The following is a 72089-nucleotide window of genomic DNA, read 5'->3' as shown; positions in this document are numbered from 1 at the left end:
AGGTGGTTTACACGAACTGTCATGACTCCTGGTACCAGTGCCATCAGATAGACAACAGTCATAGAGTTAGAACTCTCCAACAACAACCTACATCAGGAACAGAGCAGCAATAAAAACCTGGTTATTGGGAGTGATTCACAACAGTTTAATGCATCGGCATGATAATGTGGCACAAATACGTGCCGAGACCTTGACCTGTGTGTGTGTGTGTGTGTACAGTACGTGTGTGTTTGCCTGAGCGTGAAAGGGAAAGAGATGAAGAGGTCACATGACTGTTAGTAACAATTGCTAATAAAACAACAGGGGCAACCACCACATGTCCAACCCTAATTTCTTTGAAAACTCAAGTTTTTTTGAACTGTGTTTATACAATAGGGTTTTAAAAGTCATTCAAATGAATGGTAACACTAATATAATTGGTAGGTTTATTTCCTATTAGATCAAAACTGTCATCAACAAGTGTCTGGGGTAACACGAGTCCTAACCTCGACACGGTACTCAGTTCCGAGTATGCCTAATTGTCTGTTCTGCATTATTTGTCAGCACGAAATCCCACATAAATGTTTATTTGGGGAACACCATCCTCATGATAGAGCAATATAATAATATGATACCCTAGCTACTAATTCCACACACTACAAACGTTGTACTGTATTGGGCATTTTGCTATTTAGAGACACTCCAATCAATTCCAATAAATTAAGTAAATTCCTAGAGATGAACCCTAGGTACCCATAAAGCCCATAAAGTGAAACTCTAAAACAATAACTTTTCACAAATGTATTTATTGTGCATAAATAGTCTTGGTTCTAAGTACTTTTGGGACAGTTTAGTGGAGTCTGCCATTAGCACAGTAAATGTAGTCAGCTCAGCTATCCCCATTGAGACCGTGTCTGTGCCTCGATCTAGGTTGGGCAAAACTAAACATGGCGGTGTTCCCTCTAGCAATCTCACTGGACTAAAGACCTCCTCCATTCCTGTTATTATTGAAAGAGATCGTGATATCTCACATCTCAAAATATGACTACTTAATGTAAGATACCTCACTTCCAAGGCAGTTATAGTCAATGAACTAATCATGGCTTATGTCTGATGAATTTACTGTGTTAAATGAGGCATCTCCTCCTGGTTACACAAGTGACCATATCCCCCGCGCATCCCTCAAAGGCGGAAGTGTTGCTAATATTTACGATCGCAAATTTCAATTTACTCCCCCAAAAATGACATCATTTTTGTATTTTGAGCTTCTAGTCATGAAGTCTATGCAGCCTACTCAATCACTTTTTATAGCTACTGATTACAGGCTTCCTGGGCCATATACAGCGTTCCTCACTGAGCTCCCTGTAATTCCTATCAGACCTTGTAGTCATGGAAGATAATATTCACATTTTTGGTGACTTTAATATTCACCTCCAAAAGGCTTTCAGAGCCATCATCGACTCAGTGGGTTTCGTCCAACATGTCTCTGGACCTACTCACTGCCACAGTCATACTCTGGACCTAGTTTTGTCCCGTGGAATAAATATTGTGGATCTTAATATTTTTCCTCATAATCCTGGACTATCGGACCACCATTTTATTACGTTTGCAGTCTCAACAAATAATCTGCTCAGACCCCAACCAAGGAGCATCAAAAGCTGTGCTATAAATTCTCAGACAACACAAAGATTCCTAGATACCCTTCCAGACACCCTCCACCTGCACAAGGACGTCAGAGTACAAAAATCGGTTAACCACCTAACTGAGAAACTAAATTGAACCTTCCGTAATACCCTAGATGTAGTCGCACCCATAAAAACAAAAAATATTTGTCAGAAAAAACAGCTCCCTGGTATGAGGAAAATACCCGAGCCCTGAAGCAAGCTTCCAGGTAAACAGAAAATAACTGAGCCCTGAAGCAAGCTTCCAGGTAAACAGAAAATAACTGAGCCCTGAAGCAAGCTTCCAGAAAATTGGAACGGAAATGGCGTTACACCAAACTGGAAGTCTTCCGACTAGCTTGGAAAGACGGTACCGTGCAGTATCAAAGAGCCCTCACTGCTGCTCGATCATCCTATTTTCCAACTTAATTGAGGAGAATACATTTTTTTTATGCTGTCGCAAAGCTAACTAAAAAGCAGCATTCCCCAAGAGAGGATGGCTTTCACTTAAGCAGTGATAAATTCATGAACCTCTTTGACAAAATGATCATGATCATTAGAAACCAAATTATGGACTCCTCTTTAAATCAGCGTATTTCTCCAAAGCTCAGTTGTCCTAAGTCTGCACAATACTGCCAGGACCTAGGATCAAGGGAGAGACTCAAGATTTTTAATACTATATCTCTTGACACATTGATGAAAATAGTCATGGACTCTAAAACCTTCAAGCTGCATACTGGACCCTATTCCAACTAAACTACTGAAAGAGCTGCTTCCTGTGCTTGGTCCTCCTTTGTTGAACATAATAAATGCCTCCCTATCCACTGGATGTGTACCAAATCACTAAAAGTGGCAGTAATAAAGCCTCTCTTGCAAAAGCCCAAAACTTGACCCAGAAAATATAAAAAAACTATCAGCTTATATCGAATCTCCCATTCCTCTAAAAAAATGTTTTAAAGCTGTTGCGCAGCAGCTCACTGCCTTCCTGAAGACAAACAATGTATACAAAATACATAAAATACAGTCTGGTTTTAGACCCCATCAAGGCACTGAGACTGCACTCGTGAAGGTGGTAAATCACATTTTAATGGCGTCAGACCAAGGCTCTGCATCTGTCCTCGTGCTCCTAGACCTTAGTGCTGCTTTTGATACCATCAATCACCACATTCTTTTGGAGAGATTGGAAACCCAAATTGGTCTACACGGACAAGTTCTGGCCTGGTATAGATCTTATCTGTCTGAAAGATATCAGTTTGTCTCTGACGAATCAACTGTACATTTTGGTGTTCCACAAGGTTCCTTTTAGGACCACCTGCTTTTTTCTCATGGTCTATGATGGCATTATGGGGTTAATGTTAGGGTTAAATTTAGGAGTTAGTTTAAAGGGTTAAGGTTAGGGTTAGGGGAAAGGTTAGCTAAAAGGGTTACTGTTAGGGTTAACGGAAGGGTTAGCTAAAAGGGTTAAGGTTAGGGGAAGGGTTAGCTAACATGCTAAGTAGTTTCAAACTAGCTAAAAGTAGTAAGTAGTTGAACATTTGCTAATTAGCTAAACTGTAAACATTGTCAGTGATGAGATTTGAACTCGCGACCTTTGGGTTGCTAGACATTAATGTTATACATCTACCCAACCACCCTACCCACACTATGTTTTTGCCTTAACTAACCATCTGTCTTATCTAACCATACCTAACATAACATATCATACTAATTTGAGTGTCCCGGATGTACATTTACTATGTTACGGCTACTCTATGAGACCAGGCTGATAAACACTGTATCAAAAATCTACTGTGTGTGTGTGTGTGTGTGTGTGTGTGTGTGTGTGTGTGTGTGTGTGTGTGTGTGTGTGAGAGATGGGGACCAGAAAGTGAAAGTGCCTAGCTTGCTTCAGACCTCCCCGCACGTCTCTGCAGAGGGAAGTTAAGGTACCAGAAAGTGAAAGTAAAGTCAAACTCTACAACAAAACTTTTCACAGATGTGTTTATTGAACACAAACAGTCTTGATAATGAATATTTGACGTTCTTTTCAAAACATTTATTTTTACAAACACCAGAACATAGGCTACAAAATACTTGTGAGCCAAATAATGTGTGGATGACGAATCCTTATTTTGGATATTTAGTATAAAGTAGGCTAATCATTATGCGTGCTTAGAGAGAGCACAGAATCCCCCGACCTGATTGCCATCCACCTTAGAGGACACTTTCGGATCAGGAGAAAGAAGAAGAGTTATCAGAGACAAGACCTGTATCAGACCAACATACAGACTGGACAATACAGACCAATGCATCACATCACTTCTGATAAAAGCTGCAAATTCCTCTTTAATACCAATTTAATGATTGAATTTGTATTGGGCACATCTCATTTCAAATGCAGAATTGACCCTAACCCGGGTTTAGTCATAAACAGCTCTTACAGAGCAACCCAATATAATGATTTGTTGTTCTTTTTTTGATATTGACAGATGTGGTAGTAGCCAACATAATGTTTATAAGCATTCCATTTTCTTCACAATGGAGAACCCCCTGTATCATAATACATTCTAAAAAACTCAGGTACACAGATCTTAAGTGCAACAGAGCACGTAGATACGTAGATAAACCTGGTTTATTGTGTTGGCTGGTCCTTTGCATGGGGTGATGTAAGTTTCCTTTAACAATCAGTCTTACAGATAGATGACACGGACACAGGAACCTTGGTGTAAAACTCTTTAGTAATACAATGCAATTGGAGACAGAGATTCACATACAGATCACCTCAGTAGTCTACAGTAAAGATCTGTGTGGCGAAACAGGAGACCACACTCTTTATACAACCTACCGTCAATCGTATCTTAACATTGTTGCATTGGATTAGATACAAAGTATCTAAGATGAGAAAAACATGCATAGACTGTGGTTTCTCACTCTACTATCTCGGCCTTGAGGCTGTGTGACTGTAAGCAGGTGCAGACAACTCTCAGCCTGAGAACTAAAGCAGTGCATCTCCATTTACCCAGTACTTTTCCATCATTCCACATTGCAAGCATACAAAGGTTATCACATATATACAGTAATCATGGCATTCTTGTCAACATTTCATGTTGTGTACACCCCAGGCCTTAATTAACACTACTGCACATGTTTATTAACACCAGTGGTAAACAATCCACACAAGATTTATTGGTGGAGTGGCATGCCTTAGCTAACCCTTGTTTATTGGATTGGTTAGCTCTCTCGGTAACCCCATTACTCTGGGGGTAGATGGACGCAAACTTCTGGTCCACTCCCATCACTATGGCTACCTGCTTCACTAAATCACCAGTGAAGTGGGTACCATTGTCTGCAGATAAAACCTCAGGGACACCAAATCTAGGTATTATCTCCCTCACTAGTAGCTTTGCTACTGTCTTAGCATCACCGTGTGTGGTGGGAAATGCCTCCACCCACCTGGTGAACCTGTCAATAAGGACTAAACAGTTTGGTCCTCTTGGCATAGGGAAATGACCACCCATTTGGCAATGTTAAATTGCATGCAAGTAGCACATCAAAACAGAAAGTGTTTCACATGCTGAGTCATATTTGGAAAATCCAATGAGTCATATTTGGACCAATCCAAAGAAATTGCCTCTTTCATATCCCCCCTTGACATATGGGCCATACCATGGGCCACTTGGCAAACAGAGGCGATAAGACAAGCTGGCAAACACGGTCTACCAGACAGTCTGTCTTCAAATTTTAGAAACGGGGTCAAGCTTACAACCCCGCTGTTGCCATACCAAATGAGAACCACCATCCAAAGCCTGTTTAGATGCCAAATCATCAGTGTCTTTCCCAACAGTAGCAGAGAAGAACATAGAGTGGCTATGACACTTTGAGGCAGCCAATTTAGCAGCCTCGTCTGTTAACCATACTCACAAAATCTTTCCCCCCAGTGTGAGCAGCAACCTTCACAATAGCCAAAGCAGAGGGCAGCATCATGGCCTCCAAGATATCTAAAACCAGAGTTCAATTACAAATAGGACTTCCACAAGCATTGTGAAAACCCCCTACTCCTCCACACACCCCACCAGGAGAGGCAAACCCCTATTGCAAAATCAGAGAAAATTGAAGCCCTTTTCCCTTCTCCCATCTTACAGGGAGTGGTTACTGCCAAAAGTTCACCCTGTTAAGCTGAGAAAGTATATGGTAATGGTTGTTGTATGTGAGTGGTTCTATCAATTGTCACAATACCAAACCCTGCATGTTTCTCCCCTGTAGTTTGATCTATATATGCAGAACCGTCAATGAAAAGCTCCAAGTCAGCATCAGTCAGGGCAGTGTCAGAGAGGTCAGGCTGGTGCACCTAAGCAAGAACAGTGGGCTCCAATGTCAATAAAGAATGGGATAGTTCTTCCATGTACCCGAAGTTTGATTATTGGGTCCTTTTTCCCATCTTCGAATATGTACTGTGGACACTGGAGGAAATGATCTGGGCCTCTTCATTGCTGATCGTTAGGAAAAAAAGGAACTGTTGGTGTTCTGATTTCCTTGTGGCCAGACACATCCTCTTCCCTCTCTCTGTGGACTAATTCACCCACGTCCTCCTTGGTGTCCAGGACCAGGCTGGTAACCTCCTTGGTTGCCTGATGATGGGAAGGTCCTCCAAAGGCTTGGGGTTGCTGCTGATATCCACCTTGTTATTGGTATCTTCCTCTGAAATTTCCTCTCCCTCTTCGGTTCCCTCCAGGTGTTGTAGCCCATCCTTGATATTGAGGATTTTGTGGTCATTGGTTCCTCATGTGTCCAAATTGTCCACACCCCCAGCATTGCATAGGTGGCATTCTGGGTGATGGTGGGCCCCATGGTTGTGGGTTCCCATAGGTCTGAGGGGGAAATTGTACATAAGGCACTATGGGCTGTGGTTAAAGCGCAGGTCCACTTGGGGGCGATGTAGGAGCAGGAGTGTTCATCGTCACCATGTCAGGCTCACCACTCAGTTTGTCATATTGTCTCCTGTTTTCCTCAGAATTGTCATCCTGTAGTTCCCTCAGTTGTTTTTGGTGTTCGCAGACTTTATGCCTTAAGTCTTTCCATTGTTCTTCGAAAACCCAGTATTCTTTTATTCATTCCAAACTTTGTTCTTCCATCATAATATGACATATTATGTCTGGCAGTTCTCACTGGTTTTTATGAGATCTTTTTCTTACTGCCTGTTTCCCAGTCCTTCTCCGGATCCCAGGGTCCACTACTGCCCTTATCTGAACTGCTGGCCTTGTGTCTTCCTGTCTTTGTCTTTGCCTGGGTTTCCTAGAGGGGTTGACGAGGACCCTGGGGACCCGAATTCCACAATTCGCCAATTACTGAATCTTTTTATTCCATCTCGTTCTATTCTCTTTTTTCATTTTGTAGACTCTTCTCCTTTTTCATCTTCTTTCATTAGTTTCCCCTTAATAATTACCTTTGTACCAGTAGCTATTGAAGGGTATAAACCTCTCACTTCCACAGCTCCTTCTTTATCTTCATAAGCTGGGGGAGCTGTAGGGTGAAGGGGCCCACATCCTGGGTCTCTCTTTTTCCCTCGTTCCGCCACCCATTGACTCCTCAACTGTTTCAACTGACTTTGAGCATCAAACGTCTGTCCCTCAGTCCGAATTAGTCCCAATCTAGTGGCTGACAGTGTGGTAACCTTATTACTCTTCTTCTTACTGGTTTGCCTTCCCTTGACTATGTCACTTATCACATCACACTTAGTCTTATCAAATGTTCCTGTGACCAGATATCTGTACTTTTCTTCTTTGTTTGTCCATCTATTCCATTTGCAAAACACCCAGTCCAGGTCGGTTTTCAAGTAGGGATATTTGTCCTGTAAATATTCCCTGTCTTAGGAGTGGTTGAAAAACAAGTTTTTTAATTACTCCAACCTAAGTGTATGTAAACTTCAGACTTCAACTGTATATCCATTCACTGTTATCAAATACACTCAAATCATACAACAATTGTCCCTCATCAAATCTATAATTCCACCAATTATACATATATCAAAACAAAGCAATGCCTTCCCTCAGGTAAGAACACCATTGTCAGAAGGTGAGAGTAGCTGGTGCATGAAGTCAGGCGCAGGAGAGCAAAATAGGTGCGTGACGTACTTTAATCAAAAAATAAAGGCACAAGGTAAACAAATACACTTGACCAAAACCAACGGTAAATATTACGCACGGGTGAACACAGCAGCCAGTTGAAAAACCTGTCAGTCATCATAACCGAACTGAACATAGAAATAATCACACACAACAAACATGGGGGAAACAGAGGGTTAAATACATGAACATGTAATTGGATAATGAAAACCTAGTGTGTAGAAAATAAAGACCAAAACCAATGGAAAATGAAAGATGGATCAGCGATGGCTAGAAGACCGGTGACGTAGAACGCCGAACGTTGCCCGTACAAAGAGAGGGACCGACCTCGGCGGAAGACGTGACAACCATACATAAATCCAGTGTCATCCCTCAGGTAAGAACACCGTACATAAAACCAGTGTCTTCCCTCAGGTAAGAACACCGTACATAAAACCAGTGTCTTCCCTCAGGTAAGAACACCGTACATAAAACCAGTGTCTTCCCTCAGGTAAGAACACCGTACATAAAACCAGTGTCATCCCTCAGGTAAGAACACCATACATAAAACCAGTGTCTTCCCTCAGGTATGAACACCATACATAAAACCAGTGTCTTCCCTCAGGTAAGAACACCATACATAAAACCAGTGTCTTCCCTCAGGTAAGAACACCATACATAAAACCAGTGTCTTCCCTCAGGTAAGAACACCGTACATAAAACCAGTGTCATCCCTCAGGTAAGAACACCGTACATAAAACCAGTGTCTTCCCTCAGGTAAGAACACTGTACATGAAACCAGTGTCTTCCCTCAGGTAAGAACACCGTACATAAAACCAGTGTCATCCCTCAGGTAAGAACACCGTACATAAAACCAGTGTCATCCCTCAGGTAAGAACACCGTACATAAAACCAGTGTCATCCCTCAGGTAAGAACACCGTACATAAAACCAGTGTCTTCCCTCAGGTAAGAACACCGTACATAAAACCAGTGTCATTCCTCAGGTAAGAACACCGTACATAAAACCAGTGTCTTCCCTCAGGTAAGAACACTGTACATAAAACCAGTGTCTTCCCTCAGGTAAGAACACCGTACATAAAACCAGTGTCATCCCTCAGGTAAGAACACCGTACATAAAACCAGTGTCATCCCTCAGGTAAGAACACCGTACATAAAACCAGTGTCATCCCTCAGGTAAGAACACCGTACATAAAACCAGTGTCTTCCCTCAGGTAAGAACACCGTACATAAAACCAGTGTCATTCCTCAGGTAAGAACACCGTACATAAAACCAGTGTCATTCCTCAGGTAAGAACACCATACATAAAACCAGTGTCATCCCTCAGGTAAGAACACCGTACATAAAACCAGTGTCATTCCTCAGGTAAGAACACCATACATAAAACCAGTGTCATTCCTCAGGTAAGAACACCATACATAAAACCAGTGTCATTCCTCAGGTAAGAACACCATACATAAAACCAGTGTCATCCCTCAGGTAAGAACACCATACATAAAACCAGTGTCATTCCTCAGGTAAGAACACCATACATAAAACCAGTGTCATTCCTCAGGTAAGAACGCCATGCGCATATAACACTTTTTCAATCACTTGTCACCCAGTACCTCAGTACTGACTTGGTTCATCCTAATCTACAACCAAGTTCCTCACACAAGGTTCCATTAGACCCTCAAGAATGTCTAACTATTACACCTGGGGTTCTGTGTCATTTATAACATATACATCCTATATGGGCGTGTACATAAATGTAGGTATCGACTGTTCCTGTAATTACCAACCCCACGAGGGAGGTGCCACTTACATACTGGAATGAGTCATCAACCACACGGTGCTTTGTCTCATTTCAGACTTCTGGTTTAACAGGCGTCTGCTTACCTTATAATTAGATGCGCTGCACAGTGGGATGAAGATCATCCAGACACGGTGGTCACTCACTCCTGGCGAGCTCGCCAAATGTTGGCTGGTCCTTTGCATGGGGTGATGTAAGTTTCCTTTAACAATCAGTCTTCCAGATAGATGACACAGACACAGGAACCTTGGTGTAAAACCTTTTTAGTAATAAAATGCAATTACAGACAGAGATTCACAGTAGTCTATAGAAAAGATCTGTGTGGCGAAACAGGAGACCACACTCTTTATACAACCTACCGTCAATCGTATCTCAACATTGTTTCATTGGATCGGATACAAAGTATCTAAGATGAGAAAAACATGTCTAGACTCTGGTTTCTCACCCTACTATCTCGGCCTTGAGGCTGTGTGACTGTCTGCAGGTGCAGAAAACTCTCAGCCTGAGAACTAAGGCAGTACATCTCCATTTAACCAGTACTTTTCCATCATTGTGCATTGCAAGCATACAAAGGTTACCACGTATACAGTAATCATGGCAACTTGTTGAGTGCTTATGCTGTTTGATTTGGTTGCATTTTGTCCCCATTAAAATGAATGGTCAATCATGTATTGTGTGATTTTGGAGTCACTTTAAGTGTAAATAAGAATGGAATATGTTTCTAAACACTTCTACATTCATTTGGAGGCTACCACGACCCATTTATTTCTCACGTAATGTAAGTCATCTTTTCCCTGTAGGCCTGACAGAGGTCCAGGATCAGAAAAAACAAAAAGGCCTGGTTTTTCGTCACCCATAAACTGCTGCTGCTCCAATACAGGTAGGAGGTGAGAGGGTGAACGGATGGTGAACTGGACAGTCAGTCATTCATTCTGTACTATGAGTCTAGTCAATCTATCATCGATAGAATTGAACAGGTCGCAATGGTGGGTAGTGCATGGGGCTTTGGTGACAAAAACGGATAGCACTGTCATAGACTGCATCCAGTTTGTTGACTAGAGTGTTGGAGGCTATTTTATAGATGACATCACCGAAGTCGAGGATCGGTAGGATGGTCAGTTTTACGAGGATATGTTTGGCAGCATGAGTGAAGGATGCTTTGTTGTGATATAGGAAGCCAATTCTAGATTTAATATTGGACGCTATGTCCTCCTGGGGATCTGCCTTTTTACTGAAGTTGCTGGGAAATGACTGACCACACAGCTCTTAGCTCCCTCAGTAGATTCCTACTGGAGAACTTATTTGTATTGCTTTTAATCTTTTTAAATGTATTTATCTTATTAACACTTTGTTCTAGCTAGCTATTTGTGTAGGTAGCTATCAAGTGAGTCTGGAAGGAGAGTTTACAGTCTAACCAGACACCTAGGTATTTGTAGTTGTCCACGTATTCTAAGTCAGAGCCGTCCAGAGTAGTGATGCTGGACGGGCGAGCAGGTGTGGAGAGGGATCGGTTGAAAAGCATGCATTTAGTTTTACTTGCATTTAAGAGTTGTATGGTATTGAAGCTCGTCTGGAGGTTAGTTAACACAGTGTCCAAAGAAGGGCCAGAGGTATGCAGAATTGGGGGAGTGGTGCGCGATGTGCCCATCTACGGAGCCTGACCAGTAGACCGCTCCGTCTGCCCCTTCTGCGCGCCGTTGTTTTGGGTTGCAGGCTGCGATCCGATCCATTGTCCTACGTGGTGGGCCAAACAGAGGACCCGCTTCGGGAAAGTCGTATTCATGGTCGTAATGTTGGTGAGTTGACGTTGCTCTAATATCCATTAGTTCAGCCCGACTGTATGTAATAAAACCTAAGAGTTCCTGGGGTAACAATGTAAGAAATAACACATAAAAAAATGAAATACTGCATAGTTTCCTAGGAACGCGAAGCGAGGCAGCCATCTCTGTCGGCGCCGGAAGTATCAAGCAAACAGCTCTGGTGATTACACGAATCAGCTAGGGAGCCAGCTAGCTAACTTTAGCTAGCTAGCTAACAGTACACTTTAGCTTAAGACATATAGCTAGCAAGCAAGGTAAACAATGAACCTAGCAAGGTAAACAAAGTTCACAGACGTCACATAACGTTAGCTAATGAGCCAGCCAGCTAGCATTAGCTAGTTAAAAAACAATGAACACAGTGCCATATCATGTCGTTACTACCCTGCATGAATACGGCTCTGGGATACGAATAATAACGTTAGCTAGGGAGCCAGCTAGCTAACGTTAGGTAGCTAGCTAACAGTACACTTTAGCTTGAAATTAATCAGAAATGAACACAGACTGACGAGCTCAAATAGACAGAACACTTCTTTATGGCATACCAATCCGAGCTCATCTCTTGGCATGTCCAGCCCACTCATTATCTCAGCCAATCATGGCTAGTGGGAAGGTTGCTCTCTTTTTCTGTGGCTTAACCAACAAGGTTCGTAATTTAACAATTTTATTCGTATTTACAGATGGCATACAAGTTTGTTATTAAGGCACACAAAAGTTCACATTTTTGAGAAGGCATTTCTGCCAAAAAACATACAGTTGAAGTCTGAAGTTTACATACACTTAGGTTGGAGTCATTAAAACTCGTTTTTCAACCACTCCACAAATTTCTTGTTAACAAACTATTGTTTTGCCAAGTCCGTTAGGATATCTACTGTGTGCATGACACAAGTAATTTTTCCAACAATAGTTTACAGACTGATTATTTCACTTATAATTCACTGTATCACAATTCCAATTACAGAAGTTTACATACACTAAGTGTGTATGAAAATGATGTCATGGCTACAGAAGCTTCTGATAGGCTATTTGACATCATTTGAGTCAATTGGAGGTGTACTTGTGGATGTATTTTTTTAGGCCTACCTTCAAACTCAGTACCTCTTTGCTTAACATAATGGGAAAATCAAAAGAAATTAGCCAAGACCTCAGAAAAAATGGGTAGACCTCCACAAATCTGAATCATCCATGGGGGCAATTTCCAAATGCCTGAAGGTACCACGTACAAACAATAGTACGCAAGTACAAACACCATAGGACGACGCAGTCGTCATTCCTCTCAGGAAGGAGACACGTTCTGTCTCCAAGAGATGAACATACTATGGTGTGAAAAGTGCAAATCAATCTCAGAACAACAGCAAAGGACCTTGTGAAGATGCTGGAGGAAACAGGTACACAAGTATCTATATACACAGTAAAAGGAGTCCTATATCGACATAACCTGAAAGGCCGCTCAGCAAGGAAGAAGCCACTGCTCCAAAACCGCTATAAAAAAGCCAGACTAGGGTTTGGAACTGCACATGGGGACAAAGATCATACTTTTTGGAGAAATGTCCTCTGGTCTAATGAAACTGTTTGGCCATAATGACCATCGTTATGTTTGGAGGAAAAATGGGGAGGCTTGCAGGCCAAAGAACACCATCCCAACTGTGAAGCACAGGGGTGGCAGCATCATGTTGTGGGGGTGCTTTTCTGCAGGAGGGACTGGTGCACTTCACAAAATGGATGGCATCATCAGAAAGGGGAATTATGTGGATATATTGAAGCAACATCTCAAGACATCAGTTAAAGTTTGGTCGCAAATGGGTCTTCCAAATGGACAATGACCCCAAGCATACTTCCAAAGTTGTGGCAAAATGGCTTAAGGACAACAAAGTCAAGGTATTGGAGTGGCCATCACAAAGCCCTGACCTCAATCCTATAGCAAATTTGTGGCAGAACTGAAAAAGAGTGTGCGAGCAGGGAGGCCTACAAACCTGACTCAGTTACACCAGCTCTGTCAGGAGGAATAGGCCAAAATTCACCAAACTTATTGTGGGAAGGTTGTGGAAGGCTACCCAAAATGTTTGACCCATGTTAAACAATTTCAAGGCAATGCTACCAAATACTAATTCAGTGTATGTAAACTTCTGACCCACTGGGAATGTGATGGAAGAAATACAAGCTGAAATAAACAATTATCTTTACTATTACTCTGACATTTCACATTCTTAAAATAAAGTGATGATCCAGCTGACCTAAGTGAGGGAATTTTTACTAGGATTAAATGTCAGAAATTGTGAAAAACAGAGTTTAAATGTATTTGGCTAAGGTGTACAGTATGTACATTTCCGACTTCAACTGTATATACATACATACATACACATATATATATTTATTATATATATATATTTCCTTTATTACCGTACCACCCCTCCCCCAATGGGAGCAAACTAGTGAACAACAACGCTTAGGCCTGTATTTCCAGCTTATACGTGCTACATACATTTTATGGATACAGTTTATTTTACCATAGTTTTATTTTGTTTGTTTTTAACTCTTGTCCTTCCTCTACCCTCAACCTCGCTCATATATTTATGATGTCCATCCGATTTGATTTCCATTTGCCAATTCTTTCCAACTGTAAAAGTTCCTAACCAAAAAACGTTTTACGGGCAAAGTATGTTTTACATTGGTTATCTTGTTGTTATTAGTTCCAACCTTCAGCTCCATTCAACTTCTTCTGTGGGGTCATATTAGTGTTACATCAGACAAGTCCCGTGACACTTGTGGGGGTTGGAAGCAAAACGGAGAACACCATCATGTTCGTCAGTCTCATCTTTCTATAATTTAGGCCATATTTGTTTTGTAGGCCTAACCCTTTGGCCGCTACAGACATTTTCGTGAGAAGACCAATTTCTGGGATTCGGAAGGCCAACATCAGCAGATGCGGTGGATTGAGACACAGCCCATGCAAAAAACTAATATCTTGCTTAAACCGATGGATTTTAATGAGGATTTCTTTATCATGCTAATTCGATGTCAGCGGTTGTGTCATAGAATTATTGTAATCAAAAGGAGAGACTTTTACATTTCATAAAAACAAGTCAACTTTATAATTTAATTACTGCAGTAATGGAGCTTGTCAACGAGCCCCCCCCTAGGTAATTTGTTGAGAGCCCAACCATCAGGACTAAGCCACAGCATTTTATAGAAAAGTCTGTCCTCCTGGATGTTCATGACAAATCACAGCTGAGATCATTAATACAAAGGCACATTGTGCTCTCATGCAACAGACATCAAGATTTACATGTTCACATATCTGTCTCTAGTTAATTTACTGCTTGCTTGAACAAAAATACTAATGCAACCTAGAATACTAACATAACCTTGTAATTTCTGTTCTGACAGAAATTGTCCGACGAGTTGACATTTTTGGCACTTCGGAGTCAAGAAGTGCGGCTGGGGTCCGTACTCTGCGCCCGCTATGAGTTCGTGTCACAACGTGAGAAGGGTGGCAACTCTAGGTCGGAGTCCTCTTCAGCCTCCCCTCCGTAGAAATTGTCTTGTTTTTAAGAATGTTGTCAGAATCATATTGTGGACCACCAGCATGAAACCACTAGAGAGTGATATCAAAATGTTATGAACAGGAAATAACAAATACATATGTTATTAACTGACAGCTATAGCGCTTTCCCGTTGGTAATCCTAAAAAACAGAAATGAGTTATGGTTCGTTCAGCCATTCCTATCGGGAAAGCATAGGCTTTTGGGATAAATGCTGATATTAAGGTCTGAGGTTATTTAACACAGGCTTAGGAGATATTATACGTTTTGTTCTAGGAGATAATATCAGTCAGTTAATGGGACCTTCATTAATTATGAAGCCTTTATGTGCTTTGATTGATTACATAAATGCTTAAAAAAATCCAAATTGATGTTAGATAATGACCATTATCTCATAGAACAAAGTATAAGACGACACTGGGCAATTGTGCACCACCCTATGGTACTCTTAATCACGGCCATATATTATACAGCCTGGATACTATTGTTGCACTGAGATGCAGTGCGTTAGATCACTGCGCCACCTGGGAGCCTGAATGCCTGTGTTAACCACAGATATTACTTTCGGTGTTTTTACAAAAACGAATCGAACCATGGCTGTGTTAGTGCCTACAAAGAGACACCATTCGTTCGCCATTCTAAGAACCACCTCAGTGTATTGAAAGGCGAATGTGTAGCCAAAAACTACAAAGACCACATGGTAGTGTTACACAAGACGCTGTCTGATGATGCTGCTTTGACAAAAAAAAGCCACACCCCTCAATAGTTACCACGGCCACAAACACCTCTATTTCTGCAATATTCATACAATCTTATTTTAAACCTTAAATTAAGACCCAAAATAAATGTTTTGTTTTCATGAATCTTTACCATAGCCAATTCTGACTCTGTGGCAACTAGTGGAAACCCCTAAATCATACGGAAAAGGAACGCTATCGAGTGAGTTGAATAGCTTCATGTTTATAGTATTTGCTATAAACGTTATTATCGTTTAAATTAATCTGAAAGCCATTACATTGATCGATTTAAATGCATGATGGCTTTGTTCATTCACAACAAATGTATATATTTTCAAGAAACATGCCACTCTGTCGTGGCGGTTTTGCAGCAGTTAGCTAGCTAGCGTTATTAGCGTTTGATGACAGTCGGTAGAAAAAAGGCAATATCTGTCATTCTTGCCACTTTGATTATTTTCTCATTGCAGGGACATCGTTTTCTGTTTAGTGAGCTAGTTAGATGCATGTCATTACTTAATAATTAATACCATATGCTTATTTCCATTCGCCTTAACGAGATACTGACAGTTAGCTAACCCCCTTTCGTCTGTGCTTACCGGTAACTTTGCTGCTTTTTTAACTAACGTTACACGATCTTACTATCAGAGCCAAAATGTGCCAGTCTAAGATCTGAATTAAAATGTAGTTGAATGACAGTTTGCAATACATTTTCTTCAGATTTGTTCTCCTTCAAAGCAGTGAATGGTGGGGTTGTGAGGACCTGGACTACAAGGAAGGCACAGAGGACAGGCTGGGAAGCACTGAAACAACCATCATGCTCAGGAACTGCACTGTCAGTGTTAAGGACATTACTGCAAGGCTGTTAAGTGCTCACTCAATAGCTGATGTCTTATAGTGACTGCCCTTATCCCCTACTTTTCAACTTCCCTTCATAGGGCACGAGTCGACACGCTAACAAATGCAGTAAGAGTAAAATATTTTTTACCCACAAACAGACACTCTTGAATTGCAAACCATGGTGGATAACCGCTACGCTACGGCCCTGGTCATTGGCTCTGTTCTGAGTCTGCTGGCCACAGTCTATCTCTCCGTTGCCGTGGGAACACAGCACTGGTACCAGTACCGAAGTCCGCCCGGCAACCATGAGGCCAGCAACGCTTCGGAGCTGCGCGAGGACTTCATCAACGGGGAGTTTGATGAAAAGGCTTACAGCGACACTCTGTTCCGCCTCAATGGCACACTGGGCCTGTGGTGGAGGTGTGTGCAGGCGCCCGGCCAGTCGCACTGGTTCAAAGAGCCTGGTAAGAACCTACACACACTAGAGCGGGTCACCGAACACGACTAAGTTGCATTGATTTAAAGCGTCTGCTAAATGGCATATATTATATTATGTTGAATATATGTAAATATATTATATATATATTACAGCATTCATTGCAGGTGTTGGTACGGAAAGGGTGTGCTGGATACACAGGTGCACCAGTTATACAGCTCTGTGCCCATCAGTGTTATACACCATGCTAATATTGAATTATAAAGCAAAGCCTCCTTTTTTCTGATACCCACACAGGAGCAACACTGGGTTTGCTATTAGTATAAATATTTGGTGCTTACTGCCAATGAGTTTGGGGTTCAATATGATCGCAGGTTGTCGACAATGCAGCTTTTTAAAGGCAATTTCTGATGGGGAGGACATCTGCAGTGTTTAACCGTGAATGTGAACATGTGAACATTGCCTTTAAAAGCTGCAATGTCGACAACCCACATCAGATTGAATGTCTGTCTCTTGTTCTCTCAGATCCTAAGATGGTGACACAGTGTGTGAGCTTTACTCTGCCTCAGCAGTTTTTACCCAAGTACAAAGAACCGGGGAATCACAACACTGGGGAGGACCTGCTTCGGACATGTGAGTCTTGCCTTGCAGCCACACACACACACACATAGATACAGTGCCTTTAGAAAGTATTCAGACCCCTTGACTTTTTCCAAATGTTGTTACGTTACAGCCATATTCTAAAATGTAAAAAATTCAATAAAAAATCCTTAGCAATCTACACACAATACCCAATAATAACAAAGCAAAAAAGGTATTTTGAATTTCTTGCAAATGTATTAAAATAAAAAACAGATACCATATTTGCATAAGAATTCAGACCCTTTGCTACGAGACTTGAAATTGAGCTCAGGTGCATCCTGTTTCCATTGATCATCCTTGAGATGTTTCTACAACTTGATTGGAGTCCACCTGTGGTAAATTCAATTGATTGGGCATGATTTGGAAAGGCACACACCTGCCTATATAACTCAGCACCCCCTATCCACATCGACGGCACAGTAGTGGAGAAGGTGGAAAGTTTTAAGTTCCTCGGTGTACACATCACAGACATGCTGAAATGGTCCACCCAATACAGACATTGTGGTGAAGAAGGCGCAACAGCTTGTCACCTAAATTTGGCTCCTCACCTAAATCCCTCACAAACGTTTACAGATGCACAATTGAGAGCATCCTGTTGGGCTGTATCACTAGGGTTGCAAAGGGCCCGGAAACTTTCCAAGGGAAGTTAAGCCCGAGAATTTGATGAATTTAGCTTACATTCAGGGAAGTTTGGGGAGGTGCATCTGTGACATTAGTGGTTTTCAAACAGCAAGGCTCAGATCAACATGATGGCAGTGTCAACATAGCCACTATTGTTTATGCATATTTTTTTTTCTTTATAAATGTTTAAATAAACTTTTCTAAACCCCCATATCACACTCACAAACAGAAAACATAGGCTTAACGTTAACAATTCATTAGTTGGAGAGGTCTCAGATATCACTTTGATTTGAAACCCCTGTTCTGCAGTTGCACCTCTGCCGACTTCACTCCTGGACTTTCGTCTACAGTCGGTTGCTTGAACCTTACCACTCAAACCCAATCTGTGTGGCCCGCCGGATTCAGAAGCTTGAAAACCCTGTTCGATTTTTAAAATTTTATTTTTAATTAAGAGAGAAAAAAACAAACTAAACATTTGTGTTTTTCAAACAGGTTTGTTAATGATTTTACTTCAGTTTACGGGGGAAAAAATCCTGATTTTAGTTTTTTTTCTTCATTTACTGTAATAACCTTGGTTCAAACAAAGCTTATGATTTATAGAAATGAGGTTTGGAAATGTGGTAATTTCCACTGTTGTTTCTTATTGTTACTGACAATCATGTGACCTCTTCTCTTTCCCTTTCTCTCTAAGGGCAAACATACACAGAGACACACACAGCCAGGCATTCATAATAAATTCATAATAAGCATTATAAAGCTCTTTCTTCAGATATTGTTTATCCGTCCTACGAAACAAACAAAAAAAACTTTATTTGTACTGCACTTTTCTGACATTTCTAAGTTGCTTTCTCTGTGTCTGAGCAGACCTGTGGAGGTGCCAGTTCCTGCTGCCTCTGGTGTCCCTAGCCTTTGTTATCCTCAGCGGACTCATCGGCGTTTGCGCCTGCCTCTGCCGCAGCATCACCCCCACCCTGGGCGTTGGAGTGCTCCACCTGCTGGCAGGTTTGAGAACTGCATGGATAATCACAGTGCCTCTCAACTCCCTTAAAACTTCTTGTGACTCTCAAACCCGGGTCCGGAAGCGTAATCATCGCCTGACACTAATTAGCATAACGCAACGGACATAAATCTTCCTAGAAAATCTTTCTATTCATGAAAATCACAAGTGAAATATATTGGAACACAGCTTAGCCTTTTGTTAATCACCCTGTCATCTCAGATTTTCAAAATATGCTTTACAGCCAACGCTAGACAAGCATTTGTGTAAGTGTATCATAGACTAGCATAGCATTATGCCTTGCTAGCAGCAGGCAACCTTGTCACGAATATCAGAAAAGCAATCAAATTAAATCGTTTACCTTTGATGAACTTTGGGTGTTTTCACTCACGAGACTCCCAGGTAGATAGCCAAAGTTCATTTTTTCCCAGAAGATAATTTTTTGTAGGCGAAATAGCTCCTTTTGTTCTTCACGTTTGGCTGAGAAATCGCCCGGAAATTGCGGTCACCACAACGCCGAAAAATATTCAAAATGAGCTCCATAATATCGACAGAAACATGGCAAACGTTGTTTAGAATCAATCCTCAAGGTGTTTTTCTAATATCTATTCGATAATATATCAGTCGGGACAATTCGTTTTTCAGTAGGACCGATTGGAGTAATGGCTACCTCTGTATTTTACGCGAGAATCTCTCTCGGAGCCACGTAGGAATACGTAGAAAGCGTAAGCTCGTTGATGGCACATTCACAGCTCAATAGGGACTCATTGGAACGCAGCGCTTTCAAAACCTGGGGCACTTCCGGATTGGATTTTTCTAAGGCTTTCGCCTGCAACATCAGTTCTGTTATACTCACAGACAATATCTTTACAGTTTTGGAAACGTTAGTGTTTTCTATCCAAAGCGATCAATTATATGCATATTCTAGCATCTTGTCCTGACAAAATATCCCGTTTAAAACGGGAATGTTTTTTTTCCAAAAATGAAAATACTGCCCCCTAGTACAAAGGTACCCTCCCACCACACACGAACACAAACTTTACACCCAACAACATGTAAAGGTATGAATGAAAGCTAAGTCATTAATGATTCATGCCGCCTACCACATCTCGATTTCTCTCAATGAAATTCAATGGTGCTTTATTGGCATGAAATACACATGAACATTTTGCCAAAGCAGAAGGGTTTTCAATGAAGTAAAATAAAATAAACAATAAAGTTGCATTCATTGTTGTCTTTCCCATCCAGGTCTGTGTTCCCTGGGCACAGTGTGCTGCTTCCTGGCTGGCATGGACCTCCTCCACAGGGTCTCGGTGCTTCCCGACGGTGTGGACGGCTCCCTGGGCTGGTCCCTGTACCTGGCCCTCATCTCCTCGCCACTGGAGATGATGGCGGCCGCCCTCTTCCTGTGGGCCGCCCGTAGCCACCGCCAGAACTACACCCGCATGACGGCCTACCGGGTGGCCTAAACAGACTGGGTTTCTTTTATACGTCAGGGTTGCACTCAGTAAGAGCATAACGTTTTGAAATGGAAGACGTGGAGTGTTTCCAGTAACATGCAGACTCCAATTTGTAGAAGGTGAGATTGTTTCTATGAAATGGCTACGTTTCTAAACATTTTACAAACGGCATGTTTAGCTGAATGTGACCCTAAGCTAATCCTAAATGGCAGTCTACATAACAATGATCTATACTCCTGAGGGGTATCCTACGAAGCAGGTTTGAGTAATTAGCAAGGTGACTTTGGTCAACTCCGAGTTCAATTCGGGGCACCAGTCATACGACAGTGGCTCACCTTTTAGCCAAGTACATTTCTATGGCAACGAATCCATCAGAACTAACCTGCTCCGGGGCAGGCTAACTTGCAGCTAACTCCACTTACCCTGAATAAAATTATTGAGTCGTGAGTTGAGGACCAATGAAATCCGATACCTCTCGAACAAAGATTGCGTCGTCATCCCTTTCCTTTGAGGAAGACGAATGATTCAATATAAAAAAAAATATATATATATATTTTAATTTGATCAAGCGTTTGTTTGTGTAAAAAAAAATATTTACACATTTAGTAACGACAGAATGCATTTTAAGCGTCACTCGATGTAACACTTTTGTATAATTTAATAAATAAATAAATATTGATAGGAGTGGGTAGAAAGTGCTTGTGCATTGATAAGCACATTGGAAAGCACACAAAGTCAACATTCATGAGAATTTATAAAATAAAGACGGTTGGTTCATTTTGGAAAACCCTGAGTAGTTTTAGCTTGCTTCCTAGGATACTCTTCTGCTCTTGAAAGGCCTATGTGTGTTTGCGTCTGTTAACCGTCCTGTTTGTAAGTAGAATCTGGGTCACGTTCAGAGGGTTGCAACATACTGAAACCTTGCAAATAGAAATGTGATCATTAGAGCTGACGTTTCTTACTCGTCATGTCAGAGTATCTGAAGGCTCCATAACGTTGTGCCCCACTGAACACAACTCAAGTGATTTAGTGCTGGGCTTGGGACAAAAGTCTGCACACTGGCCTCGCCAGGACGAGGCATGAAGAGCACAGGGTAGCCCAGTGATTCACTCTGTAACAACTACGCCTTTACATTCTCGTCGTCATGACAATCTTCCCCATTACTATACCTGATTGACAGATCTTAGGGTGACTAAACCTTCGACACCTTAACTCCACCCCACGGGGGTGGCCTAAACAATCTCTCCACCTTAAGCACAACTGTTTGACAGCTCACACTAGCCAATCTAACCTCAAACGAGACATCGCCTGTATAAACATATCCTAAGAGCTTCTCACTGTCGTAGAGGCAAGTGTTTAATTTGATTTTACTTTTCAGATGAATTTGTCCCCAGCAGCACGTACTGTATGTGTATAATGTTTAACAACACCTGTGGTTGATTATGAGAAGGTGAAGTGCGTTTGTTTTTCTTGAAACCTGTTTGTGGGTGAATCTTTTAACGAGGCTTTTTTTAAATTCAAGTTAACAGCGATTGGAGTCATATTTTTGCCTTTGCTTCTGTTGCCATCTCTACCATTTATGAATGAACGCTTTTTGCAATCCTAGCCTTTTTTTTCTAGGTTTTCCTAAACTAAATGGTTTGTTGCTTTTGAAGTTTTGTATTATGTTATCTATAGAGCGTTGTAGTGACTTTTGACCCCGTTTGCCTACATTTCCCTTTTTTTATTTCCGCTGATGAGAATGTTCAGTTTAATTTTGTGTCATATGTTGATTGAATGTAACCACTTCTTTCCCATTATCATCCATATTTATTGACATTTATTTGAATGTAAAGACATGTTTTCCTGGGTTGTTTTGACGCCACTGTAGCTAACCTGTGTTTTGATTTTCCTCTTGATGCTCGTGATATTTTTTTGGTTATGTTGAAGTAAATGTAGCTCCAGTACTTAGCTTTTCTGAAGCCTACAGTGTTTGAAGCCAGCTTGAAACTACCAATGACAAGACAACTGGCACTAACTCCCAAGTACACTTGGTAAATGAGCACTCAACAGATAATGTTTACTGGGACACCATTTTATGAAGGGTGTCTAAATGTGTTGAAACAACTTGTGGCTTTTGTAAGCGTTTTTATGTGACTATACCTAAAGCACACTGCATACCTGTTTCCATAAGAATAAAGTTCACCTATGCTTACCTCCTGTCTGAGTGTTAATATTGTATGTGTGTGGGAGTGTCTTTTAGATCATTAAATGGTGTTATGTTACACACATCTCAAGTTCAGGAGGAAAGACCACACCTGAAACCAATTTACTTCATTCGCCAATCAATGGATGTATATATTCGTGATCTTCTGTAGCATTTCGCATCCCTTCACCACCCCCGTCTTCTCCCCTCTCTGCTCTTCTTGTTTTTTTTCCCCAGGATACATTAACTCTGCACCAAGAAGAAGATGCCTCCGGGACTCCCCCCCCCAAACACTCAGTCTTCATCTGACGATACCTTGACGACCGAGCAGTCATCCTCCCGAACCATCACTTCCCATCAACCATCCTGAACCATAATGCCCTTTCAACCACTGCAAACCATTAAGCTCCTTTAATCATCCAGGGTTCCTCTCAATGCTGCGACACCATCTCTGACGATGCCTACCGAGATCCATTCTACAACCACCTATCAATCATCCAACTTCCTGGCAAACTCAAGCTCCTTTCTGCACGACGTCATTCTGCATTCATATCGTTGTAACCTTTTCCTGCATTAAACTATCTCAAAGGTGTCGTCTGTACCTAGAAAACACAAGATTAAATGGAGCAGTGCAATGCAACATTACATCACTATGAAGACAACTAATTAAACAAAAAATGTATGTTTAATTGACATACTAGATTATTGCATTGAACTGCATAATTTCACATACAGGTATGCCTGAGGTTATTTGGTGATAAAAAACAATGGAATTCAAAATCAATTGAAAATGAGGTTAGACTAGTTAGTGCTTCTTAAGGTTCATTGTGTGTTTTCCCTTTTAATTATCCCACTCTTTAAATTCTCTCTTTTCCTCCCCCTCTCTTCATCAATCTCTCTTCACTTGCAAGGGGGGTATAGTGACTGTCATCTTTCGTGCCAGGTGGAAGGCAATACTCTTCTCATAGTATGCACACTCGTTCACAAAGAAGGGATGGAGGACTTCTTCCCCTTCGTACTTAACTATCTCCCCAGAAAACATCAGGAACATGGGATCTCCCGGATGGAGGAGGCAGAAGTCACGGTCCTGGAGAGAAAGATTCACATCAGCATGCTTTGCATTTAGATAATGACTAGGTCTATGCTGATTTTCACTAACCAAATGCTACCTGTTCCCTTACTCTAACCCTAACAGTTGATTGTTTGGGCATCTATAGACCATAATCAAATCAAATGTTATTTGTCACATGCGCCGAATAAAATAGTAAAATGCTTACTTTACAAGCCCTTAACCTGCACAATGCAGTTAAGAAAATACAACAACAAAAAGTAAATGATAAGAAAAATGAATAATTAAGGAGCAGCAGTAAATAACAATAGCGGGGCTATATACAGGGGGTACCAGTTTAGAGTGAATGTGTCAATGTGCAGGGGCACCGGTGTTGGGGTAATTATGTACATGCAGGTAGGGTTATTAAAGTGGCTATGCATAGATAATAACAGAATAGCAGCAGCGTTTGAGGGGGGGGGGGGGGTGCAAATAGTCTGGGGAGCCATTTGATTAGCTGTTCAGGTGTCTTATGGCTTGGGGGTAGAAGCTGTTTGGAAGACTTGGCGCTCCGGTACCGCTTGCCGTGTGGTAACAGAGAGAACAGGCTATGACTAGGGTGGCTGGAGTCTTTGATCATTTTTAGGGACTTTCTCTGACACTGCGTTGTATAGAGGTCCTGGATGGCAGGAAGCTTGGCCCCGGTGATGTACTGGGCCGTACGCACTACCCTCTAAACTGCCTTGCGGTCGGAGCCCGAGCTGTTGCCATACCAGGCAGTGATGCAACCCGTCAGGATGCTCTCGATGGTGCAGCTGTAAAACCTTTTGAGGATCTGAGGACCCATGCCAAATCTTTTCAGTCTCCTGAGGGGGAATCAATTAAATACCTAAAGAATGTTGTACCCCGTCGGCCTACCTGTCATTGTGGGTGTATGGCAGTGTCCTGAAGTTCACAGCGTTACATTTCAATAATTCCCTACAGGCCTATGTACCATTGTGGGAAGATATTTTGAGTTGGGGGTGCTGGAATTGGGGGGGGGGGGGAGACACTAGCCTTTTGTCAAATACATATCATTAGCCTATTGCTGTCATGTGTTGAGTACGGTAGGCACTAGCCTTTTTTGGTCATTTCTGCAATATGGACTGTTCAAAACTACTACTGTGAGGGTTTAAACTAGCTTTTTAAATATTATATAATACAGTGAACACCTGTATGCTCTGATGTGTTTAGTGCACAAATCTCCGACAGCTGAACCGTGAGGTGGACAATTATTGTTTAAGATAAGTTAAAACCAATAAAACAACATGCTATCAATTTAGCATTTTTCTAAAAATGGAAACACAAGGAATAGTGTTTTTGTAATTTGTTATAGGCTGTTTTTAAGGACATGTAATGTGGCTCATTTGGCCACTATCCATCGTTTATTGATGGCGATGGCTGCGTGGGTGGACGATCTAATGCGTTCAGCACCCAATGCATATGAATGACCGGTACATTTCTTAAATGTCCGATAAATGAAAAATCTTCCCAATTACTTGTCCAGCGCAAAATTATCATAATCGGAAACTCTGGTATGTTGTATACTGTATACAGTATATAGTATAGGCTACAGTAGGCTACAAAATAAACTTCCCAGTGACACTGATTCACCCAAATATGAATATGAAGCAGAGGCTACTCACTAGTGATGGCCAATGAGCTCGTGCCAATATCTCAAGATAAGATACTTTGAAAAACAGTGCTGTTCACTCAGAATCACTCAAACGTTGTTAGGAATTTTTCAACAGTAGGCATTCCTTTTCGAACGGTTAGACCTATGTTTTTCTCAAAATCCTATTTTGAAAATTGTGAAAGGCAAACTGGCAGCTGTAACCAACCATAGAAATATAATACAAAGATGACAATTCCTATTCATGTCAGGACTGGCAGTCATTGCTAGAGTTTAACAGTCAAAGTGCCATGGTTAGAGGTTCCAAAATCCTTCTATGGATTATATCTACAGTATGGCCTGTTAGGGAATGATCAGAATTAGTTGGGTAACATAGATAAGATGTTTTATTTCCATGATATGCTTAAGAGTTATTTCTCATAAGAATGTATTTTGTTGTACTATAGTGGTGGCCATTGGCAGTTATCTGTTCTATGTCAGGACTAAGTTGCATGGGCCACATAGAGGGGAGAGGTCAAGGGGTCATCATGTGTAAACATATATTTTCTGTGTGCCAGTGACTCCCTAATTTTCTCATCGGGGAAAGGAGGGTGACAGTGTCTGGAATCATTCTATGCTCCCTCTTTGTTGACCTATAGGGTCACTCTCCTTTTCGTGAGTTTGTCCTCTGATTGGTCGTATTTAGAATTGGTTCTATCTAAATGACAATTTGATATATATCATAGGGTGGGGGTAATGTCTTGGTACCATTTTGTACCAAGGAGGAGATAAGAGCTTTGTTTAGGAGACCAAACTGAACGATAATTTATAGCCCACTCTGTCTGACTAGGGGATATTCTCTCTGAAGTAAGGTTTTTTCTTTGTGTAAGTTCCTAAGACCTGTGTTTTGTCATGTCGTCTTGAGAGGGGGTGGATCTTTGCTATAAAGGAACCCATTTGCCATTATGTTGGGACTCTCAACTTTTCATTTAGAGATAATGAACTGTTGAAAGTCAAAATGCTATTGCAAAAGCTTAATTATTATTAAAGGTGAAGATTAAGCATAACTCTGACTCGTGTGTGATTTGCTCTCTCATCATTTGGTAATTAAGGAAATTTCCACGACAGGCCACAACTCAAAAAGTGATTTGATACTTGCCTCGCATGCTGCCCAAATTGCATACCTACCAACTGTAAGTGCTTGGGATAAAACTTAATCCACAGCTAAATTTTTTAGAAGCTAGTTATCGTCTGTAGCTAAATTATGCTCTCTGATTTAGTATTTAGAATAATTTCATTTCTCTGTCCAGACAGGTGTAATATATATTTTTTGTTGGTTGCCTAATTATGGCTGAATTATTTTGTATTTATCAAAGGGTGCTGCAGCACCCCAGGCACCCCTACTTCCCGCAGCTATGCATTAAAGGGTTAATGTACAGGACTTTAACCGACTGCAGTTAAGATTCAATTATATACAAGTGCAGAATGTTCCTGAACCTGTACTTGGGGATGTATGGCAGCAGTGATTTGATTGGTCTCTGGATCTCTTGGGTAGTATACACTCTTCACAAAGGTGTACACATCGTCCACCTCGCCACCTTCAAAGGCACTTCCTGGTAGAGATAAGATGAGAGAAGGTTTGTAATTGGTTAATGACTAGAATAGAATCTAAAATGTAATTTCTCCTGAAGGGGAACTTGTCTTGATGGAATCTTGATGGAATCATGTAGAAACCAAAAAAAGTGTTAAACAAATCGAAACATATATTTTATATTTTGGTTTCTTCAAAGTAGCAACCCTTTGCCTTGATGACAGCTTTGCACACTCTTGGCATTCTCTCAACCAGCTTCATGAGGAATGCTTTTCCAACAGTCTTGAAGGAGTTCCCACATATGCTGAGCACTTGTTGGCTGCTTTTCCTTCACTCTGCAGTCTAACTCATCCCAGGTGATTGTGGAGGACAGGTTACCTGATGCAGCACTCCAACACTCTCCTTCATGGTCAAATAGCCCTTACACAGCCTGGAGGTGTGTTTTGGTTCATTGTCCTGTTGAAAAAACAATAATAGTCCCACTAAGTGCAAACCAGATGGGATGGCATATCGCTGCAGAATGCTGTGGTGGCCATGCTGGTTAAGTGTTCCTTGAATTCTAAATAAATAAGTGACAGTGTCACCAGCAAAGCACCCCCACACCATCGCACCTCCTCCTCCATGCTTCACAGTGGGAACCACACATTCGGAGATCATACGTTCACTTACTCTGCGTCTCACAAAGACACGGCGGTTGGACCCAAAACTCTCAAATTTGGATTCATCAGACCAAAGGACAGATTTCCACCGGTCTAATGTCCATTGCTCATGTTTCTTAGCCCACCGAGTCTCTTCTTCTTATTGGTGTCATTTAGTAGTGATTTCTTTGCAGTAATTCAACCATGAAGGCCTGATTCACACAGTCTCCTCTGAACAGTTGATGTTGAGATGTGTCTGTTACTTGAACTCCATGAAGCATTTATTTGGGCTGCAATCTGAGGTGCAGTTAACTCTAATTAACTTATCCTCTGCAGCAGAGGTAACTCTGGTTCTTCCTTTCCTGTGGGAGACTGTTCTTTCTCTTTTCTTATTTGAGCTGTTCTTGCCATAATATGGACTTTGTATTTTACCAAATAGGGCTATCTTCTGTATACCACCCCTACCTTGTCACAACACAACTGATTGGCTCAAACGCATTAAGAAGGAAAGAAATTCCACAAATTAACTTATAACAAGGCACACCTGTTAATTGAAATGCATTCCAGGTGACTACCTCATGAAGCTGGTTGAGAGAATTCCAAGAGTGTGCAAAGCTGTCATCAGGGCAAACGGTGGCTACTTTGAAGAATCTCAAATCTCAAATATATTTTGATTTGTTTAACACTTTTGTGGTTACTACATGATTCCATATGTGTTATTTCATAGTTTTGATGTCTTCACTATTATTCTACAATGTAGAAAATAGTAAAAATGAAGAAAAACCCTTGAATGAGTAGGTATGTCCAAACCTTTGACTGGTACTGTACATATACATTATATAAAAGAGCACAGGACAGTTACAGAACACAAGACAGGAAAAAATACTCAAAATACAATAACCATAAATGCAGTGAAGACCAACAGCATAGTGTTGAATGGTAGGCCCATGTGCATGAAGAAAATCTCATTGTATCTGTTCCTGGTACAGGGGAGCTAGATGTTTGTAGGTATGAATTATGTTCATGCTATTCTTGTTGTTGACCAAGGCAGTAGACTTGGTCGCGATGATCGAGGGTTGTGTATTCTGTGTGTAGAGGATGTGAGGGGTCAGCAATGTTTACCGTTGATGGGAGTTCAAGTACCTGAGTTGAAGCACTGGACCCAATCTAGTGTCTGGTCGACCGCCTCCTTCATGATGTTGAAGATGTCGGCTCTGACCACACCATGGGGTTGAGGTCCCACCTCTATCGCTGCGGAGTGACAGCATCAGAATGAATACATTTGTCATGTAAATGGGAAAACATACTGAAAATACACTGGTTTCTTATGACAGGAAGAAGATTGCATGGTGTGTTTCCTATGAACACACAGCACAAACACTTACAGAAGCCATGCTTGCCCAGGGAGTCCTGAGAGTAGACATCAGCTAGAGGTAGATCCAGCAGGATAAACCTCACGGGCACTGAGGTTATCTTCCTCTGAGAACACAACAGATGAACTCTTTACACTCCAGTAGAACCCAGATTATAGTAGTTAGATGAAGCCCTTCTCCTCATAGAAACTGGGTCAGATGGTGCATGCACTTCCCCTTTAAGACAGCAATCGAGTCATGTTGAAATTATACACTCCAATCAGATTATTAAAGTCCAACCAGCATTGTATTTGTAGCTACATTTCCATCCAATTGGCAACAGATTATCACACGAATATTCTAAAATCCGCATAAAGAAACTATGCCAATGTAACAGTTTAGCTTCCGTCCCTCTCCTCGCCCCTACCTGGGCTCGAACCAGCCACCCTCGACGCATCATTACCCATCGCTCCACAAAGCCGTGGCCCTTGCATAGCAAGGGGAACAACTGCTTCAAGGTCTCAGAGCGAGTGGCGTCACCGATTGAAACGCTATTAGCGCGCACCACCGCTAACTAGCTAGCCATTTGACATCAGTTACACCAATTTCCCACCAAACAGACTTGTTACAGATAAAAATCAGTGTGTGATGACATAGCGCAGACCAATTTGACTTTTTCGCAATGTGTTTCCATCACATTTTCAACTCTACAGATAAAATAGCAAATGTACCTACTCTGTTCTTGACACTTGCGCTCGAGCCAACAGCACTGCACAACAGCTCGTAGGTACAGATACAAACTGTAGGCTAGTCTACATTATGAGATTATTATGGATAAGGGCGAGAATATTTTATTTTGTCAAATGGCTGTCAAGCATCGATCATCATTCACCAACCTGTGAAGTTCATCATCATTTATTTCATCTGTAACCTAAAAAACTGCATCGTTTTCCGAGTGGTAGTGGGAGGACCACACACCATATCACTGTGTGACTCCAATTTTACTTAGACATGATGGTTAATATATCAATATTTGCGCATTAAAGGGTATCCCATCAGATCCCATCACATTGAGGGAACAAATGATCTGCCGGCATTTATAAGTTGTACTGAAACTTCCTGTTTCCATGAACCATCCACTTCCCCGTTAAAACAGACCCATCTTTATTCCCTTTTAATCTAATGCTCTCACACCAAAACAGAATAAGATACACTTTTGACCCTAGAGAGCTTTTTTGATGGGCCACATTGCGGGGCTGGCAGTACTAAGGACAAGGGGACGTTGTTTCAAAGTTCAGGTCTGGGATCAGTTTCCCTTGTCCTTCATTTTTTCCTTTATTTTATTGGATTGAACTGAACCTGTGGTCACCTGGACTTGTCTATAGATGTGCATGATGACCCAGTCTTGGACAGAGTAGGAGATGAGGCTGAGGCCCATGTTGGCTGTGGTGTTGTGGAGGTCACACACCAGGTCCATGGCCCCCAATTTGCCCTTGGGCCCAAGCAGTGTGTTCAGCTCCTGGGCTCGCCTCACCTCGTACGGGGTGGCGTCCGTCACAGGTGAACTAGGGAGGGAAAGAGAGGGGGAGGGATATAGAGAGAGTAAGAGAGAAGGGAGACAGAGAAAGAGAGAGTGGGAGAGGGAGAAAGAGAGAGTGAACGAGTGTACATACGAGAAGATAGGTGCATCGCCTTGGCATGGGAGAATGCAAACTACTCATCTTTTCTGGTGAGAGACTGAGATGAGGAAGTAAATGCCACCAACTCTTTGGGATGCCATCCCTTAGCTCTGTAGGGTTGAGTAAATCTGGAGTATCAATTAAGTACCAAGAATGAATATGAATTATGATATAGTCCCATTTATGCAAAAACTGGAATAGACTGTTCAGATAGGTAGTGGCCTTGGTGGCCAGGTACATACCAGGCCAGGTTGCAAGATTCAGAATGTTCCAAAACAATATCCAAAGTTATCTGGAAATGTTGCCATGACCACATTATTAATTAACGGACTCCAGTGTGGAGGGATATATCACATGAAAGCTATATTGTGTATGCTATATTGTGTATGCTATATTGTGTATGCTATATTGTGTATGCTATATTGTGTATGCTATATTGTGTATGCTCACAACGCATTGTGTAATTATTGGCTTCTTTACATAGTGGTAAGATCTCAGTTCTGATTCATACAGTTCATCCCTGAATAGTACATTTTCCGATAGGTCCATACTTGTACATTTGTAGATGAGGTGAACAATCCCTTTATGGATCACACTGATTGCATGTACAGTTTCATTTGTGCTTATGGCAACGTTTACCTGAGTATGGCGTCAGTGAAACAGCGGTTGAGGTCCATGTCGGTGTATCTTTTGCACACTTGGACGGCACGCGGGTTGGATATGACCGTGGTCAAGGTCGCTGACCCTGCCTTCTCCAGCTTCTGCCTCTGCAGCTCCCTCACCAGGTACACACCCGACATCTCGTTGCCATGGGTACCGCCGCAGATGGCGACTCGGGACAGCGCTGGGAGAGAGACTGGCTCCATCTGCTGGACAGACGGACAGAGGGAAAGAGGGAGGGAGAGAGAGAGAGAGGGAGAGAGAGAGAGAGAGAGAGAGAGTGAGCACAGCTCAGTGAGTACAGCCTTGCCATTGAGAAGGGTAGACACAGGAAAACCTGTCTCCCTGTAGAGGAAAGGCTGTGCAACCACTGCACAACAGCAGAACCTGAGACGGAGCTGCAATTCCTGTCAAAAAATGTCAACAAAAAAAAAACATGTCAAAAATATAAAACAATTAGAGAGTGTCATTTCCCCAAATTTGAAACCCTTATTCAAGGTTTCAAAGACCTCTCTGATGAGAGTAGGCTACCCGTACTGTTGGGGGAGGACGCAGAGAGCTGTGGGTTGGCAGCACACTACATTGCTGCCTGACAGAAGTTGAGGGACAGTGTCTGACAAACCAATCAACCTGCACATGTACTCAATGCTTATTGTGCTTATTGTTATTACAATGCTTATTGTTATTGTTGAATGTATGGTTATTTTGACACTTGGTTATTGTTGTTACTGTTGTCCCGTTGACAATTTTGATTCTCATTTTTATTTTATATTGTAAATATCCAAAATAAGCTTTGGCAAAATGTACATTATCACGTCATGCCAGTAAAGCAAATTGAATTGAAATTGAGAGAGAGAGAGAGAGAGAGAGAGAGAGAGAGAGAGAGAGAAAGAGAAAGAGAGAGAGAGAGGGGGGGGGGGGTAGAAGGAGAGAGACATATAGTAAAATAATAGCCAAAGTGTATCCAAATAGTAATCTTTGAGCTCTCTATCACATCACTCATTTACAGGGCTGCCGGCAAACACAATGTGAGCAGGCATTTGCCTCAGCAATTCTCAATTCTCACCACCTCTGATTTAGTTCAAGGGTCCGACCCTTTTTGTCCCAATTTTCTCTTAGAATGACATACCCAAATCTAACTGGTGTGTTTTCCATTGTCCTTTGCAGAGGCTTGAATGGTTAACCTGTGCGTTTGTTTCCTGAGTGAGTTTTCAAGACTTAGTGGGTTTTTTTTCAAGTGTGATCCTGCGGTTACTGTTAATCAGTAAAGTATTTATGTTAATCCTTAACCACTGATTCCTCGTCTGGTCTCTTCTCTGCACCTGGAACCAACCTCACCTCATCACAATAACGTGTCCTGAACTTTAACACTCTGTCATATAAACATATCCACTTTGTTTGTCTTCACTGTGCCAGAAAGCAGGGGAAATCAACATTCCAGAGAAACAGGCTAGCAGGATACGTAACAGCTGATATGCCAGTATGTGTTTTCCAGCCACTCAGAAAAGTGTAAGGCTAACAGTCTTACCTTGCGGTGTAGGTGAAAGTTCCTTCCCTGGCCGGGACTACAGTCTCTCTGGTCCTGTCTGACCAAGTCATGCTGAGCAGTCAGCAACCTTTGAACATTTTTACTAGCCGGCACACGTGTGAGCCAAATTTCACAATCTATAACCTACACCAGGACCTTTCAATGCCAGAGGCAAGAAAGACCCGACACACACACACCAGACACACCACACACACACATTCAAACAAGCGCAAACCCCCAATTTTCACAGACTGAACTTTCATTGATCTATCCCTCCCTTCTCTTTCTGGTGCTGACTATCCTACCGATCCTCGACTTCTACGATGTCATCTACAAAATAGCTTCCAATACTCTACTCAGCAAACTGGATGCAGTTTATCACAGTGCCATCCGTTTTGTTACTAAAGCACCTTATACCACCCACCACTGCGACCTGTATGCTCTAGTCGGCTGGCCCTCGCTACATATTCGTCGCCAGACCCATTGGCTCCAGGTCATCTACAAGTCCATGCTAGGTAAAGCTCCGCCTTATCTCAGTTCACTGGTCACGATGGCAACACCCACCCGTAGCACGCGCTCCAGCAGGTGTATCTCACTGATCATCCCTAAAGCCAACACCTCATTTGGCCGCCTTTCGTTCCAGTTCTCTGCTGCCTGTGACTGGAACGAATTGCAAAAATCGCTGAAGTTGGAGACTTTTATCTCCCTCACCAACTTCAAACATCTGCTATCTGAGTAGCTAACCGATCGCTGCAGCTGTACGTAGTCTATCGGTAAATAGCCCACCCAATTTTACCTACCTCATCCCCATACTGTTTATATTTATTTACTTTCCTGCTCTTTTGCACACCAATATCTCTACCTGTACATGACCATCTGATCTTTTATCACTCCAGTGTTAATCTGCAAAATTGTAATTATTCGCCTACCTTCTCATGCCTTTTGCACACAATGTATATAGACTCTCTTTTTTTTCTACTGTGTTATTGACTTGTTAATTGTTTACTCCATGTGTAACTCTGTGTTGTCTGTTCACACTGCTATGCTTTATCTTGGCCAGGTCGCAGTTGCAAATGAGAACTTGTTCTCAACTAGCCTACCTGGTTAAATAAAGGTTAAATAAAAATAAAAAGAAAAGTCATTTTCAGATCAGATTTCAGTTAGCAACATTTATGATGTAGTAGGAACTCCCTCTGCTTGTCCTAAACCACTGCAGTAAAAAGTGCTGAGAGATAGAGAAAGAGAGAGGTAAGACATTGGTCGTGATCTTAGCCATCATTCAAACATTTTTCATAAATTGTTAGGTGTAAGGTTTGTGGGGGGTGGAGGAAAGGAAGGTATGAATGAGAAAGAAGGTTTATGGGGGTGTGGGGGAAAGGAAGCGATGGACGAGAAAGAGAAGGTTTGTGGGGGGTGCGGGAAAGGAAGCGATGGACGAGAAAGAGAAGGTTTGTGGGGGGTGCGGGAAAGGAAGCGATGGACGAGAAAGTGAAGGTTTGTGGGGGGTGGGGGAAAGGAAGCGATGGACGAGAAAGAGAAGGTTTGTGGGGGGTGCGGGAAAGGAAGCGATGGACGAGAAAGTGAAGGTTTGTGGGGGGTGGGGGAAAGGAAGCGATGGACGAGAAAGTGAAGGTTTGTGGGGGGTGCGGGAAAGGAAGCGATGGACGAGAAAGAGAAGGTTTGTGGGGGTGTGGGGGAAAGGAAGCGATGGACGAGAAAGAGAAGGTTTGTGGGGGGTGCGGGAAAGGATGGACGAGAAAGAGAAGGTTTGTGGGGGGTTCTTGAAAGGAAGGGATGGATGAGAAAGACGTTTTGTGGGGGGTGGGGGAAAGGAAGGGATGGACGAGAAAGAAAATGTTTGTGGGGGGTGGGGGAAAGGAAGGGATGGACGAGAAAGAGAAGGTTTGTGGGGGGGGGGGGGGGGGGTACGGGAAAGGAAGGAATGGATGAGAAAGAACAGTATCTTGGACGACTGCAGCTAGGGAGGAAACTCCCAAAAACGGTCCCAGAGCAAAATGCAAATTCAGCAATCAACATATCTTTAGCAACACAATTGGTGTCTAGTGGTGCTTGTAATTCATAGGTTGTTACTGTGTAATTACCTTTTTAGTGTAATTTTGAGTAAATACTTCGTAATGTCTGTACCGTACAATAAAGTGCTACCAAAACATATACTTTCCCTGTGTCAACTAATAGCATTCTAAAGTGGGTGTGCTGTACCTCTAACGCTTGTTTCATTTTCTTCCTCATTGCCTCCCTCTTTGCCTGTTTTGTCCTCCTTTTCTATCTTCCTTTTGTCTCCACCCCTCTCTCTCACTCTTCCTCCAGAAGCTGTAATTAGCCCACTAATCCTGTTGGGTTAGTCAATCACACATAAGACTCAAACAGGACAGGAGAGATTAGGAGCTGAGGGTGGCAACACATGTACCAGAGTGGTGGAGATTTCTTCTTCTTCTTCTTCTTCTTCTTCTTCTTCTTCTTCTTCTTCTTCTTCTTCTTCTTCTTCTTCTTCTTCTGTGGTTGTCCTATGGAAAGTGAAGAAGTGTGGTTGCCCCATTGAAACTTTGGTTGCCCCATGGAAAGCCTTCTGCTTTCTTTGTAAATGTTCGTCATGCCCGGCCGGCATGTGATTTCCGTGAATCAAATTGGTCTGGACAAACACACACAAACACAAATCAACGTTTATTGGTCGCGTACACAGATTTGCAGATGTTATCGCAGGTGCAGCGATATGCTCATGTTTCTAGCTCCAATAGTGCAGTAATAATACCTAGCAATACAAAGAAATACACACATAATCCAAAAAGGAAAAAGAAAGAAATATCAGAAGGAGCCATTTCAGAGTCATATACAATATGTCATATACAGTCATATACATATACAATATATACAATTAAAACATTTCATTACATTACAAAACAGATTTGGTATTTGGTATTTTACTAGGATCCCACGACTGGACACTAATCAAGATTTGACAAAACTAGAGCCTGCAGAACTTGCTTTTTGTGTGGTGTCAAAAGAGCAGAGCATCTCTTTATTACGGCTGGACCTCTCCCCATCTTTACAACCATTGAATCTATATGTTTTGACCATGACAGTTTACAATCTAAGATAACGTCAAGTAATTTAGTCTCCTCAACTTGTTCAAAAGCCACACCATTCATTACTAGATTCAGCTGAGGTCTACCACTTAAGGAATGATTTGTACCAAATAGTTTTAGAGATGTTCAGGACCAGCTTATTAGTGGCCACCCATTCCAAAACAGACTGCAACTCTTTGTTAAGGGTTTCATTGACTTCATTAGCTTGGGTTGCTGATGCACATATGGTTGAATCATCAGCATACATGGACACACATGCTTTGTTTAATGCCAGTGGCAGGTCATTGCTAACAATAGAAAATAGTAGAGGGCCTAGAGAGCTGCCCTGCGGTACACCACACATGTTTGACATTGGAGAAGCTTCCATTAAAGAAAACCCTTTGAGTTATATTACATAGATACAATTGAAGTCGGAAGTTTACATACACCTTAGCTAAATACATTTAAACTCAGATTTTCACAATTCCAGACATTTAATCCTAGTAATAATTCCCTGTTTTAGGTCAGTTAGGATCACCATTTTATTTTAAGAATGGGAAATGTCAGAATAATAGTAGAGAGAATGATTTATTGCAGCTTGTATTTCTTTCATCACATTTCCAGTGGGTCAGAAGTTTACATACACTCAATTAGTATTTGGTAGCATTGCCTTTAAATTCATTAACTTGGGTCAATTGTTGCAGGTAGCCTTCCACAACCTTCCCACAATAAGTTGGGTGAATTTTGGACCATTCCTCCAGTAACTGTGTCAGGTTTTTAGGCCTCCTTGCTCGCACACGCTTTTTCAGTTCTGCCCACAAATGTTCTATAGGATTGAAGTCAGGGCTTTGTGATGGCCACTCCAATACCTTGACTTTGTTGTCCTTAAGACTTTTTGCCACAACTTTAGAAGTATGATTGGGGTCATTGTCCATTTGGAGGAGCCATTTGCGACCAAGCTTTATGTCTTGATGTCTTGAGATGTTGCTTCAATATATCCACATAATTTTCATTCCCTCATGATGCCATCTATTTTGTGAAGTGCACCAGTCCCTCCTACAGCAAAGCACCCCCACAACCTGTTGCTGCCACCCTCATGCTTCACGGGTGGGAGGGTGTTCTTCGGCTTGCAAGCCTCCCCGTTTTTCCTCCAAGCGGTGGTCATTATGGCCAAACAGTTATATTTTTGTTTCATCGGACCAGAGGACATTTCTCCGAAAAGTACGATCTTTGTTCCCATGTGCAGTTGCAAACCATAGTCTGGCTTTTTTTATGGAGGTTTTTGGAGCAATGGCTTTTTCCTTGCTGAGCGGCCTTTCAGGTTATGTCGATATAGGACTCGTTTTACTGTGGATATCGATACTTTTGTACCTGTTTCCTCCAGCATCTTCACAAGGTCCTTTGTTGTTGTTTTGGAATTAATTTGCACTTTTCACACCAAAGTACGTTCATCTCTAGGAGACAGAACGCGTCTCCTTTATGAGCGGTATGACTACTGCGTGGTCCCATGGTGTTTATACTTGCGTACTATAGTTTGTACAGATGAACGTGGTACCTTCAGGCGTTTGGAAATTGCTCCCAAGGATGAACCAGACTCGTGAAGGTCTTGGTTGATTTCTTTTGATTTTCCCATGATGTCAAGCAAAGAGGCACTGAGTTTGAAGGTAGGCCTTGAAATACATTCACAGGTACACCTCCAATTGACTCAAATTCTGTCAGTTAGCCTATCAGAAGCTTCTAAAGCCATGACATCGTTTTCTGGAATTTTCCAAGCTGTTTAAAGGCACAGTCAACTTAGTGTATGTAAACTTCTGACCCACTGGAATTGTGATACAGTGAATTTAAGTGAAATAATCTGTCTGTAAACAATTGTTGGAAAAATTACTTGTGCCATGCACAAAGTAAAATTCCTAACCGACTTGCCAAAACTATAGTTTGTTAACAAGACATTTGTGGAGTGGTTGAAAAACAAGTTTTAATGACTCCAACCTAAGTGTATGTAAACGTCTGACCTTCAACTGTAGCTCTGAATCCACATTATGGCAAAGGTTGAGAAAACATAGCACATAAGTTTTTTCAACAACAGGTTATGGTCAATAATATCAAAGGCGGCACTGAAATCTAACAGTACAGCTCCCACAATCTTCTTATTATCAATTTATTTTAACCAATCATCAGTCATTTGTGTCAGTGAGTGCCCTTCTCTGCAAGCATGCTGAAAGTCTGTTGTTAATTTGTTTATCATTGTTTTGGTCAAACACAATATTTTCCAACAGTTTGCTAAGAGCTGGCAACAAGCTTATAGGTCTGTTGTGAGAACCAGTAAAGGCCGCTTTAACACTCTTGGGTAGCAGAATTACTTTGGCTTCCCTCCAGGCCTGAGGACAAAGACTTTCCTCCAGGCTCAGATGAAAAATATGTGGCCTGAGGGCACAACACATTAAGTGTGTGCCCTCTTATGCCACATATCTACACAAAATCCATGTGTGTGTATGTGTATAGTGTGTATGTTATTGTATTTGTGCATCCATGTGTCTGTGCCTGTGTGTGTATCCACAGTGTGTACAAAACATTAGGAACAACTTCCTAATATTGAGTTGCACCCCCTTTTGCCCTCACAACAGCCTCAATTCATTGGGGATGGACTCTACAAGGTGTAGACAGTAAATGAATAGAAAAGGTGTTTACAGCAGTAGTTATATAGGATCAGCCATGACTGGAATAAAGTGGTAAAACACTCTATAAACACTATTAAAGTGACCAGTGTTCAATGACTCTATGTACGTAGGGCAAAACAGTCTCTAAGGTACAGGGTGGTAGCCGGCTAGTGACAGTGACCAAGGTTCAGGGCAGGGTACTGGGCGATAGAAGCTGTTTTTCAGTCTCTCAGTTCCAGCTTTGACGTACCAGTACAGTCTCCTCCTTCTAGATGGTTGCGGGGTGAACAGGCCGTGTCTCTGGTGGCTGAGGTCCTTGATGAACTTATTGACCCACCGGGTGCTGTAGATGTCCCGGAGGACAGGCAGTGTGCCTCCGATGATGCGTTGGGCTGACCCCACCACCCTCTGGAGAACCCTGCAGTTGCGGACGGTGCCTCACACACACACACAACCTGCAGCACTCTGATGAGAAAGACATAGGCTACTAATTGTGCATTCGTTGACTAATCACATGGCAAGGCAAGTCAGTCTAACACCCCAACATTTTGGGGTGTTAAGATACTGATGGTTTCTCGGAACTGATGGCTTCTACAGTTGTGGCTTGATGGAGTATAGCCCCATGTAGATATAGAGTTGGGGACAACTGTAGCATTTCAGCTAAGACGGAACATAGTAACCCTTTTCCTAACCTTAACCTCATTCTCCTAACCTGCTGCGTTAGTTCTCCTAACCTGCCGCGTTAGTTCTCCTAGCCTGCTGAGTAAAGTCACTTCAGCCACACTGGCAAATGCCTGCTCACCACGTGTTTGCCTGCAGCCCTGATTTGGAGAGATAAGGAGATATTGGATTGATCCTGTGCACTCTTCTGTAGTGATGCTACTTTGAACCACATAGGGGCAGTAGAGCTGCATTAATCAAAGTGTTTTCTGGGGGCCAATGAAATGGAATGGTGACATTTGTTATAGTATACACTACCGTTCAAAAGTTTTGGGTCACTTAGAAAAGTCCTTGTTTTTGAAAGAAAAGCACATTTACATTTTCTGTTCATTAAAATAATATCAAATCGATCAAGACTTTAAAAGATTTTAAATGGAATATCTACATAGGTGTACGGAGACCCATTATCAGCAACCATCACTGTGTTAGCTAATCCAAGTTTATCATTTTAAAATGCAAATTGATCATTGAAAAGGCCCAGGTGCACAACTGAGCAAGAGGACAAGTACATTAGAGTGTCTAGTTTGAGAACCAGAAGCCTCACAAGTCCTCAACTGGTAGCTTCATTAAATAGTACCCGCAAAATACCAGTCTCAACATCAACAGTGAAGAGGCGACTCCGAGATGCTGGCTTTCTAGGAAGAGTTCCTCTGTCCAGCATCTGTGTTCTTTTGCCCATCTTAATCTTATATTTTTATTTGGCCAGCCTGAGATATGGCTTTTTCTTTGCAGCTCTGCCTAGGCCAGCATCCCAGAGTCGCCTCTTCCCTGTTGACGTTGAGACTGGAGTTTTGCGGGTCCTAGTTATACATTTATACTTTACTGAACTGTCTGATTCTAGAATAGGCTATGTAAAAAAAGTAGTAAAAACAAACCTTATATTTTGTTTCTGCATTACTATATGGAGAATAATGGAGCTGGAAGGACATGAATTGACCCACATTCTTGTTTTCGTGGACGAGGCTGGGTTCAATCTGGCCAACGGCAGGAGACGTGGACGCAATCTCATTGGCCGCCGAGTCACAATTGGCACACCAGGCCAACATATGGGGGCAATATTACAATGTGTACTGCCATTTCTGAGAATGCTGTGAGCACACATATTCCATACATTGGGCCCTATAACACCCAATTTCTCCTGTCCTTCCTAAATGATCACAGGCGATCATTGCAGGGGATGGTTGCGCCACGCAAGGAGATTCCCCCCCCCCCCCCCCCCCCCTGATGATGATGAAAACCTCTAGCCAGACCAACAAGAGCGACAGGATGTCCACCAAGAAGATGGGAACTTGTAGTGTTGAGTAGTGTGAGGAGGTAAAATGTATAGTTTTTTACAAAACTACCGCAGTTTATTTTTCTTCTGTTCGCTATATATGACTTTACAAGTAAGAAATGTGTCAAAATGGACAAGCAAATGTGAATTTTCTGTTTACATGTAGCACATTGCTACAAAAATAAATGTTCTGTATACATACAGATGTGCATATCCCTTTTCTGTGTAGTACGGTATTGTACAGTATCGACTTTTCCCAGTAAACTTTTACCTACTGTTGAAATCGGTATCTAAAAAGCTCAATGTGATCCACAATAGCATTCAGCTAGACAAAACTGACCTTCTTGTATAGTACAGTAAGCATTCAATGTCAACAAAAAAGTAGAACAAAACTAGCATTTGTACATAACAAGCATTTCCAGCGCTAACTGCCATGGTGAAAAAACGCCTAAACATTTTGACCAGTACGGCTCACCCGATGACTAAAAAAAATTTCATATTGTTGGCATTGGCCAATTTACTGACAAAATAACTAGGTTTTGAAGCATGAATTAAATGTTTTGGGTGAGTTACTACATTTTGCAGACATGTAAATAGAGTTGTGATGTCCCATAAAACAGTTGTGACAATTGCACTTACAGTTTAGTGAATGTTAAGACTGTTTCAAAAAATGAGCCAAAGCAATTGGGTAACTGTAATATCCGATTGGCGAGAGACGAATCTCTACTCCTCTCCTATACAGTTCTAGAAATGAGGCAGGTCAAAGGCTATGGTAACAACCTCTTACCAGCCATCCAATTCCAACTCCATTTTCTCTCAAGGCTAGCTATCGTTCTCCCTTGATAGACCATGCCACTTATACCAAGTGGACTGAAAAGGACCGTTTGAACAGTCATTGTGTGAAACCCCTCTGGCAAACAGAATTCAGAACCAGACAGAATCAGACTCAACTCCCCTGCTGTCGCAATCTGTAGAATGACAGACATTAAGAATAGTTGAGGAATAGATGAAGCCATTAAAAACAGAGCAGAGCCTTATGGTTAAGCTTGCATTGTATTATGCATTTGAAGAAGAGGGAAAAGAGAGCATAGATAGACATTGAGAATCCTAATATGTTCATATGTATCGCCTTTTTCGGCCTTTTGAGTGAAGTATAGAATGTGTGAGAGATTTGAACTGTTCCATCAGTCCCTTTTAGAGAATGGAATATAATAGAATAGATGTAACAAGATTCGTCCTCCTCTGACGAGGAGTATGAGAAATCGGACCAATGCGCAGCGTGGTATGTGTCCATGTTAATATTTAATAAATCAACTGAACACTAAATACAAAATAACCAAGTGAAACAACAAACAATCGAAACAGTCCTGAAAGGTGACACAACACAAAACAGGAAACAATTACCCACCACCCATAGTGGGAAAACAGGCTGCCCAAGTATGGTTCTCAATCAGAGACAACGATTGACAGCTGCCTCGGATTGGGAACCATACCAGGCCAAACACCTAGAAATATAACACACAGAACCAAAACATAGAATGCCCATCCCAACTCACGCCCTGACCAAACTAAAATAGAGACATAAAAAAGGAACTAAGGTCAGCACATGACAGTAAATATTTTTAGGGGGGCAGGGTATCCTGCGCCGGCTCTGCATGCTGTGCCTCCGTGGCGCTGGGAGGGTGCAGTTCGCCCTATGCCTGCGCTCCGCCCGTGCCGGGCGAATGTGGGCATTGAGCCTAAGGGAGAGGTACGAGTGGTATGCACCAGATCTCCAGTGCTCCCCCACATCTCGGTTCAACCTGTGCCTGCACTCTGGATGGTCCGGGCTAAAGTGGTCATCCAGCCTGGAGGAGTGGTGCCAAGGCTACGCACGTCCTGACCTTAGTTACTTTTTTATGTCTCTATTTTAGTTTGGTCAGGGCGTGAGTTGGGGTGGGTAGTCTATGTTCTTTTTTTATGTTGTGGTCATGTGTTTGGCCTGGTATGGTTCTCAATCATAGGCAGGTGTCGTTCGTTGTCTCTGATTGAGAATCATACTTAGGTAGCCTGTTTTCCCTCTTTTAGTTGTGGGTGATTGCTTTCTGTTTTTGTGTCTGCACCAGACAGAACTGTTTCGGTTGTTCTCTTTGTTGTTTTGTCATTCAGTGTTCTGTTCCATTAAATAATGATGAACATGTACCACGCTGCACCTTGGTCCTCACCTTCTTCCACCAACAGCCATTACAATAGAACACAATAAAATTGCATTATTTTTCCTGTGCGGCTAGGAACTTATTGTTTGTAGTAGTTCATAAACAGTAAATTGGGGAGTGGTCCTTGAGAAGGGGTTGAGGGATAATCACTAACCTATAGGCAGAGGTGAAGAGAAAAAGCGAGAGGCAGACCAAGTGGGGATTTTTTTGTGTGTAGAATTTGGTCGTCAAAAATGTGTATAACTAATTTGCTAAGTGAGGCTTATTTGATCTAATAGAAGTTTCGGAATCTGTAGGCTGTTACAAATGCACTGATATACAGTGCCTTGCGAAAGTATTCGGCCCCCTTGAACTTTGCGACCTTTTGCCACATTTCAGGCTTCAAACATAAAGATATAAAACTGTATTTTTTTGTGAAGAATCAACAACAAGTGGGACACAATCATGAAGTGGAACGACATTTATTGGATATTTCAAACTTTTTTAACAAATCAAAAACTGAAAAATTGGGCGTGCAAAATTATTCAGCCCCTTTACTTTCAGTGCAGCAAACTCTCTCCAGAAGTTCTGATACTGAGCATGTAGATCAGTGGATCAAAGGCACTTCCCCACTTGCCCCTGTGTGTGTCCCAAATAACACCCTATTCCCTATATAGTGCACCACTTTTGACCAGAGACCCCAAAGTAATGCACTATAATGGGAATAGGGTGCCGTTTGGGATGAAGCCTATATGTCCTTTCCATACTGTTTAGGTGACACAAATGAGGATGCTCGGTGGTTTGGATGCTGTTGAATACAGAGGGGGGCTGTGTAGTTTTTTGGATAATGTGACTTTCGTTTTGAGATACAAGTTGATCAGTCGCAATGGAGCAAGATCTGCAAAGCTAAAGCCTCAAAAACACATCTTGGTTTGGTACCCTGAAAGTTTGATTGATTGTTTTGAGTGAGTGCATTAGGATCATAGAGTCAGTACATCGCGAAAAGGTTGACATATGCCAATTGGGAACTGAATTCATTTAGGTGGTAAGGCTTTGGCAGATCCATCTATTGAAAATCGATCTTGGAAATTAAGAGTTATTTAGGGTAAAAACAACACATTTTGGAGATACTTGACACCTTTGTCAAATATGACTGTTTAATAAACGTAGTCAATTAACTTGTATTTTCAATACTTGCAGTGACAATGACAAAGTAGCATTGATCACGGAGATGTCCCATGAGTGAAATTAATGACTCAGTCAATGTAGGCGACAGATGCGGCAGACCTATGTTCCTGATGCATGCATGTCGTTTATCAGGATTATGTAAGGCATTTCTAACTGACTCGCCATCAAATTCCATGCTTGCAATATGTTTATGTCTTATTTGTATGGAAGCGTAGCTGAAGGATCTACCGTTTTCAAAGTGTTGCGCAGTTGCATTCGGATGCATTCAAGTGAATGACTGAGGATGCTATTAGAAAGAAGAACTGTTCGAATATAATCGGTCGCCTATTTAAGTAGTCGCCTATCCTGTGGGTCAGAAGTTCCGCGCTCCTCAAGTGTCAATTATTTATTGGAGTTGTCACTGGACATTTTGTTACGACTGTCTCCCAAACGCGTTGGCCCTGTATTGACGGGAACAGCTACATAAATTAAGAGGGACAACGTGACCATATTGAGCAGAGCATTTGCGCGTCTTGGTGCGCTGCGGAGTTGTGTGCCAATACAACTGATGCCACCTCCAGGCATTGAATACAAGTAAAACTCGGCAGGGAGACTAGAGGAATGGCTGCGGCAAACAACGGATCAAACACAACTAGGACCTTTACAAATCAGTTCGTACAACCGGCTTGGCGCATCGTGCTATGGTCGGTCGCGTACAGCCTTGTGCTCGCCGTAGCGGTTTTTGGGAACCTGATAGTGATTTGGATCGTATTAGCGCACAAGAGGATGCGAACCGTGACAAACTACTTTTTACTCAACTTGGCTTTCTCTGACGCCTTAATGGCCGCGTTCAACACGTTGATTAATTTCATATACGCTGCTCACGGCAATTGGTACTTTGGAGAATCATACTGCAAGTTCCACAACTTTTTCCCTGTCACAGCAGTGTTTTCAAGCATCTATTCAATGTGCGCAATCGCAGTCGACAGGTGAGCTCTGGAGACATCAACTTCAATCTCTAACATTTTATTACCTATTAAATGTGACAATTTATTATTAATTATTTAATACTAGCCTAATGTACAGATTCTATAATCAAACCCCTTAAATTAAATAAGAAAAAGGTAGGCCTAACGGTATAACAAGGTACTCTGATGTTGCTCATTTGCCATCATTTTCATACATCATCATAGTAGCCTGTTATGCATGTTATGTATGCATACAGGTTATTAACACACACACACACACACACACACACACACACACACACACACACACACACACACACACACACACACACAAACACACGGGAAACCAACCCTCTCCTTACATTCTGTCAAAATGAGAATGTAAGAATGTAGCTTTTAATGCACTAATCTAGCCAATAAAGATCCGGCAACACAATGTGCATCCCAAATGGCACCCTTTCCCTATTTGATTTCACCACTTTTGATCTCTATGAGTGCTGGGCAAAATCACTGCACTATAAAAGGAATAGGGTGCCATTTGGGAGGCAGACAAAATTAGAAAACAATTGAGGTTCTTGAGGATTTGATCAAGCATTTCATTACTCAGTTGGTGTATAAAAGAGCCAGATTACTTCTAATGAGCTCCACTGTGCAGACAACCTATCATTATGGAGGGACGTGCTGATTAAATAATTAAAATGGAGTACCTGCAGTGAAATAATGTCTTTAAGTGCCAAGAGTGCTTATATGAAAGCTATACTCGCACCAACACACAGACACACACGAGCGAGCAAGCGGCCCCACATACACACACGCACATGTGCTACACATGCAAACAAGCAAGCAAGTGTGTACACACACAAGCACACACTTGATTTACACTGCTGTGCCAGTTTACCTACAAAAAGTTTGTATTTATCCATTTTGAACTTGATGGGAAGGTGTCTAAGACCATGCATACTCAGAACTTATGTTGGTTGATCAACTGTATTGCAAACAAATATTGTTATTTTGGGGGAAATGGAGGTGTTTGATGCACGGAAATTATAATAATTAATGGTAGGCTAATAAAAACATTAACACGTAGGCCTATATAAAACAGATGCATTTGGCTTTGGTAAGAAGATGACATAGCAGCATCTCGCCTAATAGCCTATATTTACTTTAATTATATAGGCCTAAATCTCTACTTTTCTGACATAACTGGTTTATTCCCTCTATACAAGAAAATATTAGGCTACCATTTATCCGTCGCTCATTTAATAGCCAACCATGCGCAAAAGTAAATAGACCGGTAGCCTATGACAGTAACGGTAGGCTTTAGTATGGCTGTGCGATAGGAGCACAACATATACATTTTAATCTCAGAGCCTATACCAAGGCAGGAGATAGAAACACAATCATGTATTGATAAACAAAATATTGAACAACAATTTGTCTTTTGCATAGAAGTGTGGGCTGTAGGCAGCATGTACTTTTAAATTGTTCAATAGACAATCGTGCTGAACGTGTGGCCAGTGTTTGTCACTCGCTATAGGCGGATTAGGCATGGATTTTTTGTTTAAGGATCCGACCCTTTTTTAAAATGTTTTCCTAAAATGACATACCCAAATCTAACCGCCTGTAGCTCAGGACCCGACGCAAGGATATGCATATTAGTGATACCATTTGAAAGGAAACACTTTGAAGTTTGTGGAAATGTGAAATTAATGTAGGAGAATATAACACATTAGATCTGGTAAAAGATAATACAAAGAAAAAAAAAATTTTTTTTGTTGTTGTTTTTTTTGTATCATCATCTTTGAAATGCCAGAGAAAGTCCGTAATGTATTATTCCATCCCAGGTGCAATTTAGATTCCGCCCACTAAATGACCGCAGTGTATGTGCAAAGTTTTAGACTGATCCAATGAACCATTACATATCTGTTCAAAATGCTGTATAAGACTGCCCAAACGTGCCTAATTGATTTATTAATGGAATTTTCCAAGCTGTTTAAAGTCACAGTCAACTTAGTTTATGTAAACTTCTGGCCCACTGGAATTGTGATACAGTGAGTTATAAATGAAATGATCTGTCTGTAGACAATTGTTGGAAAAATTACTTGTGTCATGCACAAAGTAGATGTCCTAACCGACTTGCCAAACCTATAGTTTGTTAACAAGAAATTTGTGGAGTGGTTGAAAAATGAGTTTTAATGACTCCAACCTAAGTGTATGTAAACTTCCGACTTCAACTGTATGTTTATGTCCAGGAATGGTCATGTTACTTACAACCTCATGCTAATCACATTACGCTGGCTTAACCCCCATGGCGGGGGGCACCGATCCTGTAGAGGTTTAAAAAGTCTAAACATTCTGCCCACACCTCTACAGAAACATCTGAGGATTTCAGCAACGTATCATGTGTTGGATAGATGTCTGAAGAGATTACAGAAGACAGAAATGCAAAAAGTGTTCCACTTTTTCAGAAATCACTCAAATAACAATAGCCTGCTAATAATTTGGCACAGTGCATTATTTATGACAGTTTTATAGCCTTAACATCAAAACATAAATAAATGAGGTCCCAGGTGTCTGGAGGTCAATTCGATACCTTTACAAGTTGTGTTGCATAGTAGGACTACAGTCCAATATCTCTTTTCATCTCACTTTGAAGTTAGTCAAAGGAGGTAATCTGCACCTGCATGACCACGACATGACTACTTATAGGCCTACTGTGGGCCTTTGAGACAGACAGACAGACAGACAGACAGACAGACAGACAGACAGACAGACAGACAGACAGACAGACAGACAGACAGACAGACAGACAGACAGACAGACAAGGTAAGGTAAGGTAAGGACAGGATGAAACCTGACAGTCTAGCAGTGAGTTCTGGGGAAATGGAATCTTTGTTTACCGAAAACCAAACAAACAGCACTGTTGAATCCAATTAAAGATATACTGGGAAGAGTCAAACAATCATAACTAGCTCCACATGGGGCATCCTTTGTTTTGAGTACCTGAAAGCAATCTGAAGTTGGGCACAGACACAGACACACACATCACTATCCTTATGATGGCTGCTCCAGAGAAGATTGGTATTTTATTTACTGTTTGATTTGACATTGTAGTATTTCAACCTGCCCTCTGGCTTTTGTCAAGAGGAGCTTGTTTTATTCATGTTCGGGGGAAAATGCAGTTGTACAACAAGACATTTCCCACTGGGTACAGATGTACATTCAACGTCTATTCCACGTTGGTTCAACGTAATTTCGTAGAAATTATTTGGAAATGACGTTGATTCAACCAGTGTGTGCCCAGTGGGTCCTGCATACTAAATTGTATGCGTTAACTTTAGTCAGGGCAAAAGCGCAACTCAAAATAAAAAAGTCAAACCTCTCAAGTAAGCATTGTATGGAGGAACAAAATACCAATCAACCATGACCTTTGAACTTTGACCTAATAACCTTTCACCAGAGACGGAAGAGGAAGCGAGACACCTCACTGGGTCCTTTTTTTTCTGGTTCATATACAGTCAATGAACTAAGTAGACCAGACCCAGGAGGCGATCGCATTGGTGTCTATGGGAGAGCCACCCCTTAAGTAGACCGGAACTGTTTTTTAATGGTAAACGTGGCTTGAATCATTTTCTTCATTTATCCACCATCTTTGCTTTCACCCCCTGACTGACCTCTCGACCTCTTGAACTGTTTTAGAGACTGACTGACAGGGTCTGGTAGTGCTCCAGTTCTGTAATGCGTCTGTGTGTAGCTGGTGAGATGAGTCAGGCGCAGGACAGCAGATATGAGTAATGAAAGCAATTTTACTCCATAATATAACAAAACAAATGGAAAATGAAAAGTGGATCGGTGATGGCTAGAAAAGTGGATCGGTGACTGCTGAATGCCGCCCGAACAAGGAGAGGGACCAACTTTGGCGGAACTCGTGACAGTACCCCCCCTTGACGCGCGGCTCCAGCAGCGCACCGATACCGACCTCGAGGACGACCTGGAGGACGAGGCGCAGGGCGATCCGGATGGAGATGGTGGAATTCCAGCAGCAATGAAAGGTTCAAGACGTCCTCCACCGGCACCTAGCATCTCTCCTCCGGACAGTAACCCTCCCACTCCACAAGGTACTGAAGGCCCCTCGCCCGACGCCTCGAGTCCAGGATGGCTCGAACAGCATACAACGGGGCCCCCTCGATGTCCAGAGGTGGCGGAGGAACCTCCTGCACCTATGACTCCTGGAGTGGACCAGCCTGAGGAGAGACACATTGAACGAGGGATTAATACGGTAATCTGGGGGAAGCTGTAACCTGTAGCATACCTCGTTCAGTCTCCTCAGGACTTTGAATGGCCCCACAAACTGCGGACCCAGCTTCCAGCAGGGCAGGCGGAGGGGCAGGTTTCGGGTCGAGAGCCAGACCCGGTCCCCCGGTGCGAACACCAAGGCCTCACTGCGGTGGTGGTCGGCGCTCGCCTTCTGCCGCCTCACGGCCCATTGCAGGTGCACATGGGCGGCGTTCCAGGTCTCCTCCGAGCACTTAAACCATTTGTCTACCCCAGGAGCTTTGATCTGGCTCTGATGCCAAGGTGCCAGAACCAGCTGATACCCCAGTATGCACTGGAAGAGAGAGAGGTTATTGGAGGAGTGGCAGAGTGAGTTTTGGGCCATCTCTGCCCAGGGGATGAACGCAGCCCACTCCCCAGACTGCGGAGGCCCTTGTTCACTCATGTCTTCCGGCACTACGGGGTGACTGAGGACATCGTCTCTGATCAGGGTCCTGGCAATATGACTGCAGAAACCTACCCACATCCTGGTTTACTCTCTCCACCTGCCCGTTACTCTCAGGGTGAAAACCTGAGGTGAGGCTGACCGAGACCCCCAGACGCTCCATGAACGCTCTCCAGACCCTGGACGTGACCTGGGACCCTGATCAGAGACGATGTCCTCAGGCACCCCGTAGTGCCGGAAGACATGAGTGAACAAGGGCCTCCGCAGTCTGTAGGGGCGTAGGGAGACCGGGCAAAGGGAGGAGACGGCAGGACTTAGAAAACCAATCCACAACAACCAGGATTGTGGTGTTGCCCTGTGAGGGAGGACAATCCGTCGGGAAGTCCACCGACAGGTGCGACCACGGCCGTGTTGTGGGGGTAGGGGTTGTAACTTCCCTCTGGGCAGGTGCCTGGGAGCCTTGCACTGGGCGCACACCGAGCAGAAATAAACATAAACCCTCACGTACTTGGCCAAGGTGGGCCACCAGTACTTCCCACTAAGGCAACGCACTGTCCGACCAATGCGAGGGTGACCAGAGGAGGGTGACATGTGGGCCCAATAGATCAAACGGTCGCGGACAGCAGATGGAACGTACAGGCGCCCAGCTGGACACTGGGGGGGAGTGGGCTCTGTGCATAATGCCCGCTCAATGTCCGTGTCCAGCTCCCACACCACCGGTGCCACCAGGCAAGAGGCCGGAAGTATGGGAGTGTGATCCATGGACCGCTCCTCTGTGTCATACATCCAGGACAGTGCGTCTGCCTTAGCGTTCTGGGAACCTGGTCTGTTAGACAGAGTGAAAACAAAACTGGTAAAGAACATGGCCCACCTTGCCTTCGCTCCGCCGGGCTGAGCTTCTTCGAAAAGAAAGCACAGGGGTGGAGCTTTGGTGGCTAGCCCGAGTGCTGAGAGAGCACGGCTCCTATCCCAGCCTTGGACGCGTCCACCTCCACTATGAACATCAAAGAGGGATCCGGATGAGCCGGCACGTGTGCCGATGTAAACAGAGCCTTCAGGTGACCAAAAGCCCTGTCCGCGTTAGCCGACCACTGCAGTCACACCGGTCCCCCCTTCAGCAGTGAGGTAATGGGAGCTGCTACTTGAACCTCCGGTAGTAGTTGGCAAACCCTAGAAACCGCTGAACTTCCTTTACCGTGGTGGGAGTTGGCCAATTACGCACGGCTGAAATGCAGTCACTCTCCATCTCCACCCCTGAAGTGGAAATGCGGTACCCTAGGAAGGGGACAGACTGTTGAAAGAACAGACATTTCTCCAACAGTCGAACAAGCACCCTGCGCACCAGGGACACATGCTCGGTGCCTGTAGCGGAGTATATCAGAATGTCATTGATAAACACCACTACACCCTGCCCATGCAGGTCCCGGAAAATCTTGTCAACAAAGGCCTGGAAGACTGATGGAGCATTCATCAACCCGTACGGCATGACGAGGTACTCATAGTTCCCTGAGGTGGTACCAAATGCCGTCTTCCACTCGTCCCCCTCCCGGATAGCCACCAGCTTGTAAGCACTCCTGAGATCCAATTTGTAAAGAAGCGCGCCCCGTGCATTGACTCGATCGCACAGGCGATGAGAGGCAGCGGGTAGCTGTACCTCACAGTGATCTGATTGAGACCTCAATAGTCAATACACGGGCACAGACCCCTATCCTTCTTCTTCACAAAAAATAAACTTGAGGAGGCAGGTGAAATGGAGAGCCGAATGTATCCCTGCCCCAGGGATTCAGATACATATGTTTCCATAACCGCCGTCTCCTCCTGTGACAGGGGATACACGTGACTCCTGGGAAGTGCTGCGTCTACCAGGAGATTTATTGCACAATCCCCCCGTCGATGAGGAACCCCCCCAACACCGACCAGCAGGCTTCTCTCAACGGCCACAGATGGTGCAGGGAATGACCCCTCCTCCGATCGCCCTAAGCGCAGCACCTTCCAGCTCCATGGGCGTCGGATCGGAGGTGCAGGGGGATGGAACTGACGGACCCCGATCCGGATGTCCACGGGTGGCCAGCAGTTTGTCCAGCCGGATGGACAGGTCCACCAGCTGGTCCAACGTGAGGGGGGTGTCTCGGCAGGGCAACTCCCGACAGACTTCCTCGCACAGACTTCACCGGTAGTGATCGATCAGGGCCCTGTCATTCCACCCCGCGCTGGCGGCCATGGTCCGGAAGTCCAAAGCGAAATCCTGCCTGCTCCTCGTCCCCTGCCTCAGGTGGAACAGACGTTCACCTGCCGCTCGACCCTCAGGTGGGTGGTCGAAAACTGCCCGAAAGTGGCGAGTGAACTCTGCGTAATGGTCCAACGCCGATTCTCCCTCACTCCATACGGCGTTGGCCCACTCCAGGGCTTTGCCTGAGAGGCAGGAGATGAGGGCGGACATGCTCTCACGTCCCGAAGGAGCAGGGTGGACGGTCTCCAGGTAGAGCTCCAGCTGGAGTAGTAACCCCTGGCATCTGGCAGCCGTCCCATCATACTCCCTCGGGAGTGCGAGCCGAATCCCGCTGGGACCGGGTGAAGGAGGGGTGGACCGTGAAGCCTGCTGTAGTGAGTTTGACTTTTAGTGAGTTCATACAAATTGTCATGTCTTCTATTCTGATAGACTGGAGAAAAACATGGTTGTAATGTTAATAATTTGGTTGTTATTCTATTGGTTACCTCGAGGCAGATGCCCCAGGGGCAGAGTGGCCCACACTCATTACTGGGCGCAAAGTTGATTGCATCTTTTTCACTGAAACATGGTGCTGTAGACTGTAGTGCCGCTCTTGTTGAAGCCTCCCCCTGGACTACAGCTGGGGGGGGGGGGGGGGGGGGGGGGCAGCCTCCATTTTTACAAATGCTCTCATCTGTAAGGACATATAATTTCAATATGCTTTACTGTTTAAATGTCAGTCACCAGTGCTGGCTATAACCCTGTTTAGGCCACCAAAGCACTGCCCCACTTTTTTTTTTGACTGATTTCTCAAAACAATTGACTGTTGTTCTTGAGAACTTTGATACAAATCATTGTGTTGGGCGATTTTAATATTCATGTTGACAAAGAAACTGACACCAAGGCCATTGAATTGATTAATCTTTTGAGCCCTATGAACTTTATCCAACGTGTGACTGGGCCCACCCTTAACTGCGGCCAAACTCTAGGTTACACTGAATGCATTTTTAAGAAACGCTATCTTAGCTCTGAAGTTGCTACAAATGTTATTAAGTGTATGAACAATACACCATCACCTATTCTGCCTTCCTCTTGTGCTGATTTAGTCGATTACCTTAATAGCAAATTAAGGGCTACCGTTGATGCCATAGCTCCAGTAAGGTTGAAAAAGGCCACATCCAAATGGAGAGCTCCTTGGATGAGTGAGGAAACAAATAGACTAAAGATGAATTGCAGAAACGCAGAGCGGAAGTGGAGAAAGTCAAAGATGCAGGTCCATTATGATATTCTGAGAGAGAAACTTGGCATATATAACAAGGCAATTAGAAATGCTAGACAGGCTTATTTCTCTAACTTTATCACTAATAATCAGAATAATTCAATAGTGCTAGTGCTATTCTCGAACATTGATGGCCGGATAAATCCTACCCCCATAAACCTATATGAACTTTCCTCCACATCTAAATGTGATGAGTTTGTGGCATATTTCAGAGATAAGATAATAAACATTAGGCTGGGTATCAGTCAAGCAAGACCTGATGAGAAGTGTGATGGTATGTGCCCTAGCTTACCACGCAAAGGCACTATGGAGTTATTTTACATGGTTAATCACTCCCTATTTCACAGGCACTTTCCCCACTCCACTAACAACTGCCATGGTGAAACCCCTTCTGAAGAAATGTAATCTAGATTCTCCAGCTCTTAGCAATCTCCAACCTTCCAGAAATTGTTATTTTTAAACAGCTTAATTATTTTTGAAAAAAATCCAATATTGTTGTCTTGCCCGCTAAAGCACAGGGACAGCCTAAGTTAAAGTGTTAAATGATCTTAGAGCCAACACAGATGCTGAACAGCTCTCTTTCCATGTACTCTTTGATTTAAGTGCTGCATGATGTTGTCCTTTTGGACAGACTGCAGAGGTGGGTTGGTCTCTTCCCTCTAGTTCTAAATTGGTTTAGGACCTAGTCGAGAGTCAAATGTCATATCCTATGTGGCATTCCACAAGGTTCACAAGGTTCGATTTTGGGTTCAGTACTGTTATCAGAACGCACAACATTGATTTTCACAATTACACAAACAATACACAGCTTTACATTTCTGTGTCAACAGAGCATTTTTAGCCCCACAGATAAATTATTAGACTGTATTAGTGATTTAAATACTTGGAAGGCTCACAACTTCCTTCAGCTAAATCAAGACAAGACCGAGGTACTTATAATTGGAGCCAATGCACACAGAATCTATATATATTTAATTCATATTTTAATATTAATATTTTAATTCACTGTCAAATAAGATAAAAAAAACACTAGCTAAAAAACATAGGTGTCATTTTAGATTCTGAACTCAATTTCGATTCACACATTAGGAATGTGACCAAAATAGCTTTTACCACCTGAGGAACATTGCCAAGTTGCGGCCATTTCTATCTCAGGCTGATACAGAGAGACTCACCCATGCTTTTATTACAGCAGGCTTTACTACTGTAATGCTCTCCTGTCTGGTCTACCCAAGAAAGACATTGGCCAACTGCAAAACATACAGACTGCAGCAACATGGCCAGACAAAGAGCACACATTACACATGTTTTAAAGTCTCTGCGCTGGCTATCTGTGCGTTTAAGAATACATTTTAAGATTCGATTGGTTTTCAAATCAATCCACAATTGTGCACCCCAATACATGTCAGACATGCTTTTGAGTTATGTACCCAGGAGGTCCCTCAGGTCCTCTGGCACTGGCCTTTTAACTATCCCAAAGCCTAGGACCAAGAGGCATGGAGAGGCAGCCTTTAGTTACTACTACCCCAGCCTCTGGAAATGTCTGCCAGGCAACCTGAGAGGAGCCGAAACTGTGGACATATTTAAAATATATCTTACAACACACCTTTTTTAGTTTTGCTTTTCCTTAGGGGTGGCAGCGTAGCCTAGTGGTAAGAGTGTTGAACAAGTAACCGGAAGGTTGCAAGTTCAAACCCCTGAGCTGACAAGGTACAAATCTGTCGTTCTGCCCCTGAACAGGCAGTTAACCCACTGTTCCTAGGCCGTCATTGAAAATAAGAATTTGTTCTTGCCTAGTTAAAAAAAGGGTGCTTTTTTTAGACTTTCAGTTTTAATTGTTCTTTAGTTTTTTATACTCTTATGTTTGTTTGTGTAGTAAATATTTATCTTTCTACTTATTGTTTTTTTATTTATGTTTTTTTTCTCCTGTGAAGCACATTGCGTCACATTCATGTCTGAAATGTGCTATTAAATAAAGATTGATTTCATTTGATTTGACATCCCTGCAGGTACATGGCCATAATCCACCCGCTGAAACCACGGCTGTCAGCTACAGCTACCAAGGTGGTGATCGTGTGTATCTGGGCGCTGGCCGTGGTGCTGGCCTTCCCCCTCTGCTTCAACTCCACCATCCGTATCCTGCCCCGCCGGACCATATGCTACGTGGCCTGGCCCCGGCCCTCGGATGACTCCTTCATGTGAGTGAGACACTCCGGGTGCATCTCAATAGTCTAAAGTGGCTACCTTGACTCACCTCCTCTTATTCATCTTCACTGATCTGAAAACAGTTTTGGGTTGATTGGTAATGAAACTGTATAAGGTGTTCACCTTGCTGCTGGTGGTTTGGACTACCGTGGTGGTGTATCAAATAGAACACTGGGAGGTGGAGATACACTTCAAAAGGGCTAATTCCCCGTTTATTAATAGATTAAAGAATGTTGCTAGGATAAGTATGCTTCTCTCTAGGAATCAACAATAGAATCACCTTACATGTCAATGTAAGGCAGGGATCTTTCCCTAATTCCTGGAGAGCTACCGTCCCGTAGATTTTCGTTCCAACCCTAATCTAACGCACTTGATTTGAATAATTAGCTGGTTGATAAAATGAATCAGGTTAGTTACAACTTGATTGAAAACCTACAGGAGGGTAGCTCTCCAGAAACAGCATTGTAAGGCAATTAACGTGGCCAATTATGCAGGCACTAGTCAAAAGCAAATACATCCAAATATACTCAAAACTCAATAGTAACTACAATATGAAAAATTATCTAAGTAACATAATCAATATCTACACAAACAAACCTACTTAGAAACCAACAAATAATACTATGAATAATGGCACATAGAAAAACACATCAAATGGGCTCAAATCAAAGCTACGCTATTGTTAAGAGTCTAGGTGATGCAGGTAAGGCGGAGTCAGGCGCAGGACACAGAGATGAGTAAATACCGTAACTTTACTCATAACAACATTCGAAGAAGGAGACAAAATACCAGTTCACATATACGAGACAACGTAACATGAACAAACACGCACAAAACCAAGGGGGAACCCAGAGGGTTAAATAGGGGACAATAATTATGGAATGGAAACCAGGTGTGTACAATGCAGACAAAACAAATGAAAAATGAAACGTGGATCGGTGGTGACTAGAAAACCGGTGACGTCGAACGCCGCCCGAACAAGGAGAGGGACCAACATCGGCAGAAGTCGTGACAACTATAAAGGAGCACAAACCTTTACTGAGCAAAAATATAAACGCAACATGTAAACTGTTTGTCCAATGTTTCATGAGCTGAAATAAAAGTTCCCAGAAATGTTCCATATGCACAAAACACTTATTTATATAAAAAAATAAGAATCAAATCAAATCATTTGTCACATACGCCGAATACAACAGTGAAATGCTTACTTACAAGCCCTTAACCTGTAATCCATAGCTTCTGGTTTAGGTAGGTATGTTCGGTCACTGTGGGAACTACGTCCTCCATGCACTTATTGATAAAGCCAGTGACTGATATCGTGTACTCCTCAATGTGGAAGAATCCTGGAACATATTCCAGTCTGTGCTAGCAAAACAGTCCTGTAGTTTAGCATCTGGTTCATCTGACCACATTTGTATAAACGCGAGTCACTGGTGCTTCCTGCTTCAATTTTTGCTTGTAAGCAGGAGGATAGAATTATGGTCAGATTTGCCAAATGAAGTGCGAGGGAGAGCTTTGTACACGTCTCTGTGTGTGGAGTAAATGTGGTCTAAAAATGTTTTCCCTCTGGTTGCACATTTAACATTCTGATCGAAATTAGGTAAAACTGATTTAAGTTTCCTTGCATTAAAGTCCCCGGCCACTAGGAGCGCCGCCTCTGGATGAGCGTTTTCCTGTTTGCTTATGGCGGTATACAGCTCACTGAGTGTGGTTTTAGTGCCAGCATCGGTCTGTGGTGGTACAGTGCCTTGCGAAAGTATTCGGCCCCCTTGAACTTTGCGACCTTTTGCCACATTTCAGGCTTCAAACATAAAGATATAAAACTGTATTTTTTTGTGAAGAATCAACAACAAGTGGGACACAATCATGAAGTGGAACGACATTTATTGGATATTTCAAACTTTTTTAACAAATCAAAAACTGAAAAATTGGGCGTGCAAAATTATTCAGCCCCCTTAAGTTAATACTTTGTAGTGCCACCTTTTGCTGCGATTACAGCTGTAAGTCGCTTGGGGTATGTCTCTATCAGTTTTGCACATCGAGAGACTGACATTTTTTCCCATTCCTCCTTGCAAAACAGCTCGAGCTCAGTGAGGTTGGATGGAGAGCATTTGTGAACAGCAGTTTTCAGTTCTTTCCACAGATTCTCGATTGGATTCAGGTCTGGACTTTGACTTGGCCATTCTAACACCTGGATATGTTTATTATTGAACCATTCCATTGTAGATTTTGCTTTATGTTTTGGATCATTGTCTTGTTGGAAGACAAATCTCCGTCCCAGTCTCAGGTCTTTTGCAGACTCCATCAGGTTTTCTTCCAGAATGGTCCAGTATTTGGCTCCATCCATCTTCCCATCAATTTTAACCATCTTCCCTGTCCCTGCAGAAGAAAAGCAGGCCCAAACCATGATGCTGCCACCACCATGTTTGACAGTGGGGATGGTGTGTTCAGCTGTGTTGCTTTTACGCCAAACATAACGTTTTGCATTGTTGCCAAAAAGTTCAATTTTGGTTTCATCTGCCCAGAGCACCTTCTTCCACATGTTTGGTGTGTCTCCCAGGTGGCTTGTGGCAAACTTTAAACAACACTTTTTATGGATATCTTTAAGAAATGGCTTTCTTGCCACTCTTCCATAAAGGCCAGATTTGTGCAATATACAACTGATTGTTGTCCTATGGACAGAGTCTCCCACCTCAGCTGTAGATATCTGCAGTTCATCCAGAGTGATCATGGGCCTCTTGGCTGCGTCTCTGATCAGTCTTCTCCTTGTATGAGCTGAAAGTTTAGAGGGACGGCCAGGTCTTGGTAGATTTGCAGTGGTCTGATACTCCTTCCATTTCAATATTATCGCTTGCACAGTGCTCCTTGGGATGTTTCAAGCTTGGGAAATCTTTTTGTATCCAAATCCGGCTTTAAACTTCTTCACAACAGTATCTCGGACCTGCCTGGTGTGTTCCTTGTTCTTCATGATGTTCTATGCGCTTTTAACGGACCTCTGAGACTATCACAGTGCAGGTGCATTTATACGGAGACTTGATTACACACAGGTGGATTGTATTTATGATCATTAGTCATTTAGGTCAACAATGGATCATTCAGAGATCCTCACTGAACTTCTGGAGAGAGTTTGCTGCACTGAAAGTAAAGGGGCTGAATAATTTTGCACGGCTAATTTTTCAGTTTATGATTTGTTAAAAAAGTTTGAAATATCCAATAAATGTCGTTCCACTTCATGATTGTGTCCCACTTATTGTTGATTCTTCACAAAAAAATACAGTGTTATATCTTTATGTTTGAAGCCTGAAATGTGGCAAAAGGTCGCAAAGTTCAAGGGGGCCGAATACTTTCGCAACGCACTGTATGTAGACAGCTACGAAAAATACAGATGAAAACTCTCTAGGTAGATAGAGTATCTCATGATAAGCTGTAGACCACACTAACTCAGGCAAGCAAAACCTAGACATCCTTAGATATCGTGCGCCAGCTGTTGTTTACATATATGCATAGGCCCCCGCCCCGTGTCTTACCAGAGGCTGCTGTTCTATCCTGCCGATAGAGTGTATAACCCGCCAACTGTATGTTCTTAATGTCATCGTTCAGCCACGACTCAGTGAAACATAAGATATTATAGTTTTAATGTCCCGTTGGTAGGATTTACGTGCTTTCAGTTTGTCCCATTGTTTTTCCAGCGATTGAATGTTAGCTAGCAGGACGGAAGGCAAGGGAAGATTAGCCACTCGTCACCTGATCCTCACAAGGCACCCTGATCTTTTTCCGCAAAATCTCAGTTTCCTTCTCCAGCGATTGACGGGGATTTGGGCCTGGTTGGGTGTGTGTAGTAAATCCCTCCCGTCTGACTCATTGAAGAAAAACTCTAAATCTAATCTAAGGTGAGTAATCGCAGTTCTGATGTGCAGAAGCTATTTTCGGTCATATGAGATGGTAGCAGCAACATTATGTACAAAACAAGTTACGAACAACGCAAAAAAACAAACAAAATAGCATGGTTGGTTAAGAGCCAATCATTTGGCCGCCATCCCATCCGGCACGCTCCGGCGCCATCCCTGTTTGTCACAACTTCTACTTTGCCAAGATAATCCATCCACCTGACAGGCGTGGCATTTCAATAAGCTGATTAAATAGCATGATCATTACACAGGTGCACCTTGTGCTGAGGACAATAAAATGCCACTCTAAAATGTGCAGTTTTGTCACACAGCACAATGCCACAGATGTGTCAAGTTTTGAGAGAGTCGATAATTGGCATGCTGACTGCAGAAATGTCCACCAGAGCTGTTGCCAGATAATTAAATGTTAATTTCTCTACCATAAGCCACCTCCCAACATCATTTTAGAGAATTTGGCAGTATGTATGCCCAACGTCGTTTTAGAGAATTTGGCAGTACATCCAACCGGCCTCAGAACCGCAGACCATGTGCAACCACGCCAGCCCAGGACCTGCACATCCGTCTTCTTCACCTGTGGGATCATCTGAGACCGGCCACTTGGACAGCTAATGAAACGGAAGAATTTCTGCATAAACTGTCAGAAACCGTGCTCGTCATCCTCACCAGGGTCTTGACCTGACTGTGGCGTCCTAACCGACTTCAGTGGGCAAATGCTCACCTTCGATGGCCACTGGCACGCTGGAGAAGTGTTCTCTTCGCGCATGAATCCGGTTTCAACTGCAGATGGAAGACAGAGTGTATGGCATCGTGTGGGGGAACAGTTTGCTGATGTCAATGTTGTGAACAGAGTGCCCCATGGTGGCGGTTGGGTTATAGTATGGGCAGGCATAAGCTACGGACAAAACACAATTGCATTTTGTCAATGGCAATTTGAATGCACAGAGATACCAAGACGAGATCCTGAGGCCCATTGTCGAGCCATTCATCCGCTGCCATCACCTCATGATTCAGCAGGATCTGTAAACAATTCCTGGAAGCTGAACATTTCCCAGTTCTTCCATGGCCTGCATACTCACCAGACATGTCACCCATTGAGCGTTTGGGATGCTCTGGATTGACATGTACGAGCGTGTCCCAGTTCCCACCAATATCTAGCAATTTCGCAAAACCATTGAAGAGAAGCGGAAAAACATTCCATAGGCCACAATCAACAGCCTGACCAACTCTATGCGAAGGACATGTGCCGCGCTGCATGAGGCAAATGGTGGTCACACCAGATACTGATTGGTTTTCTGACCCACGCCCCCAACGTTTTTTAAAGATACATGTATCTGTGGCCACCAACAGATGCATATCTGTATTACCAGTCATGTGCAATTAGGGCCTAATTAATTGATTTAATTTGAATGATTTCCTTGTATGTAACTCAGTAAAATCTTTTAAATTGTTGCATGTTGAGTATGTATTTTTTGTTCAGTGTACTTTGAATAAACACATCCTTGAATAATTGTTTGCATCAACAAAAACTGGAATTAACTGAAGGTTTGTTCAAAGTTCAAAGGTTGCCACATTGATTGCATACAGGTGAGTTAAGTTAAGGTGAGTGTCCTGCTTCTGGAGGAAGAACTGGGTGGCGATTGGGTAATTGGAAAGTCAGTCCGTATGAGTATGGGAATTTACTACACACAGGATAATGAGATTAGTTAGATAGATAGATTGATCTCTATCTATTTATCAGGTATCTGCTCTCCTGTCACAACCAGTGCAGACTAGTTAAGGAGGAGAGCAAACTAGACTAATGAATATGAATGTGAAATAGATTAACTATAATTTGCTAAATTACCATGTTTTCCATTACATTCACAGGAATGCTCTGCTTTTCCTTCCTCTTAGAGCTATTTATTATTCTCTGGCATACAGGTATCATATCATTGTGACGGTGCTGGTGTATGTGCTGCCCCTAGTGGTGATGGGTATCACCTACACCATTGTGGGGGTGACGCTGTGGGGAGGAGAGATCCCAGGGGAAGCATCAGACAACTACCACAGCCAGCTCACAGCCAAGAGGAAGGTAATGCAAAAGTACAACTCCATTATACACATAAGGTCAATTGGTAAAGTATGTGTATTCCATTTGTAAACCAACGCGTCAACCATTAATTGAATTCAGTAGATTCAGCCATTCACTTTAACTGGCACAATCATGAGACAATGATCTCTCTGTATTCCCCACTGGATTTGGCTACCCATCAGGTAATCCAACGTTACGCAGGGAAACAACAGAGATTTGTCTCCTCTTTAGAGATGAAAATGCATTCTATTAACTGGACACAGTCTATCTCTTCATTCATCTCTGCTTGGAGTCCAGGCGCCGTATGTCTTAAATGTCTCAGAGTTGGAGTGCTGATCTAGGATCAGGTTCCCCCTGTCCATGTTGCCTCATTCATTGTGATCTAAAAAGCTAAACTGGTCATAAATCAGCACTTCTATTCTGAAATGCTTGATACATGCTGACCCTGGTCCCCACAGTTATCCATAAGGATTCAGGTCATTTGAACCCGTATGACTAACATCTATTAGGCCAGATGTGGGTTTAACATTACAGGAGCATAGATTATAGAAAGGCAGTGGCCAATATGACACATCTACTAGATAGGGGAATAATTGGGATATGGGATTATTCAAGGACACCCTGTGAGGAAACCCAGTCTATATTTCAGGGTTGTTATTGTTTTATTCATGAGGATTACACTCAGATTACGGGGGGATCAGCACACCTAGTTCTTTGTTTTGGACAGATGGCTGAGGCCATGAAACCATAATAATTTACAGTTTCAACCAGGGATGTACCCCTGTGATCCTGCCTGACATTTGATCTGGGCACCAGCACATGTTTGGTGTTGTTACTTGCTCTTATTTCAGAACTGGTTTGTTTTATAGTTTTTGTTGTTGTTGTTGTTGATGTTTTTTTGTGTGAAATGCATCTCACATAAACTTGATTTCATTTGATTTAGTTTGAGCAACGCAGTGGATGGAGGGTTAGTTAACCTCGCACTTATACACCGTTCCAATTACTCAGTGGGTTTGAATGGGCCATAAATACAGACTAGAAGTCATTTAGGATAAAAGCGCCTGCTAAATGTCTGATCATTTTCATAAGCCTGTTGCTGGATTTGCCATTAACGTCCCTGCCAAACCCTTTTAACCTTAGCTAGAAGAGTGCTGAGAGAGGTTAATTAGGCTGCATGTCACCCATTGTCAAACCGCCAGGTCCTACTCGGCGGTTAGTTTAAAAGTAGTTGTTCATGAGGTCAGCGATCTGTTCCCACCAAACTCAATTTACCCATGCTGTGACGGCTTCGGGCAGACCACCAGTGCTCTCACGTCAAATACCTGCTGACCTGCTGTGTCATGCATCATGAATACCCTTTCTCCTGCTTTATGTAGCTCCGGAGAGAATTATACCAGACACCGTTTGCTCGTCATTAGACCCAGAGTCCCAGACACACTGTACATACAAAGAGATGCCACCGCTTCATAAGCTTTATGCCACATTATTAACCGTCCAGAAGATAATGCAGGTAGAGCTAGTTGATCCTTCATTATAAGATCCTAATTGTTATTGTTCATAAACAAGGTAACTGACAGCTTGATTGATCACTTGATTATTCTTTTCATGTTGGAAGTTAATGAATAAAGTTTGACCCTCTTTTCAATGTGATTCGTTGTCAAAGCTGTGAAACCACTTTAGAAAAGCTAAAGAATGTAAATGCTGATTTCGTATCCGAAGAGTGCTTTGGAATGTTTTCATACATGAAAACATGAACTATGAACCCCTCTAAAGAGCACCTTCTTCTAATTCATTAATTTAGCCTAACTTGTTTAACCCAAGCAGCTGTCGTAAAATGTTTTTTTGTTGTTGCCTTTTATGGAGTTGTGTTCGTGTGTGCCCCAACAGACTGCAATCACGACAAAATCATTCATCGTCAGATGCCGTTGTTGTTGTTCTCTGTATGACTATCCTTAGTCTGTGATGAAGGGCTTAACACCAGCTGTGAGCCTTCTCCACCAAAGTGAGATTGACTTCATCAAGGGTAATTCAATTCCGACCTTATGGGGCTGAAGTACTGCTGTATTTGTATTCATTTTCTACTTGGGAGTTAAAAGGATGGTTCAGCCAAATAACAAAGTGACATATTAGTTTCCTTACCCTGTAAGCAGCCTATGTACAAGGTAAAAAGAGCAATCCTGGTTTTGTTTGTATGGCCACCATCTCCAAATGCTAACTTATTTAGCGAATGTAGGTTAAATCTAAAGAGAAAAGTGACAGAATGGAATCTATGTGAAAGGCTTTGGGGAGATTCTCAGACTGTTTGACTGACAGACTAACCATTCATTGGAGATCACAATCACTATTGCTCTATGGCTGGCAGCCATCTTGTCACATGACATTGTGAGTATAGTTGATTAGACTATATCATGAGATGACCTACTGTACCTGATTTAGTGATGACACAGTAGTAACACAATAGTGCACACAACAGTGAAGATACAGTCAGAAATGTACATACACTTAGGTTGGAGTCATTAACCAAATATAGTTTTGGCAAGTCGGTTAGAATATCTACTTTGTGCATGACACAAGTAATTTTTCCGAAAATTGTTTACAGACTGATTATTTCACTTACAATTCAGTGTATCACAATTCCAGTAGGTCAGAAGTTTACATACACTAAGTTAACTGTGCTGGGGGCAGTATTGAGTAGCTTGGATGAATAAGGTGCCCAGAGGTGCCCAGAGTAAACTGCCTGCTCCTCAGTCCCAGTTGCTAATATATGCATATTATTAGTATATTTGGATAGAAAACACTCTGACGTTTCTAAAACTGTTTGAATGATGTCTGAGTATAACAGAACTCATATGGCAGGCAAAAACCTGAGAAAAGAATCCAACCAGGAAGTGGGAAATCTGAGGTTGGTTGATTTTCAACTCAGCCCCTATTGAAGATACAGTGGGATATTGGTCCTCTTGCACTTCCTAAGGCTTCCACTTGATGTCAACCATCTTTAGAAACTTGTTTGAGGCTTCTACTGTGAAGTGGGGCAGAATGAGAGGGGAATGAGTCAGAGGTCTGCCAGCAGTCACGAGCTGGTCACGCGCATTCACATGAGAGGTAGCTCCCATTCCATTTGCTTTTCTGAAGACAAAAGAATTCTCTGGTTGGAATATTATTGAAGTTTTATGTTAAAAACATCCTAAAGATTGATTCTATACATCGGTAGACATGTTTCTACGGACTGTAACGGAACCTTTTGACATTTCGTCTGCAACTAAGTGAACGCGCTTTGTGAGTTTTGATTTGTTTACCAAGCGCGCTAACATAAGTAGCTATTTGGACATAAATGAGGGACATTATCGAACAAATCAAACATTTATTGTAGAACTGGGATTCCTGGGAGTGCATTCTGATGAAATCATCAAAGGTACAGTAAGTGAATATTTATAATGTTATTGCTGACTTCTGTTGACTGCACAATATGGTGGATATCTTTTTGGCTTGTTGGTTCTCTGAGCGCCGTACTCAGATTATTGCATGGTTTGCTTTTTCCGTAAAGCTTTTTTGAAATCTGACACAGCAGTTGCATTAAGGAGAAGTTTGTCTATATTTCCATGTATAACACTTGTATTTTCATCAACATTTATAATGAGTATTTCTGTAAATTGATGTGGCTCTCTGCAAAATCACCAGATGTTTTTGGAACTTCTGAACATAACGTACCAATGTAATATGAGATTTTTTTATATAATTATGAACTTTATCGAACAAAACGTATTGTGTAACATGAAGTCCTATGAGTGTCATCTGATGAAGATCATCAAAGGTTAGTGATTAATTCTATCTCTATTTCAGATTTTTGTGACTCCACTCTTTGGCTGGAAAAATGGCTGTGTTTTTCTGTGATATGGCTCTGACCTAACATAATCGTTAGTGGTGCTTTCGCTGTAAAGCCTATTTGAAATCGGACACTGTGGTGGGATTAACAACAAGATGACCTTTAAAATGGTATATTGTGAGATTTCTGTTTTGAATTTGGCGCCCTGCACTTTCACTGGCTGTTGTCATATCGATCCCGTTACCGGGATCTCAGCCCTAAGAAGTTTTAACAGCTTGGAAAATTACAGATAATTATGTCATGGCATTAGAAGCTTCTGATAGGCTAATTGACATAATTTGAGTCAATATGAGGTGTACCTGTGGATGTATTTCAAGGCCTACCTTCAAACTCAGTGCCTCTTTGCTTGACATCATGGGAAATTCAAAAGAAATCAGCCAAGATCTCAGAAAAACATTTTTTGGCCTCCACAAGTCTGGTTCATCCTTGGGAGCAATTTCCAAATGCCTGAAGGTACCACGTTCATCTGTACAAACAATAGTTTGCAAGTATAAACATCATGGGACCACGCAGCAGTCATTCCGCTCAGGAAGGAGATGCGTTCTGTCTCCTAGAGATCAACGTACTTTGGTGCGAAAAGTGCAAATCAATCCCAGAACAACATCAAAGGACCTTCTGAAGGTGCTGAAGGGAACAGGTACAAAATTACCTATATCCACAGTAAAACGAGTCCTATATCGACATAACCTGAAAGGCAGCTCAACAAGGAAGAAGCCACTGCTCCAAAATCGCCATAAAAAAAGCCAGACTACAGTTTGCAACTGCATATGGGGACAAAGATCATACTTTTTAGAGAAATGTCTTCTGGTCTGATGAAGCAAAAATAGAACGGTTTGGCCATAATGACCATCGTTATGTTTGGAGGAAAAGTGGGAGGCTTGCAAGCTGACGAACACCATCCCAACCGTGAATCACGAGGGTGGCAGCATCATGTTGTAGGGGTGCTTTGCTACAGGAGGGACTGGTGCACTTCACAAAATAGATGGCATCATGAGGGAAGGAAAATTATGTGGATATATTGAATATATATAATATATATCTCAAGACATCAGTCAGGAAGTTAAAGTTTGGTCGCAAATGGGTCTTCCAAATGGACAATGACCCCAAGCATACTTCCAAAGTTGTGGCAAAAGGGCTTAAGGACAACAAAGTCAAGGTATTGGAGTGGCCATCACAAAGCCCTGACCTCAATCCTATAGAAAATTAGTGGGCAGAACTGAAAAAGAGTGTGCGAGCAACGAGGCCTACAAACCTGACTCAGTTACACCAGCTCTGTCAGGAGGGATGTGCCAAAATTCACCCAACTTATTGTGGGAAGCTTGTGGAAGGCTATGCAAAACCTTTAACCCAAGTTAAACAATTTAAAGGCAATGCTATCAAATACTAATTGAGTGTATGTAAACTTCTGACCCACTGGGAATGTGATGAAAGAAATAAAAGCTGATATAAATCACTCTGTGCACTATTATTCTGACATTTCACATTCTTAGAATAAAGTGGTGATCCTAACGGACCTAAAACAGGGAATTTTTACTAGGATTAAATGTCAGGAATTGTGAATAACTGAGTTTAAATGTATTTGGCTAAGGTGTATGTAAACTTCCGACTTCAACTGTACATGGACAGAAATCTTCACACTGACAAGATGGACAAAGAGCAGTTTGCATGGTTCAGGCGTGTCTGAGCTTTGATATTCGGTGTAAAGAAACAAAAGTCAAATTCTATTAGATGAAATTTGTCAGAACTCCTCCATACAAGGCAACAAAGTGCTAACGTTTTGCGAATGCAGATCTGATTTCAAGTTTAGTAATGCTCTTGGAGGATTTTAATTGACACAATCAGTTCAAGAATTTCACAGGATCTTTGAAGTGAGCTGCTTCCTTTGTGATGGCTCTAGATTGTCAGGTTATAGAATGCCCCTAATTCTATTGTGGCTCTACCATCGCCAATGTATGGACCATTGGACCACCAATGGTTGTCCTGACCATTTATGTGCAAATGAAGCAATTCTATTTTGAGGTTGTGTGAATGGCTCTTTTGAAAGGGGTTGTCGTGATGAAAAAAGTATATCCTAAATTGCTGTGGCTTCCAGGACGGAATGAAAATGCCAACCTGATGATGAATCAATCATGGTGCCCACGCTTGTGAGAATATATTGAGCATCACACATTCTGTCCATCTCAGAATCAGGCTCTCTGTGAAACCTGGCATGAGGTGGCCGACCAGCTGTTGATTTTTGATCGAGTCTCAAAGCTACACAGAATAAAGACAATATACTTTATTTTTCCTCTCTCTCTTCTTATTCTCTACTCTCTTTTTCTCATTGCTTTCTCCACCTCCATGTCTCCCCCTCCTTCCCTGTCTCTCTATTCCTCCAATCCTCCTACTATCCCCATTCCTAACTCCCAGGTGGTGAAGATGATGATCATTGTGGTGGTGACTTTCACCCTCTGCTGGCTGCCGTACCACGTCTACTTCATCGCGACGGGCCTCAACAAGGCTCTGATGAGGTGGAAGTCCATCCAGCAGGTCTACCTGTCAGTGCTGTGGCTGGCCATGAGCTCCACCATGTACAACCCCATCATCTACTGCTGCCTCAACAGCAGGTAGGATCTAGCACCTGAGTGCTGTTCAGTAGGCACTAAAACATACGATGAAGTTAAGCCTTACCCATAACTCATTTAGATTTTCAGTTTAAAAATGTTTTCTTCTTTGTGCCTACTGAACACAACCTAGGCAACCACTGACTAGATAAATAAGACCAGATGAGAAAACTACCAGTGTACCTTCTTTAGAATTCATTAGCCACCCCTCAAATATACAATGAATGCATTGTCAGATATTTCACATCTGTCTGGTTTGGGTTGTGGTTTGGATAAAGGTTCCGGGCGGGCTTCAAGCGGGTGTTCTATTGGTGCCCGTTCGTCCGGGTATCCAGCTATGACGAGCTGGAGCTGCGCAACAACACCACCCGCCACCAATCCGGTCACCAGGGCAGCATGTGCACCCTCTCCCGCGTGAACACCAGGACCAACATTCCCAACCATCGCCACCACAGCTTCAAAAAGGCCGTCTCCAGCAGCCATGGCAATGCCAGTGTTAACGGAGATAACAATGGTAACCATGGCAACCAACCGGCGGTAGCCAAGTCCAACCTTTGCAGTGACCCCGATGATGTGGCCGACGATCAGTTCTCGTGAGATGTTGATGACGACCACAACCAACTTCTAGAATGTTCACGAGTGGTTTGGAAAGTCGTTGTCAACGTTTCGCCCTCTGAACTGTCCCTCAAACATTCCAAGCTTTTGCTGCAAACGCAGTTGTTCTTTGATGCAGTGAAATTCATTCAATTTTTTTCCCGATTTGCTTAGCTTTCAAAAGCATTTATTCCTGCCTTTTCTCATTTCCACACCCCCATCTCACGACACTGACTGGACATCTGGTAGGCTGCTGTCTCAACAGGCAGATTCGTGGGCAGATTTGGGACATCTGGACTAAGCAATGAAGGCAGAGCTTACCAGTAGTTACCAGTGTGTGTGTTTGTGCGCACATCTATTACTCACTGGCTATTGCCTCAGGCAGTCTCCCACTGAAAGATTGTTAGGAGGGGTTGGTGGTTTGGCATATATACCACTGTTCAAACGTTTGAGGTCACGTAGAAAACGTCCTTGTTTTTGAAAAAGCACTTTTTTTTGGTTCATTAAAATAACATCAAATTGATCAGAAATACAGTGTAGACATTGTTAATGTTGTAAATTACTATTGTAGCTGGAAATGGCAGATTTTTGTATGAAATATCTACATAGGCGTACAGAGGCCCATTATCAGCAACCATCACATGCCCTGACCTTAGTTATCTTTGTTTTCTTTATTATTTTGGTTAGGTCAGGATGTGACGAGGGTGGTTTGTGTAGTTTTTGTATTGTCTAGGGGTTGTTGTATATCTAGGTATTTATATGTCTATGGTTGCCTAGATTGGTTCCTAATCAGAGGCAGCTGTTTATTGTTGTCTCTCATTGGGGACCATATTTAGGTAGCCATATTCCTTGGGTATTTCGTGGGTTATTGTCTATGTGTAGTTGCCTGTCAGCACTCAGTTAATATAGCTTCACGTTCGTTTTGTTGTTTTGTTAGTTTGTTTAGTGTCCTTTGTGTAAATAAAGAAGAATGTATTCTAATCACGCTGCGCCTTGGTCTCCTCGTTATGACGAACGTGGCATCACTCCTGTGTTCCAATTGTGTTAGCCTTTTAAAATGATAAACTTGGATTAGCTAATTGATCCTTAGAAAAGCCTTTTGCAATTATGTTAAAACAGCTGAATACTGTTCTGATTAAAGACCCAATAAAACTGGCCTTCTTTAGACTAGTTGAGTATCTGGAGCATCAGCATTTGTGGGTTCGATTACAGGCTCAAAATGGCCAGAAACAAATAACTTCCTTCTGAAACTCGTCAGTCTATTCTTGTTCTGGGAAATGAAAGCTATTTCATGTGAGAAATTGCCAAGGAACTGAAGATCTCGTACAACGCTGTGTACTCACAGAACAGCGCAAACTGGCTCTAACCAGAATAGAAAGAGGAGTGGGAAACCCCGGTGCACAACTGAGCAAGAGGACAAGTACATTAGAGTGTCTAGTTTGAGAAACAGAAGCCTCACAAGTCCTCAACTGGTAGCTTCATTAAATAGTACCCACAAAACACCAGTCTCAACGTCAACAGTGAAGAGGCGACTCCGGGATGCTGGCCTTCTAGGCAGAGTTGCAAAGAAAAAGCCATATCTCAGACTGGCCAATAAAAATATAAGATTAAGGTGGGATAAAGAACACAGACGCTGGACAGAGGAAGATTGGAAAAAGTGTTATGGACAGACAAATGTAAGTTTGAGGTGTTGGGATCACAAAGAATAACATCTGTGAGATGCAAAACAAATGCTGGAGGAGTGCTTGACTCCATCTGTCAAGGATGGTGGAGGCAATGTGATGGTCTGGGGGTGCTTTGGTGGTGGTAAAGTTGGAAATTTGTACAGGGTACAAAACTGCTGCTCCAGTTTCAACTGTTCTGCCTGCGGCTATGGAATCCTGACCTGTTCACCGGACGTGCTACCGGTCCCAGACCTATTATTTGACAATGCTGGTCATTTATGAACATTTGAACATCTTGGCCATGTTCTGTTATAATCTCCACCCGGCACAGCCAGAAGAGGACTGGCCACCCCTCATAGCCTGGTTCCTCTCTAGGTTTCTGCCTAGGTTTTGGCCTTTCTAGGGAGTTTTTCCTAGCCAACGTGCTTCAACACCTGCATTGCTTGCTGTTTGGGGTTTTAGGCTGGGTTTCTGTACAGCACTTTGAGATATCAGCTGATGTACGAAGGGCTATATAAATACATTTGATTTGATTTAAAAGGGATCTTGAAGAATGAAGGCTATCACTCCATTTTGCAACGCCATACCCTGTGGACGGCGGAGCCAATTTCCTCCTACAACAAGACAACGACTCAAAGCACAGCTCCAAACTATACAATAACTATTTAGGGAAGAAGCAGTCAGCTGGTATTCTGTCTATAATGGAGTGGCCAGCACAGTCACCGGATCTCAACCCTATTGAGCTGTTGTGGGAGCAGCTTGACCGTATGGTATGTAAGATGTGCCCATCAAGCCAATTCAACTTGTGAGAGGTACTTCAGGAAGCATGGAGTGAAATCTCTTCAGATTACCTCGACAAACTGACAACTAGAATGCCAAAAGTCTGCAGGGCTGTAATTGTTGCAAATTGATGATTCTATGACGAAAAAGCTAAGTTTGAAGGACACAATTATTATTTCAATTAAAAATCACTATTTATAACCTTGTCAACATCTTGACTATGTTTCCAATTCATTTTGCAACTCATTTCATGTATCTTTTCATGAGAAACAAGGACATTTCTAAGTGACCCAAAACTTTTGAGCCATAGTGTATATAACACAAAATAATGAAAAGGGAAGATTGTTTATTAATGTGTCTTTCTGTACCATAATCATACATCCTTTATCGGCTTGTCGTCAGTTCAGCAGACTGATACCACACAGCTGGAAATAGCTGTGAACTGTATGTCCTGATATTATATTGTTTTTAGAGAGAGAGAGAGAGAGAGAGAGGGGCACCTGGGGAAATGTAGAGTATTCAGTGTTTCTCTGTCAGCCTGCAATTTCCTGAGTATAAATGAGAATGATAGGATGTTCCATTTTGTTATTAAAATTTGTCTCATAAGCTGCTTTTATCGTTATACGAAGTGTACAGTGACATTTCTTTTTTAAATATATGAGATATATGTCATATGTAAGCGAGGATTGTTTTTTGCTATGTGATATACAGTGGGGAGAAGAAGTATTTGATAACCTGAAAAATCGGCAGTGTTTCCTACTTACAAAGCATGTAGAGGTCTGTCATTTTTATGATAGGTACACTTCATTTGCGAGAGACACACTAACAAATATCCACAAAATCACATTGTATGATTTTTAAGTAATTAATTTGCATTTTATTGGCTCCGTAAGAAGCATCTCAAGGTCCTGGAGTGGCCTAGCCAGTCTCCAGGCCTGAACCCAATAGAAAATCTTTGGAGGGAGCTGAAAGTCTGTATTGCCCAGCGACAGCCCCGAAACCTGAAGGATCTGGAGAAGGTCTGTATGGAGGAGTGGGCCAAAATCCCTGCTGCAGTGTGTGCAAACCTGGTCAAGAACTACAGGAAACGTATGATCTCTGTAATTGTAAACAAAGGTTTCTGTACCAAATATTAAGTTCTGCTTTTCTGATGTATCAAATACTTATGTCATGCAATA

The 72089-nt window shown here is 42.5% G+C and overlaps 4 protein-coding genes across 8 annotated transcripts in view; 2 read left to right on the top strand and 2 right to left on the bottom strand.

Annotated features, from left to right (window-relative positions):
• Positions 1-228, bottom strand: part of LOC110497472 (uncharacterized) — a 2312-nt gene extending 2084 nt beyond the window's left edge. The window contains exon 1 of one of the 2 annotated variants that reach the window (XM_021573595.3): positions 1-228. This exon is cut by the window's left edge and continues 230 nt beyond it. The gene's annotated coding sequence lies outside the window, so the exon portion shown is untranslated. The other variant, XM_021573594.3, reaches the window with a different exon arrangement.
• Positions 229-15610: 15382 nt separating this feature from the next.
• Positions 15611-22815, top strand: LOC110497471 (claudin domain-containing protein 1). 3 transcript variants are annotated; one of them, XM_036954406.2, is made up of 5 exons: positions 15611-15830; positions 16364-16929; positions 17427-17534; positions 19029-19166; positions 20410-22815. In XM_036954406.2, exons 2-5 carry the CDS (start codon positions 16644-16646, stop codon positions 20628-20630), a joined length of 753 nt encoding a protein of 250 aa, XP_036810301.1. In that variant the 5' UTR covers positions 15611-15830; positions 16364-16643; the 3' UTR covers positions 20631-22815. The 3 variants fall into 3 exon arrangements, with proteins under 3 accessions (XP_036810301.1, XP_021429268.2, XP_021429267.2); XM_021573593.3 differs by having other exon boundaries at positions 15612-15830; positions 16367-16929; XM_021573592.3 differs by having other exon boundaries at positions 15615-15830; positions 16346-16929.
• Positions 22816-23472: 657 nt separating this feature from the next.
• Positions 23473-33478, bottom strand: LOC110497470 (N-acyl-aromatic-L-amino acid amidohydrolase (carboxylate-forming) B). 2 transcript variants are annotated; one of them, XM_021573589.3, is made up of 7 exons: positions 32954-33478; positions 31405-31631; positions 30456-30651; positions 29120-29213; positions 28878-28985; positions 27003-27118; positions 23473-23893 (listed from the first exon to the last, which is right to left on the bottom strand). In XM_021573589.3, exons 2-7 carry the CDS (start codon positions 31629-31631, stop codon positions 23696-23698), a joined length of 939 nt encoding a protein of 312 aa, XP_021429264.3. In that variant the 5' UTR covers positions 32954-33478; the 3' UTR covers positions 23473-23695. The 2 variants fall into 2 exon arrangements, with proteins under 2 accessions (XP_021429264.3, XP_021429266.3); XM_021573591.3 differs by having other exon boundaries at positions 31405-31634; positions 32954-33438.
• A 10735-nt stretch (positions 33479-44213) lies between these two features.
• LOC110497469 (neuromedin-K receptor-like) lies at positions 44214-71557 on the top strand. Its single transcript, XM_090210709.1, has 5 exons — positions 44214-45016; positions 55213-55401; positions 61237-61387; positions 67680-67876; positions 68152-71557. The coding sequence occupies exons 1-5, from the start codon at positions 44649-44651 to the stop codon at positions 68468-68470; spliced, it is 1224 nt and encodes a 407-aa protein (XP_090066835.1). The 5' UTR covers positions 44214-44648; the 3' UTR covers positions 68471-71557.
• Positions 71558-72089: the final 532 nt, after the last annotated feature.

This window comes from Oncorhynchus mykiss, chromosome 19 (genome assembly GCF_057628025.1).
Source record: "Oncorhynchus mykiss isolate SJ-2025 chromosome 19, ASM5762802v1, whole genome shotgun sequence".
Taxonomy (NCBI): Eukaryota; Metazoa; Chordata; class Actinopteri; order Salmoniformes; family Salmonidae; genus Oncorhynchus; species Oncorhynchus mykiss.
This window is presented reverse-complemented; position numbering and strand designations above follow the sequence as displayed.

Excerpts from the sequence above, each read along its gene's own strand:
- LOC110497471 (XM_036954406.2), top strand. The coding sequence starts at position 16,644 with ATGGTGGATAACCGCTACGCTACGGCCCTGGTCATTGGCTCTGTTCTG. Across the intron at positions 17,535-19,028 it reads GGAGGACCTGCTTCGGACAT|ACCTGTGGAGGTGCCAGTTC; the intron begins GTGAGTCTTGCC and ends GTGTCTGAGCAG. Across the intron at positions 19,167-20,409 it reads AGTGCTCCACCTGCTGGCAG|GTCTGTGTTCCCTGGGCACA; the intron begins GTTTGAGAACTG and ends TTTCCCATCCAG.
- LOC110497470 (XM_021573589.3), bottom strand. The coding sequence starts at position 31,631 with ATGGAGCCAGTCTCTCTCCCAGCGCTGTCCCGAGTCGCCATCTGCGGC. Across the intron at positions 30,652-31,404 it reads TTCACTGACGCCATACTCAG|TTCACCTGTGACGGACGCCA; the intron begins GTAAACGTTGCC and ends TTCCCTCCCTAG. Across the intron at positions 29,214-30,455 it reads ACATCTATAGACAAGTCCAG|AGGAAGATAACCTCAGTGCC; the intron begins GTGACCACAGGT and ends TTGTGTTCTCAG.
- LOC110497469 (XM_090210709.1), top strand. The coding sequence starts at position 44,649 with ATGGCTGCGGCAAACAACGGATCAAACACAACTAGGACCTTTACAAAT. Across the intron at positions 45,017-55,212 it reads TGCGCAATCGCAGTCGACAG|GTACATGGCCATAATCCACC; the intron begins GTGAGCTCTGGA and ends ACATCCCTGCAG. Across the intron at positions 61,388-67,679 it reads AGCTCACAGCCAAGAGGAAG|GTGGTGAAGATGATGATCAT; the intron begins GTAATGCAAAAG and ends CCTAACTCCCAG.